Source organism: Pseudophryne corroboree, chromosome 1 (assembly GCF_028390025.1).
Source record: "Pseudophryne corroboree isolate aPseCor3 chromosome 1, aPseCor3.hap2, whole genome shotgun sequence".
Lineage (NCBI taxonomy): Eukaryota > Metazoa > Chordata > Amphibia > Anura > Myobatrachidae > Pseudophryne > Pseudophryne corroboree.
In genome coordinates, this window is record NC_086444.1 from 1,156,084,663 (window position 1) to 1,156,156,751 (window position 72,089).

The window sequence follows — 72,089 nt, forward strand, 5'->3', positions numbered from 1 at the left end:
TGCACCACAGGTATAGAATGTAGATGGATAGTATACTTAATGACGACACAGAGGTAGGTACAGCAGTGGCCTTCCGTACCGTACTGCTATAAATAGTATACTGGTGGTTACTGTGTCAGCAAACTGCAAAACTAAAATGCACCACAGGTATAGAATGTAGATGGATAGTATACTTAATGACGACATAGAGGTAGGTACAGCAGTGGCCTTCCGTACCGTACTGCTATATATAGTATACTGGTGGTCACTGTGTCAGCAAACTGCAAAACTAAAATGCACCACAGGTATAGAATGTAGATGGATAGTATACTTAATGACGACACAGAGGTAGGTACAGCAGTGGCCTTCCGTACCGTACTGCTATATATAGTATACTGGTGGTCACTGTGTCAGCAAACTGCCAAACTAAAATGCACCACAGGTATAGAATGTAGATGGATAGTATACTTAATGACGACACAGAGGTAGGTACAGCAGTGGCCTTCCGTACCGTACTGCTATATATAGTATACTGGTGGTCACTGTGTCAGCAAACTGCAAAACTAAAATGCACCACAGGTATAGAATGTAGATGGATAGTATACTTAATGACGACACAGAGGTAGGTACAGCAGTGGCCTTCCGTACCGTACTGCTATATATAGTATACTGGTGGTCACTGTGTCAGCAAACTGCAAAACTAAAATGCACCACAGTTATAGAATGTAGATGGATAGTATACTTAATGACGACACAGAGGTAGGTACAGCAGTGGCCTTCCGTACCGTACTGCTATATATACTGGTGGTCACTGTGTCAGCAAACTGCACAACTAAATTGCACCACAGGTATAGAATCTAGATGGATAGTATACTTAATGACGACACAGAGGTAGGTACAGCAGTGGCCTACTGTACCGTAATGCTATATATTATATACTGGTGGTCACTGGTCAGCAAAACTCTGCACTGTACTCCTCCTATATAATATTATACTGGTGGTGCCCAGTCCCCACAATAAAGCAGCACACTGAGCACAGATATGGAGTGTTTTTCAGGCAGACAACGTATACTGGTGGTCACTGTCAGCAAAACTCTGCACTGTACTCCTGCTATATAATACAGCTGCTCCCCAGTCCCCACAATTAAGCAGTGTGAGCACAGATATATGCAGCACACTGAGCACAGATATGGAGCGTTTTTTTCAGGCAGAGAACTGATAACTGGTGGTCACTGATCAGCAAAAGTCTGCACTGTACTCCTCCTATAGTATACAGCTGCTCCCCAGCCCTCCCCACAATTAAGCAATAGTGCACAATCAAGTTCAACAATAACGGAGAGGACGCCAGCCACGTCCTCTCCCTAACATTTCCAATGCACAAGTGAAAATGGCGGCGACGCGCGGCTGCTTATTTAGAATCCGAATCTCGCGAGAATCCGACAGCGGGATGATGACGTTCGGGCGCGCTCGGGTTACCCGAGCCATACGGGAGAATCCGAGTATGGCTCGGACCCGTGTAAAAAGGGTGAAGTTCGGGGGGGTTCGGTTTCCGAGAAACCGAACCCGCTCATCACTAGTATAACATGGCGGTTCTGGAAGAAGGTGCTCCCCCCTTTCAAATGGTTCTTTTGTATACCTTATCGTATGTTCAGACTTTTATGATGGATCTTTTGAATTGCTTCTTGCCTATGTACCCTATCTTAACCAAAATAGAGATGTGATAGACTCATTCTCGTGTAATGTTTTCACCCTACTCCTTGTGGACTGTTTGCTAATATGTGTCCTGCCATGCATACATGTGTTTTCCAGCTCTTTTATATTGTATTGTATTTTTCTCTGAAGAAATATATTTCGGGAAAAAAAATTAAAACAAGTAAAACAATATATATCATATTTGCTGGGTTGTGTTACAAAAAAATAATTTAGCTTTACCATTTAGCTTTACTCCTGTCCAGGTGTTATAAAATCAAACCAACCATGGATCAGTCTATAGAGGGGCAAGAGCAACCCAGTACTAGTGCTGAGGCTGCTGCCAGTCATACTACTTCACCTTCTACTAAAGGTGGTCAAGGGGAAAGAAGGTGTATGAAAGAGCACCTCAAATCTAAACAGCATTTCACAATTGTTTTACGCAATAAAATGCCTATTGCAGAATTTTCTAAAGTCAGGGCCAAATACAGTCAGGCATCTTCTGCAGTCTCGCATTCAACACCTAGATGTGTCTCCTTTAAAACAGACAAATCAGTGCCCCAAAAAAAACAGAAAAACACTAAGTCTGACAAACTGTGAGTTCATATACTTCACAAATCACCAAGGATAGTCTTTGTGTGTCCACATTAGATATGTTTGAGTCTGACATGTTCCAGACATGATGAATAATACATTTGTTAGGTGCCTTAAGCCCATTGGTAGCCTGGATTGTGGGGGCCCAAATAAACCAATCACTTCAACCTCAAAAGTGTCAGTCCCTGTCACTGAAGTGCTTGGTTTGTTAAACTGTGCATGTCCATGTCCTTGTTAATATACAACATAAGGGTGGGTGGGAGGCCCCAAGGACATTTCCATCTTGCACCACTTGTGGACTAGATGTAGGAGGGGGAAAAACACGGTGTTATCCTTCATACTCAGACTTTCTGGTGCACCTTATAAATATACTACAGAGGTGTGTTACCCAATTACGAAGGAGGAGGGAAGGGGGTTAGTATGGCCAGTGGTTCAGCTTACTAATATTTATTAGTGGGTAACATAGGCTACTTTGTGCAGCCATACAGTGCAACTATTCATTTTCTTGGCTTCTCTGTCAACCCTGTCAGTAATCCTTGGCTATTGACATTATTTATTGATTTTTGGCCTTTTCTCTTCTCAGTTGCTGCAAAACAGATTGCCAAATTTATTTCTATTTCTAATTTAATCACTTAATTAAATTAAGCAATTTCATTCAATTAATAAATCAACCAATCAATCAAACAATGAATACTTTACCTGCCTGCCACTATGTACTCCACCTCAATTTCTCTGTTCTGCTGTGACAGTGTTTCATAGATGTGATATAGTCTTTTAAAGTAACTGCCGTGTGTTTGTGCCGCTGCTCTATTGCTTAGTTTAGCCAGCCAGCCTTTGGATAATATTGGCGAACAATATTGTAAGCTGTGAGGTACTCAAAATTGACTGGAAACTATATGAGCAGCTGGGCTACCCTTCATGCACTATTTAGATGCCATATGCACAGTATTTACACAGTATTCATTAGAATACTTCCCTCCATACATGGGACACTGTGGGCTGTGAGTAGAACAGTGGGACAGTGTCCAAAAAAAAGGACTATCTAAATGAAATCAGGACAGTTGGTAGGTATGCTTGCTGATTGGCTTCTTTGCATTCCATGTATTGTGATTGGCCTGGCTCTACAGGGAATATAAATTATTATGCACATATTTGAGCAAATCGGTACCAAGTTGTGATTCAGTGAATTCAGCCACATGTTCATGTCACAGATGTGTTTGTCCGCGGAAATTGACTAGAGATCTTGGCTGGAGCAGTGTTAGAGGTAGTCGGACAGAAACTGGAAGGTCTAATATAGTTCTTTCTCACACATCATGGTAGGATATGTACAGAGTAGTGTTGGTTGAATAGGACTGATCTAAAGGAATCTGCAGACAGCAGGGACACAGGCGTGATAGTTTGATAGATATTACAAACCGAGGTTGAATTGGACGTACTACAAACCGGAACTGAAACGGAAGGCTATTGACGCCAGGAGTGAACCGAAATACAATGGAGCCGATACTGTACTGGAATGCACTGGACACTGAAATTGAACCGGAATTCACTGGACACCGGGACTGAACCAGAATGCACTGGACACCGGGATTCAACTGGAATGCACTGGGCACTAGGATTTAACTGGAATGCACTGGACACTGGGATTCAACTGGAATGCACTGGGCACTAGGATTTAACTGGAATGCACTGGACACTGGGATTCAACTGGAATGCACTGGACACTAGGATTTATCTGGAATGCACTGGACAACGGGATTTAACCTGAATGGACTGGACACCGGGATTGAACTGGAATGTACTAGATATCAGGATTGAACCGGAATGCACTGGACATCGGATTGAACCAAAATGCACCGGACACAGGGTTTTATGACTTCTGCACTGAAAATCTGTATGATGAAGTAGTAACTGCAGGAGATCACAAGTTAGCACACAGCAGGGCTGCAGACAACATTGCTCTGATGTATGCTGTTTGCAGAGAAGATCCCTAAATACCCCCTGCTCCTTTGTGATTGGCTGAGATCACTTCCGTGGAGAGTTCTGAACACTCTATTGGTGATTCAGCGGTCAGCTGACTCACTCCAATATGGCGGCTCCCATCAGCCGGCCCCAGCGGGAAGCATGTGCTGCTGCAGGCCGGACAGAGTTGCTTACCGGCATGGAGACAGCAGGGTCTACTCATGAAGCAGTGAAAAGAGTGTAGAAGTGAGGAGCCTGTGGAGAAGTTGCCCATGGCAACCGATCAGTTGCCCCGTACAATTGTATATTATGCAAATTATACATTTTACATCTATGCTGATTGATTGCCGGGGCAACTTCTCCACTGGCTCACTTCTTCACACTTTTTACTGTTTTATGAATAGACCCCAAAATCACGACGCCAGGGCCCGGAGCAGCAGGACAGGCAAGCAAGCATGCGGCAGTGGAGAACCTGATGCTTTGTGACAGTTCACTTTAAAAAAAATAAACCAAATAATTCTTGAGTGCACAAATTCATGAAAATGTCTACGGCTTTGTTGGAGGTAGGAATTTGGGCACAGTTGGAAAATAGGGTATATTTCTGTTAAACCATTTTCAGGGTGACTTTCCCTGGAAAATTTACTAAATCTAAAGGAATGAGCCAGCTAGCTTGTGGACTGTAAAACATCTGGGGTTATAGTCCCTCCGCACAGATTTAGGAAGTCAAATCATTACATCTTTTCAGTACTAACTAGCAATGTTTCAGAAAATAAATCTCGCTATATTCAGGGAGAGAGAGATTTACGAGCTGCCTTTCAGACCTTGTGATAGATTTAATTTTCTGTGACTAAATCAGAATTTTCCCTATGGAATATACCTGTGTACGTACGCACTTTCTGAAATTTCTATGACCCATTGAAATACAACTGGCCTTTTATGAGCCCAATGTGCATATCACGCTGCAAACAACTGCCTCATTTATATACTTGAAATCCAGTCAAATACAAGGGACAGTAGTTGACTGTAAAACAGGCGAAGCACGGAGCCTTGAGATGATATATTTAATTTTACATTGCAAAAAACATCTGTAATTTACAAGGCGCAGTGTTTTTCTGGTAGAGTACAGCGTGCATGACAGGAGCACAAAGCCCCTCAGTTTATATTATTTTAGTAGAGGAAAGTACGCAGCCGCTTTGACGCAATAGACTTTCCCTTTACATATTCATCACTTATTCTTTAAAAAAAAAAAAAAAACTTCAGAAAAAAAAAAAAAAAAAGATGAAAACAGCAGTGTGATAATAAATCACAGTGAGATTTGTTCATTTAAGCAAATGTGTGTGATGAAAGGTAGGCCAGTGGCTCAGCTGGCCCAAGAGAAGAGAATAAAAACTGATAACTCCTGTTAATGTTTCAGCAACACGCAAATGCGGCAAATCTGACTTATGATGTTCCATGCCTTTATTTGCGTCTATTTGCAGCACATGACCTAACAGGTCAGGATGGTTGTACCTGTTGGGAGCAAAATTTAGCATCGTCTGATATGGGGTCGATCAATAACAGACAGAAATGGATGAAGACCCCATGGGGACATATTGGTTTGGGCCCCCTTCCCCACTCCAATAAACCCAAAACATAAATAGTAGTACTTTCCGGGCACTAGGCAGGTATAAGTTCTAACCATGACATCAACAGGTAATTTGGAAGCCAGCACACTGAAAAGGGAAGACCATTTGAACAATAAAGGTTTTTCAATTATTGATGGTTTTGAAATAAAGTAAAATAAGTTTTTCCACCAAATGATAAGATGCCCATATGCTAAACAGCATTATGTAGGCAGTGCCATCACCCCCTGCTTTCTATCTTCCTTTTTGCCAGCCCAGTAAGGAGTGAAGATGCTCAAACTGGACATGTGTCATTTCTCAAATCATATCGAATCTTTACAAAAATTGTAAAATTGCAGCTGTGAGGCTAATTTTCCTCGCAAGACGTTGATCGTCTGCAGACCTACTACAGTATGTCAGACCCTCCATTGGGTACCTGTATTCTGCCATATTCATTGTAAAATACTGTTACTTACATACAAGCCCAGTGGCAAACGCAGGATTTGCATGGGGGGGTTTCCAGAACTGGGTGGAGCCAAGCACGGGGGTGGGGATTGAGGTGACCCAGTATATGATGGGTCCGTAAAACTAGTGTGTCTGTGTGTGTGTGTGTGTGTGTGTGTGTGTATATATATATATATATATATATGCATATATATATATACTTATCTACACACATATATATACACCGTATATACACCTCTATATATATATATATATATATATATATATATACATACACACACACACATATATATATATGTATATATATACATACATAGCATATTGAACATGCATATACGTATATACAGTACACATATATATATATACACCCATGTTTATACATATCATATGTGTGTGTGTATTTATATGTATGTATATACATGTGTATATAATGTATGCACATGGATATATATGTACTATAATTTAAAATAAAGTAAACTTTTATTAAGCACTTATAAGTACCACCAGGAAGACAGCAGGCATAATAATAGTCATGCAGAATAAAAACTAAAAAAAAAAAAAAAAAAATTTTTTTTTTTTTTTTTTAGTGAGGGGGGTTTCTGGGTACTCGGAAACCCCCCCTGCGTGCGCCACTGAAGCCTGTTACCCATAGTACACAAACATACATCTCATCGCTTATCTCAAAATATCTCCCAATCCGGCCCCTTCACTCTTCACAAGATCTACGCCTCTCATCCACACTCATTACTTGCTCCCATGCACGATTACAGGACTTTCTTCGGGCTGCACCCACTCTGTGGAATGCCCTACCACGTACAATAAGACTCTCCTCTAGTCTTCAAACCTTCAAGCGTTCCCTGAAAACTTATCTATTCAGACAAGCTTATCAAATTCCAGAACCGCTCACATTACCTTCACAGCTTTCCTATCCAATTATATCCCCACAGTACAGTCCTGACATGTCCTCCACATATTTTCTTTCTTCGCTCTCCCTTCCTCCTGACTCTGGTTCATCATTGCTGTGATGTGATATCATGCAGCCCACCAAGAACTTTTGCAATCTGGTAGACAACTATGTAATATATAGCACATATCCTTGTGTATCCATGCCTATTTCCCCATAGATTGTAAGCTTGCGAGCAGGGCCCTCCAACCTCTATGGCTGTTTGTTATTACCCAGTTTTTGTAAAGTGCAACAGAATTTGCTGCGTTATATAAGAAACTGTTAATAAATAAACAAATTGATTACATTTCTCAAATTTCTCATTGCTCAAAAACACTGAGCTAAATTTAAAAATGTCAAACAGGTCTGATCTTGTTTGAGGCCATTACACCATGTTTGAGACAGTTTGCAGGTTGGCCAGCTTAATTGGTGCCTGTACCTCGTACATGTTTGTGAATACTAACTGGTTGAAGTTTTATTAAATGTCAAACCAGTCTGAAATCTTTATTCATCTCTTGTTGGTAAGATGCCTGATGCAGAGAAGTGCACTGTCGGAACTCAGATGCAGCCAATTGACTTGCATGCTAATGAGTCATACCCAGGGACAGACTGGGGCTCTAAAACAGCCCTGGCATTATACCTTATGCGTACGCTGAAGGTGGGCACACATGAAAGGGGCATGGTCTTGCTGCATGGGGTCTTGGCCACATCTCACGGGGGCATGTCACCACATCTGTGTTTTACCACAAATCATGGGGGACTAGCCTTGTGGCATTCTCTCGCCTCTGTTGCCAAGCGGCTGTGGTGGGAATCGGAGCTGCTCGGTTGGACTCAGAGGGTGGACGAGGCCATTGGCCCAAATCTGGATATGGTCATATCCATCTCAGCAACTGCAGAGCAAGCCTACCCTCTGTATGTCCGCTCCTCTATGACTTCATACTAGATAGAAAAGTATAGTGGCCGACTAGGGGTAAACAACACTATATTCTGCTGTATTAAACATCCTAAAGAGGACAAGTGGAGCAACCAATCAGATTCTAGCTATCATTTTATACAATGACTAGATTAATGACAGCTACAATCTGATTGGTTTTTGTGGACAAAACCTCCACTTATCCTCTTTCATATGTTTGATATATCTCCCACATAATCACATGGCCATACAGTATGTGATATATCTCCCACATAGACACATGGCCATATGTTAGAGAAAAGGTGCATATAGACATTGATGATAAGGGTAGCTGCTACTGATTGGCTGATTAGGAGTTCATTGCTGAAGCTGATTGGTGCTTTCTTAATTCTCCACTAAATGTTTTGTCGAGGGATCTTCTAGACTTTAGTAAGGCATTTGACACTGTCCCACATCGCAGACTGCTAAATAAACTTGAAAGTGTGGGGGTGGATTATAAAATAGTTAAATGGATAAGAACCTGGTTGCAGGATAGAAAACAGACAGTTGTAGTAAATGGAGTGCAATCTATGGAGGGAAATGTTACCAGTGGAGTACCCCAGGGATCTGTACTCGGACCAGTTCTCTTTAATATCTTTGTTGGTGACATTGCAAATGGTATTGAATGGAAAGTATGCCTTTTTGCAGATGATACAAATATATGCAACAGGGTAGACACACCAGGAGGGGTAAAACAAATGACTGATGACCTAGCTAGGCTTGAAAAATGGTCAAGAACATGACAACTTCAGTTTAATGCTAAAAAAATGCAAAATCATGCACTTGGGTCTCATAAACCCAAAGGCTAAATATAGTATCAAGGGTACTATAATGGAAACTACTGAGGAGGAAAGGGATTTAGGAGTCACTATTTCAAGTGACTTAAAGGCAGGAAAGCAATGCAACAAAGCAATGAGAAAGGCAAGTCAGATGCTTGGTTGCATAGGGAGAGGAATCAGTAGCAGGAAAAGAGAAGTAATAATGCCACTGTATAGGTCATTGGTGCAGCCTCATCTGGAATACTGTGTCCAGTTCTGGAGACCATATCTCCAGAAGGATATAAATACATTAAAGAGTGTACAAAGAAGGGCAACTAAAATGGTGCATGGCCTACATCACAAAACTTACCCGGAAAAGCTAAAAGATCCTAACATGTATAGTATAGAGGAGAGAAGGGAAAGGGGAGACATGATAGAAACTTTCACATATACCAAAGGTTTTAACAAAGTTCAGGAGGGGAACATTCTTCAAAGGAAGAGAAGTATTAGAATTCGAGGACATACAATGAAACTGGAGGGAGGCGGGTTCAGGGGAAATTTAAGGAAAAATTATTTAACAGAAAGGGTAGTGGATGAGTGGAATAGCCTCCCATCAGAGGTGGTAGAGGCTAAGACAGTAGAGCAATTTAAACATGCTTGGGATAGGCATATGAATATCCTTACAAAGAATTAAGGTTCAAAAAGGGTTGAGATCAGTGGCGGAACTAGCGAGCGGTGGGCCCATGTGTGACAAAATGCTTTGGGCCCCCCCAATCTAAGTCTACCGCCTCACCCCTGGAGAGGATCTGGTGAGGGGGACCTGCTCAGGGCCAGAGAAATGGATACCTAGCAACAGTGCTGTAATTAGTCATTTTAGTGCTGTGTGCAAGAAATGGCATCGGAGCCCCGCCGCTCTATGTAAAACAGGGGCAGTGCGCGCCGCAGGCGCGCGCCAAAAATAGGGGCGTGGCTTCATGGGGAAGGGGTGTGGCCACAAAATAATACCAATTCACATAACGGTGCACAGTAGTCTCCATTATTCAAATTACGCCGCACGGTAGTACCACTACACCAGGTAGAGACCCTTTTACACATTATGGCGGACAGCTTCCCCTTTTTTACACATTACGGCAGACAGCGTCCCCCTTTTTACACATTACGGCAGACAGCGTCCCCTTTTTACACATTACGGCAGACAGCGTCCCTTTTTTTGCATATTACGGCAGACAGCGCCCCATTTATTTCACATTACGGCAGACAGCGTCCCATTTTTTACATATTACGGCAGACAGCGTCCCCTTTTTACACATTACGGCACACAGTGTCCCTTTTTTACACATTACAACAGACAGCGTCCCATTTTTACACATTACGGCAGACAGTGTCCCCTTTTTACACATTACGGCACACAGCGTCCCTTTTTTACACATTACAACAGACAGCGTCCCATTTTTACACATTACGGCAGACAGCGTCCCATTTTTTCCATATTACGTCAGACAGCGTCCCATTTATTACACATTACGGCAGACAGCGTCCCATGTTTTGCACATTGCAGCAGACAGCGTCCCATTTATTACACATTACGGCAGACAGCGTCCCATTTTTTGTATATAACGGCAGACAGCGTCCCATTTATTATACATTACGGCAGACAGCGTCCCATTTATTACACATTACGGCAGACAGCGTCCCATTTATTACACATTACGGCAGACAGCGTCCCATTTTTTCCATATTACGGCAGACAGCGTCCCATTTATTACACATTACGGCAGACAGCGTCCCATTTTTTGCATATTACGGCAGACAGCGTCCCATTTATTATACATTAGGGCAGACAGCGTCCAATGTTTTGCACATTACGGCAAACAGGATAGATAGATAGATAGATAGATAGATAGATAGATAGATAGATAGATAGATAGATAGATAGATAGATAGATAGATAGAATAGGCTCAGGCTCCTCGTGCAGCTTCTGTTCTGGCAGGGGAGAAGAAGGAGGAGGAGGGGTGGAGGAGGGAGCCGCAGCAGCGCTATGTCATTAGTAGAAGCGCTGCTGCTGCTGGAGCTCTCCTTTACCATAGGCTGCCCTCCGCCGCTGTGAATGCTGGGATGCGATGCGCATCCCAGCATTCACAGCGGCGGAGGGCAGCCTATGGTAAAGGAGAGGGCCAGCAGCAGCAGCGCTTCTACCAATTACACAGCGCTGCTGCGGCTCCCTCCTCCATCCCCCCTCCTCCTCCTCCCCCCCTGTAGCTGGTGCGCGCATCATCTCCTCGGCGGCGGCGGAACACAGCGGCAGCCAGGCGGCATGTAATGAGTCAGTTTGACTCATTACATGCCGTTCTGGCTGCGGGCCCCTTGACAGTTGCGGGCCCCAGTGCAAGGCACTGCCTGCACTGGCGCTAGTTCCGCCTCTGGTTGAGATTACCTAAAGGATAAATAAAGGGGCAGACTAGATGGGCCAAGTGGTTCTTATCTGCCGTCAAATTCTATGTTTCTATCTTACAGATCAGTTTTGTTTAGTTTTTTGCTGCTTTTATTTGCAATCCTATCATTTCATCATTTAGTTACAACTGTTACTAAATTGTTTTCATGTAAATCAGTCTCACAATTTGTAATCTACCTTTTTTTCTTAGACTTGACGAGGACTTGTACAATATTCTTAGTCATTTTTCAGAATTTCCGTGACAGAGAATACTGCCTAGATCTGTGCGTTTGAATTAGGGAAGCATAGAGTGAGATCTTTGTTGAGCGTATGACTTAACAATGAAACAAAATTCGGCTATTATGTGCAAGATCATGTCATTAGTATGGAAACATATGGGTCTGCTCTGAGTCAGGAAATGTGATATCACTCTCTGAGCTCTCCTTCCCCGATACTGGAAAGAATGGTTTACACTAAATGTGCGGTGCAGCCTATTTACCAGGAGTACAAAGGCAGAAGTATTTTTATTTAACGGCTACAATGGTTGTAACACGTTTTTATATAGAACAGAAACAGCACGTCAAGGAGAGGTATAATGCAAAAAATGATAATAAAATATTTTTTTATCCTAAACTTGCACTATTCCATTCTCCAAAGAAGGATGTAGCCAAAATGTTGACACTGACAATGTTGGCATTCATAATGTAAACAGTTAGGTCGGCATTATTAAAATGCAGACAGGCACTGTGTCAACATTCTGATTGTCGACAGGTGAAATGTTGACATTATTAGAATGTCAACATAAGGGTTAAACTGTGGGCAGGAGGGTTAGGCAGTGGTGGTGGGGTTTAGTGATAGGCACTAGAGGGAGGGTTAGAGATAGGGTTTAGGGTTAGGAGGATAGGGGAGAAATACTTAAGGAATGCTGGAGGATTGGAGCTCTGACCCAGAAGTCATGGTCACATGACCGCTGGGTCCCGGAAGATGCTGATGGTACCACTGCAGCCACCTGTAGCGGGAAAGTGACTGCTGGCTAACGAGGGACAATATGTCAAGTCAACCTTCTAACATGTCAACATTTCAACACTGTCTACATGATGAATATTGGCATGTTTAATGTCAACATTATAACTGTGTCGACATTCTCATGTCAACATATGTCACGCCCCTTCAATGATGATGTGGTTAAAACTTGTTAGAGTCAAGCCAGGGGCGTGGCCAGAACTTTGAAGGCCCCATAGCAACATATTGAAGGGGCCCCTGTCCAACGCTTCCAGTGAGAAGCATTTTCTCCTGCTGAGGAGAGTATGCTTCCTCTCCTCACCAATTGTTAATGTTATGCCCCATAGTAGTGCCCTACTTCATTTTCTGAATCATACAGTATATCACATGCCATCCAATCTCATGCCTGCCTACATTCACAGTTAGAAATGTGTGACCCGTTAGACCACACCCCCAAATTAAATAAACTATGGGTCTGTTGGCCAATATTTCATCTCGTCAGCTGTGATTATCAGGAGTTCTGTGCAAACATTATAAACTATATTAATCTGGAAGCATGTTTCTATTCGCAGACTAACACATGTCTTACTTTAATTCATGCACTGCTTCACTGCGGCAATTCAGCTGTAGATAAACCTGCTGAGTGTAAAGATCAACTTTATATCCCGTTCAACCACACTAGTTTATGATTCTGTATGGTGGAATGTGATCCTCACATATGTGAAATGCCTATATTTCTTGTAGTTAAAGTGACAGAATTATCCAGGCGAAGCGTAGCACTGCTGGAAGCATGTTCCAAGCTGTGTTATAAAAACATTACCTTCACACACCATGCCATATAAACCCTCCAGGAAAAGATAAACAGAGCTGGCGTTATGGGAGTGTGCTGCTTAAGGCTTTACGGATAATTTTTTATTTTTAATGTCTAGAATATCCCAATTTTTTGTCTGCAAGGGCAGCCGCCATGTTGGTCTCCGGTGACATATGCACCGGCTGATGTCCGTGCATGATCATTGGCTGCCGGGGAGCCGAAGCAGGAAGCCTTCTGCAACCTCAGTGCTTCCAGCTCTTCGTCAGGACTGGCTCTTATCAAAGCCCGTCTCCTGGTAACAGTATTTTAGTAAATTCGCTTAAACATATTAATTTTCAGTGTGAATTTCAGCTAAATATATATTTATCACATGCACATTAAAAATGCGGATTGTGGTAAATATCCCCCTAGGTACCCAAATGGGTTGGAGTCTGTAAAATACAAAGAGTAACAGACACAAAAAGTAGAGATGAGCGGGTTCGGTTCCTCGGAATCCGAACCCGCCCGAACTTCAGGTTTTTTTACACGGGGCCGAGCGACTCGGATCTTCCCGCCTTGCTCGGTTAACCCGAGCGCGCCCGAACGTCATCATCCCGCTGTCGGATTCTCGCGAGGCTCGTATTCTATCGCGAGACTCGGATTCTATATAAGGAGCCGCGCGTCGCCGCCATTTTCACACGTGCATTGAGATTGATAGGGAGAGGACGTGGCTGGCGTCCTCTCCGTTTAGACTAGAGTACTAGAGAGAGACACAAATTTTGGGGAGCATATTATTAGGAGGAGTACTACTTGCTGCTGATAGTGTGACCAGTGACCACCAGTTTAATTAATCCGTTCTCTGCCTGAAAAAAAACGATACACAGTGTGACACAGTCACATACCATATCTGTGCTCAGCCCAGTGTGCTGCATCATATGTAATACTGTATATCATTATCTGACTGTGCTGAGTGCTCACTGCTCACACAGCTTAATTGTGGGGGAGACTGGGGAGCAGTTATAGCAGGAGTACATATTTTAAGTACAGTGCACACTTTTGCTGCCAGAGTGCCACTGCCAGTGTGACTGACCAGTGACCACTGACCACCAGTTTTGTGATTGTCTGCTGACCACCAGTATATTGTGATTGTCTGCCTGAAAAAGTTAAACACTCGTCGTGTGGTGTTTTTATAAACGCATTCTGCAGACAGTGTCCAGCAGGTCCGTCATTACATAATATATACCTGTCCGGCTGCAGTACTAGTGTGATATATATATATTTTAATTTTATCTCATTATCATCCAGTCTATATTAGCAGCAGACACAGTACGGTAGTCCACGGCTGTAGCTACCTCTGTGTCGGCAGTCGCTCGTCCATCCATAATTGTATACCACCTACCCGTGTTTTTTTTTTTTTTCTATCTTCTTGATACTAGTAGCTTACTTTAGGAGTCTGCAGTGCTGACAGACAGTGTCCAGCAGGTCCGTCATTACATAATATATACCTGTCCGGCTGCAGTACTAGTGTGATATATATATATATATATTTTAATTTTATCTCATTATCATCCAGTCTATATTAGCAGCAGACACAGTACGGTAGTCCACGGCTGTAGCTACCTCTGTGTCGGCAGTCGCTCGTCCATCCATAATTGTATACCACCTACCCGTGTTTTTTTTTTTCTATCTTCTTGATACTAGTAGCTTACTTTAGGAGTCTGCAGTGCTGACAGACAGTGTCCAGCAGGTCCGTCATTACATAATATATACCTGTCCGGCTGCAGTACTAGTGTGATATATATATATATATATTTTAATTTTATCTCATTATTATCCAGTCTATATTAGCAGCAGACACAGTACGGTAGTCCATGGCTGTAGCTACCTCTGTGTCGGCAGTCGCTCGTCCATCCATAATTGTATACCACCTACCCGTGGTTTTTTTTTTTTTCTATCTTCTTGATACTAGTAGCTTACTTTAGGAGTCTGCAGTGCTGAGTCTGACAGACAGTGTCCAGCAGGTCCGTCATTACATAATATATACCTGTCCGGCTGCAGTACTAGTGTGATATATATATATATTTTAATTTTATCTCATTATCATCCAGTCTATATTAGCAGCAGACACAGTACGGTAGTCCACGGCTGTAGCTACCTCTGTGTCGGCAGTCGCTCGTCATCCATAAGTATACTAGTATCCATCCATCTCCATTGTTTACCTGAGGTGCCTTTTAGTTGTGCCTATTAAAATATGGAGAACAAAAATGTTGAGGTTCCAAAAATAGGGAAAGATCAAGATCGACTTCCACCTCGTGCTGAAGCTGCTGCCACTAGTCATGGCCGAGATGATGAAATGCCAGCAATGTCGTCTGCCAAGGCCGATGCCCAATGTCATAGTACAGAGCATGTAAAATCCAAAACACCAAATATCAGTAAAAAAAGGACTAAAAAATCTAAAATAAAATTGTCGGAGGAGAAGCGTAAACTTGCCAATATGCCATTTACCACACGGAGTGGCAAGGAACGGCTGAGGCCCTGGCCTATGTTCATGGCTAGTGGTTCAGCTTCACATGAGGATGGAAGCACTCAGCCTCTCGCTAGAAAAATGAAAAGACTTAAGCTGGCAAAAGCACAGCAAAGAACTGTGCGTTCTTCGAAATCCCAAATCCACAAGGAGAGTCCAATTGTGTCGGTTGCGATGCCTGACCTTCCCAACACTGGACGTGAAGAGCATGCGCCTTCCACCATTTGCACGCCCCCTGCAAGTGCTGGAAGGAGCACCCGCAGTCCAGTTCCTGATAGTCAGATTGAAGATGTCAGTGTTGAAGTACACCAGGATGAGGAGGATATGGGTGTTGCTGGCGCTGGGGAGGAAATTGACCAGGAGGATTCTGATGGTGAGGTGGTTTGTTTAAGTCAGGCACCCGGGGAGACACCTGTTGTCCGTGGGAGGAATATGGCCATTGACATGCCTGGTGAAAATACCAAAAAAATCAGCTCTTCGGTGTGGAAGTATTTCAACAGAAATGCGGACAACATTTGTCAAGCCGTGTGTTGCCTTTGTCAAGCTGTAATAAGTAGGGGTAAGGACGTTAACCACCTCGGAACATCCTCCCTTATACGTCACCTGCAGCGCATTCATAATAAGTCAGTGACAAGTTCAAAAACTTTGGGCGACAGCGGAAGCAGTCCACTGACCAGTAAATCCCTTCCTCTTGTAACCAAGCTCACGCAAACCACCCCACCAACTCCCTCAGTGTCAATTTCCTCCTTCCCCAGGAATGCCAATAGTCCTGCAGGCCATGTCACTGGCAATTCTGACGAGTCCTCTCCTGCCTGGGATTCCTCCGATGCATCCTTGCGTGTAACGCCTACTGCTGCTGGCGCTGCTGTTGTTGCTGCTGGGAGTCGATGGTCATCCCAGAGGGGAAGTCGTAAGCCCACTTTTACTACTTCCACCAAGCAATTGACTGTCCAACAGTCCTTTGCGAGGAAGATGAAATATCACAGCAGTCATCCTGTTGCAAAGCGGATAACTGAGGCCTTGACAACTATGTTGGTGTTAGACGTGCGTCCGGTATCCGCCGTTAGTTCACAGGGAACTAGACAATTTCTTGAGGTAGTGTGCCCCCGTTACCAAATACCATCTAGGTTCCACTTCTCTAGGCAGGCGATACCGAGAATGTACACGGACGTCAGAAAAAGACTCACCAGTGTCCTAAAAAATGCAGTTGTACCCAATGTCCACTTAACCACGGACATGTGGACAAGTGGAGCAGGGCAGGGTCAGGACTATATGACTGTGACAGCCCACTGGGTAGATGTATGGACTCCCGCCGCAAGAACAGCAGCGGCGGCACCAGTAGCAGCATCTCGCAAACGCCAACTCTTTCCTAGGCAGGCTACGCTTTGTATCACCGGTTTCCAGAATACGCACACAGCTGAAAACCTCTTACGGCAACTGAGGAAGATCATCGCGGAATGGCTTACCCCAATTGGACTCTCCTGTGGATTTGTGGCATCGGACAACGCCAGCAATATTGTGTGTGCATTAAATATGGGCAAATTCCAGCACGTCCCATGTATTGCACATACCTTGAATTTGGTGGTGCAGAATTATTTAAAAAACGAGAGGGGCGTGCAAGAGATGCTGTCGGTGGCCAGAAGAATTGCGGGACACTTTCGGCGTACAGGCACCACGTACAGAAGACTGGAGCACCACCAAAAACGCCTGAACCTGCCCTGCCATCATCTGAAGCAAGAAGTGGTAACGAGGTGGAATTCAACCCTATATATGCTTCAGAGGTTGGAGGAGCAGCAAAAGGCCATTCAAGCCTATACAATTGAGCACGATATAGGAGGTGGAATGCACCTGTCTCAAGCGCAGTGGAGAATGATTTCAATGTTGTGCAAGGTTCTGCTGCCCTTTGAACTTGCCACACGTGAAGTCAGTTCAGACACTGCCAGCCTGAGTCAGGTCATTCCCCTCATCAGGCTTTTGCAGAAGAAGCTGGAGACATTGAAGGAGGAGCTAACACAGAGCGATTCCGCTAGGCATGTGGGACTTGTGGATGGAGCCCTTAATTCGCTTAACAAGGATTCACGGGTGGTCAATCTGTTGAAATCAGAGCACTACATTTTGGCCACCGTGCTCGATCCTAGATTTAAAACCTACCTTGGATCTCTCTTTCCGGCACACACAAGTCTGCTGGGGTTCAAAGACCTGCTGGTGAGAAAATTGTCAAGTCAAGCGGAACGCGACCTGTCAACTAGAGATGAGCGGGTTCGGTTCCTCGGAATCCGAACCCGCCCGAACTTCATGTTTTTTTACACGGGTCCGAGCGACTCGGATCTTCCCGCCTTGCTCGGTTAACCCGAGCGCGCCCGAACGTCATCATCACGCTGTCGGATTCTCGCGAGGCTCGGATTCTATCGCGAGACTCGGATTCTATATAAGGAGCCGCGCGTCGCCGCCATTTTTCACACGTGCATTGAGATTCATAGGGAGAGGACGTGTCTGGCGTCCTCTCCGTTTATAGAGATTCGAGAAGAGAGTGAGACAGAGAGAGACACAGTAGTAATTTGGGGAGCATTAGGAGGAGTACTACTACTACTAGTACTTGCTGAAGTGATAGAGAGAGATAGTGTGACTGTATTATCTGACTTGTGGGGGAGACACTGACAGTGGGGAGCAGTTAGAGTCTGAGAGCAGGACTCAGGACTCAGGAGTACATATAACGTACAGTGCACACTTTTGCTGCCAGAGTGCCAGCCACACTGCCATTGTTTGTGACCACACTGACCACCAGTATAATATATATTGTGATTGTCTGCTTAGGACTCAGGAGTACTACTTGCAAGTTGCTGATAGTGTGACCAGTGACCTGACCACCAGTTTAATAAATCACCACCAGTTTGAGTTTAATATATATTATATATATATATATAATTGTATATAATATATATATAATATTGTATACCACCTAGCACCTACCCGTGTTTTTTTTTTTTTCTTTCTTCTTTATACATACTACTATAGTAGCTTACTGTAGCAGTCTGCGGTGCTGCTGAGCTGACAGTGTCCAGCAGGTCCGTCATCAGTCATTACATAATAAATATATAATATATACCTGTCCGGCTGCAGTACTAGTGATATTATATATACATATATATTGATTTCATCTCATTATCATCCAGTCTATATTAGCAGCAGACACAGTACGTTAGTCCACGGCTGTAGCTACCTCTGTGTCGGCACTCGGCAGTCCATCCATAATTGTATACCACCTACCCGTGGTTGCTGTTTTTTTCTTTCTTCTTTATACATACTACTATAGTAGCTTACTGTAGCAATCTGCGGTGCTGCTGAGCTGACAGTGTCCAGCAGGTCCGTCATCAGTCATTACATAATAAATATATAATATATACCTGTCCGGCTGCAGTAATAGTGATATTATATATACATATATATTGATTTCATCTCATTATCATCCAGTCTATATTAGCAGCAGACACAGTACGTTAGTCCACGGCTGTAACTACCTCTGTGTCGGCACTCGGCAGTCCATCCATAATTGTATACCACCTACCCGTGGTTGTTGTTTTTTTCTTTCTTCTTTATACATACTACTATAGTAGCTTACTGTAGCAGTCTGCGGTGCTGCTGAGCTGACAGTGTCCAGCAGGTCCGTCATCAGTCATTACATAATAAATATATAATATATACCTGTCCGGCTGCAGTACTAGTGATATTATATATACATATATATTGATTTCATCTCATTATCATCCAGTCTATATTAGCAGCAGACACAGTACGTTAGTCCACGGCTGTAGCTACCTCTGTGTCGGCACTCGGCAGTCCATCCATAATTGTATACCACCTACCCGTGGTTGTTGTTTTTTTCTTTCTTCTTTATACATACTACTATAGTAGCTTACTGTAGCAGTCTGCGGTGCTGCTGAGCTGACAGTGTCCAGCAGGTCCGTCATCAGTCATTACATAATAAATATATAATATATACCTGTCCGGCTGCAGTACTAGTGATATTATATATACATATATATTGATTTCATCTCATTATCATCCAGTCTATATTATCAGCAGACACAGTACGTTAGTCCACGGCTGTAGCTACCTCTGTGTCGGCACTCGGCAGTCCATCCATAATTGTATACCACCTACCCGTGGTTGTTGTTTTTTTCTTTCTTCTTTATACATACTACTATAGTAGCTTACTGTAGCAGTCTGCGGTGCTGCTGAGCTGACAGTGTCCAGCAGGTCCGTCATCAGTCATTACATAATAAATATATAATATATACCTGTCCGGCTGCAGTACTAGTGATATTATATATACATATATATTGATTTCATCTCATTATCATCCAGTCTATATTAGTAGCAGACACAGTACGGTAGTCCACGGCTGTAGCTACCTCTGTGTTGGCACTCGGCAGTCCATCCATAAGTATACTAGTATCCATCCATCTCCATTGTTTACCTGAGGTGCCTTTTAGTTGTCCCTATTAAAATATGGAGAACAAAAATGTTGAGGTTCCAAAATTAGGGAAAGATCAAGATCCACTTCCACCTCGTGCTGAAGCTGCTGCCACTAGTCATGGCCGAGACGATGAAATGCCAGCAACGTCGTCTGCCAAGGCCGATGCCCAATGTCATAGTACAGAGCATGTAAAATCCAAAACACCAAATATCAGTAAAAAAAGGACTCCAAAACCTAAAATAAAATTGTCGGAGGAGAAGCGTAAACTTGCCAATATGCCATTTACCACACGGAGTGGCAAGGAACAGCTGAGGCCCTGGCCTATGTTCATGGCTAGTGGTTCAGCTTCACATGAGGATGGAAGCACTCAGCCTCTCGCTAGAAAAATGAAAAGACTCAAGCTGGCAAAAGCACCGCAAAGAACTGTGCGTTCTTCGAAATCCCAAATCCACAAGGAGAGTCCAATTGTGTCGGTTGCGATGCCTGACCTTCCCAACACTGGACGTGAAGAGCATGCGCCTTCCACCATTTGCACGCCCCCTGCAAGTGCTGGAAGGAGCACCCGCAGTCCAGTTCCTGATAGTCAGATTGAAGATGTCAGTGTTGAAGTACACCAGGATGAGGAGGATATGGGTGTTGCTGGCGCTGGGGAGGAAATTGACCAGGAGGATTCTGATGGTGAGGTGGTTTGTTTAAGTCAGGCACCCGGGGAGATACCTGTTGTCCGTGGGAGGAATATGGCCATTGACATGCCTGGTGAAAATACCCAAAAAATCAGCTCTTCGGTGTGGAAGTATTTCAACAGAAATGCGGACAACAGGTGTCAAGCCGTGTGTTGCCTTTGTCAAGCTGTAATAAGTAGGGGTAAGGACTTTAACCACCTCGGAACATCCTCCCTTATACGTCACCTGCAGCGCATTCATAATAAGTCAGTGACAAGTTCAAAAACTTTGGGTGACAGCGGAAGCAGTCCACTGACCAGTAAATCCCTTCCTCTTGTAACCAAGCTCACGCAAACCACCCCACCAACTCCCTCAGTGTCAATTTCCTCCTTACCCAGGAATGCCAATAGTCCTGCAGGCCATGTCACTGGCAATTCTGACGAGTCCTCTCCTGCCTGGGATTCCTCCGATGCATCCTTGAGTGTAATGCCTACTGCTGCTGGCGCTGCTGTTGTTGCTGCTGGGAGTCGATCGTCATCCCAGAGGGGAAGTCGGAAGACCACTTGTACTACTTCCAGTAAGCAATTGACTGTCCAACAGTCCTTTGCGAGGAAGATGAAATATCACAGCAGTCATCCTGCTGCAAAGCGGATAACTGAGGCCTTGACAACTATGTTGGTGTTAGACGTGCGTCCGGTATCCGCCGTTAGTTCACAGGGAACTAGACAATTTATTGAGGCAGTGTGCCCCCGTTACCAAATACCATCTAGGTTCCACTTCTCTAGGCAGGCGATACCGAGAATGTACACGGACGTCAGAAAAAGATTCACCAGTGTCCTAAAAAATGCAGTTGTACCCAATGTCCACTTAACCACGGACATGTGGACAAGTGGAGCAGGGCAGGGTCAGGACTATATGACTGTGACAGCCCACTGGGTAGATGTATGGACTCCCGCCGCAAGAACAGCAGCGGCGGCACCAGTAGCAGCATCTCGCAAACGCCAACTCTTTCCTAGGCAGGCTACGCTTTGTATCACCGCTTTCCAGAATACGCACACAGCTGAAAACCTCTTACGGCAACTGAGGAAGATCATCGCGGAATGGCTTACCCCAATTGGACTCTCCTGTGGATTTGTGGCATCGGACAACGCCAGCAATATTGTGTGTGCATTAAATATGGGCAAATTCCAGCACGTCCCATGTTTTGCACATACCTTGAATTTGGTGGTGCAGAATTTTTTTAAAAACGACAGGGGTGTGCAAGAGATGCTGTCGGTGGCCAGAAGAATTGCGGGACACTTTCGGCGTACAGGCACCACGTACAGAAGACTGGAGCACCACCAAAAACAACTGAACCTGCCCTGCCATCATCTGAAGCAAGAAGTGGTAACGAGGTGGAATTCAACCCTCTATATGCTTCAGAGGTTGGAGGAGCAGCAAAAGGCCATTCAAGCCTATACAATTCAGCACGATATAGGAGGTGGAATGCACCTGTCTCAAGCGCAGTGGAGAATGATTTCAACGTTGTGCAAGGTTCTGATGCCCTTTGAACTTGCCACACGTGAAGTCAGTTCAGACACTGCCAGCCTGAGTCAGGTCATTCCCCTCATCAGGCTTTTGCAGAAGAAGCTGGAGACATTGAAGGAGGAGCTAACACAGAGCGATTCCGCTAGGCATGTGGGACTTGTGGATGGAGCCCTTAATTCGCTTAACAAGGATTCACGGGTGGTCAATCTGTTGAAATCAGAGCACTACATTTTGGCCACCATGCTCGATCCTAGATTTAAAGCCTACCTTGGATCTCTCTTTCCGGCAGACACAAGTCTGCTGGGGTTCAAAGACCTGCTGGTGAGAAAATTGTCAAGTCAAGCGGAACGCGACCTGTCAACATCTCCTCCTTCACATTCTCCCGCAGCTGGGGGTGCGAGGAAAAGGCTCAGAATTCCGAGCCCACCCGCTGGCGGTGATGCAGGGCAGTCTGGAGCGACTGCTGATGCTGACATCTGGTCCGGACTGAAGGACCTGACAACGATTACGGACATGTCGTCTACTGTCACTGCATATGATTCTCTCCCCATTGAAAGAATGGTGGAGGATTATATGAGTGACCGCATCCAAGTAGGCACTTCAGACAGTCCGTACTTATACTGGCAGGAAAAAGAGGCAATTTGGAGGCCCTTGCACAAACTGGCTTTATTCTACCTAAGTTTCCCTCCCACAAGTGTGTACTCCGAAAGAGTGTTTAGTGCCGCCGCTCACCTTGTCAGCAATCGGCGTACGAGGTTACTTCCAGAAAATGTGGAGAAGATGATGTTCATTAAAATGAATTATAATCAATTCCTCCGTGGAGACATTGACCAGCAGCAATTGCCTCCACAAAGTACACAGGGAGCTGAGATGGTGTATTCCAGTGGGGACGAATTGATAATCTGTGAGGAGGGGGATGTACACGGTGATATATCGGAGGATGATGATGAGGTGGACATCTTGCCTCTGTAGAGCCAGTTTGTGCAAGGAGAGATTAATTGCTTCTTTTTAGGTGGGGGTCCAAACCAACCCGTCATTTCAGTCACAGTCGTGTGGCAGACCCTGTCACTGAAATGATGGGTTGGTTAAAGTGTGCATGTCCTGTTTATACAACATAAGGGTGGGTGGGAGGGCCCAAGGACAATTCCATCTTGCACCTCTTTTTTCTTTCATTTTTATTTGCGTCATATGCTGTTTGGGGAGTGTTTTTTGGAAGGGCCATCCTGCGTGACACTGCAGTACCACTCCTAGATGGGCCCGGTGTTTGTGTCGGCCACTAGGGTCGCTAAGCTTAGTCACACAGCTACCTCATTGCGCCTCTTTTTTTCTTTGCGTCATGTGCTGTTTGGGGAGGGTTTTTTGGAAGGGACATCCTGCGTGACACTGCAGTGCCACTCCTAGATGGGCCCGGTGTTTGTGTCGGCCACTAGGGTCGCTTATCTTACTCACACAGCTACCTCATTGCGCCTCTTTTTTTCTTTGCGTCATGTGCTGTTTGGGGAGGGTTTTTTGGAAGGGACATCCTGCGTGACACTGCAGTGCCACTCCTAGATGGGCCAGGTGTTTGTGTCGGCCACTAGGGTCGCTTAGCTTACTCACACAGCTACCTCATTGCGCCTCTTTTTTTCTTCTTTGCGTCATGTTCTGTTTGGGGAGTGTTTTTTGGAAGGGACATCCTGCGTGACACTGCAGTGCCACTCCTAGATGGGCCAGGTGTTTGTGTCGGCCACTAGGGTCGCTTAACTTAGTCCTCCAGCGACCTCGGTGCAAATTTTAGGACTAAAAATAATATTGTGAGGTGTGAGGTATTCAGAATAGACTGAAAATGAGTGGAAATTATGGTTTTTGAGGTTAATAATACTTTGGGATCAAAATGACCCCCAAATTCTATGATTTAAGCTGTTTTTAGGGTTTTTTGAAAAAAACACCCGAATCCAAAACACACCCGAATCCGACAAAAAAAATTCGGTGAGGTTTTGCCAAAACGCGGTCGAACCCAAAACACGGCCGCGGAACCGAACCCAAAACCAAAACACAAAACCCGAAAAATTTCAAGTGCACATCTCTACTGTCAACATCTCCTCCTTCACATTCTCCCGCAACTGGGGGTGCGAGGAAAAGGCTCAGAATTCCGAGCCCACCCGCTGGCGGTGATGCAGGGCAGTCTGGAGCGACTGCTGATGCTGACATCTGGTCCGGACTAAAGGACCTGACAACGATTACGGACATGTCGTCTACTGTCACTGCATATGATTCTCTCCCCATTGAAAGAATGGTGGAGGATTATATGAGTGACCGCATCCAAGTAGGCACGTCAGACAGTCCGTACTTATACTGGCAGGAAAAAGAGGCAATTTGGAGGCCCTTGCACAAACTGGCTTTATTCTACCTAAGTTGCCCTCCCACAAGTGTGTACTCCGAAAGAGTGTTTAGTGCCGCCGCTCACCTTGTCAGCAATCGGCGTACGAGGTTACTTCCAGAAAATGTGGAGAAGATGATGTTCATTAAAATGAATTATAATCAATTCCTCCGTGGAGACATTGACCAGCAGCAATTGCCTCCACAAAGTACACAGGGAGCTGAGATGGTGGATTCCAGTGGGGACGAATTGATAATCTGTGAGGAGGGGGATGTACACGGTGATATATCGGAGGATGATGATGAGGTGGACATCTTGCCTCTGTAGAGCCAGTTTGTGCAAGGAGAGATTAATTGCTTCTTTTTTGGTGGGGGTCCAAACCAACCCGTCATTTCAGTCACAGTCGTGTGGCAGACCCTGTCACTGAAATGATGGGTTGGTTAAAGTGTGCATGTCCTGTTTATACAACATAAGGGTGGGTGGGAGGGCCCAAGGACAATTCCATCTTGCACCTTTTTCTTTCATTTTTCTTTGCGTCATGTGCTGTTTGGGGAGTATTTTTTTGAAGGGCCATCCTGCGTGACACTGCAGTGCCACTCCTAGATGGGCCAGGTGTTTGTGTCGGCCACTAGGGTCGCTTATCTTACTCACACAGCTACCTCATTGCGCCTCTTTTTTTCTTTGCGTCATGTGCTGTTTGGGGAGTGTTTTTTGGAAGGGCAATCCTGCGTGACACTGCAGTGCCACTCCTAGATGGGCCGGGTGTTTGTGTCGGCCACTAGGGTCGCTTATCTTACTCACACAGCTACCTCATTGCGCCTCTTTTTTTCTTTGCGTCATGTGCTGTTTGGGGAGTGTTTTTTGGAAGGGCAATCCTGCGTGACACTGCAGTGCCACTCCTAGATGGGCCGGGTGTTTGTGTCGGCCACTAGGGTCGCTTATCTTACTCACACAGCTACCTCATTGCGCCTCTTTTTTTCTTTGCGTCATGTGCTGTTTGGGGAGTGTTTTTTGGAAGGGCCATCCTGCGTGACACTGCAGTGCCACTCCTAGATGGGCCAGGTGTTTGTGTCGGCCACTAGGGTCGCTTAGCTTACTCACACAGCTACCTCGGTGCAAATTTTAGGACTAAAAATAATATTGTGAGGTGTGAGGTGTTCAGAATAGACTGAAAATGAGTGGAAATTATGGTTTTTGAGGTTAATAATACTTTGGGATCAAAATGACCCCCAAATTCTATGATTTAAGCTGTTTTTTAGTGTTTTTTGAAAAAAACACCCGAATCCAAAACACACCCGAATCCGACAAAAAAAATTCGGTGAGGTTTTGCCAAAACGCGGTCGAACCCAAAACACGGCCGCGGAATCGAACCCAAAACCAAAACACAAAAAATTTCAAGTGCACATCTCTAACAAAAAGGACGTTTTATTTTATTGAAAAGTGCATGTGCATGTGCCCCATGCCCAGTGACGTAACTAGGGGTCCACAGTCACTGCGAGCGCTTGGAGGCGCGCAGGGCTATGGGGCGTCTTAGCCGCCACTGATTCTGTTTTGGGAAGAAGGGACACGGAGGGCACAGCGCGTGCCTCTCATGTGTGTCCCTCCTGGGTCTCCAGCGGCAGCGGTGTGTCTGTTAAATGAAGAGCCCGTATGTGAGCTCTGATTGGCTCACGAATCGGCACTTCATTTGACAGACACACCACTGCCGCCGGAGATGCAAGAAGGACACACAGGAGAGGCGCGCGCTGTGCCCTCCGTGTCCGTTCTTCCCAAAACAGCACAGCAGCGGGGGAGTCCAGGGAAGGGGGGTTGTACGTGTCACTGGGGGAGCATATTTGGCAATGGGGGGGCATGTTTGGCACTTGGGGGGCCAAGTTTGGAACTGGGGGAACATATTTGGAATTGGGGGGGCATATTTGGCACTGGGGGAACATATTTGGCACTTGGTGGGGCATGTTTGGCACTGGGGCAGCATATTTGGCACTTAAAAAACCCCCAGAAGAACTCTCACAAAATCTCTCGTTTTCTGATTCTCACGCCCTATTGCATTCCCCCCACAGTGTTGCTGCAGTTTTAGGGGTTTTGCATAAATGGGTGTGATTTCACTGTGGGCAACAAAGCAGAGTTAACAAGGGGCTTAGAATAAGAACAGTGATAAACAATGACAGGGAAATGGTTTTCAATGGCTGCAGAGGGTGTGGCACAAAAGGTTGAGATTCAGAATGTCGACATACATGTTACAGTATGTTGACCTGTGCACTGCTGACATTCACAATGTTGACTTGCCACAATGTCAACATTGTAAATGTAAACACTCGGCATGTCATCATAGCGTATTTTAGCTTATTTGAGCCCTAACTCTATCCTAAAGGTAGCATAACCCTAACCTTTAATGGCACAATAGTCTGACCCCAAACCTAACAGTAAAATGGATTGGACATACATACAGTATATATATTTTTTATGTATGTATGTATGTGTGGGATGGCATTGTGATCCAGGCGCTTGGGATGCCAGCAGTCAAAATACCGGCAATCCGACAATCAGGATCCCGACACCAAGGTGGTAAGTAGGCTAGCCCTCATCCCCAACCCCCCTAACCCTCCTTAGCTGCAGCCTAACCCTAACCCTTCACGATGGTGCCTAACCCTAACCCCCCCCCCCCCATCCCCACAGCCTACACCTAACTCTCCCTACCCCACAGCCTAACCCTCCCCGGTGGTGCCTAACCCTAACACCCATCCCAGCAGCCTACACCTAACTCTCCCTACCCCACAGCCTAACCCTCCCCGGTGGTGCCTAACCTTAACCCCCCCATCCCCGCAGCCTACACCTAACTCTCCCTACCCCACAGCCTAACCCTCCCCGGTGGTGCCTAACCCTAACCCCCCCATCCCCGCAGCCTACACCTAACTCTCCCTACCCCACAGCCTAACCCTCCCCGGTGGTGCCTAACCCTAACCCCCCATCCCCGCAGCCTACACCTACCTCTCCCTACCCCACAGCCTTATCCTCCCTGGTGGTACCTAGCCCTTACCCCCCATCTCAGCAGCCTACACCTAACTCTCCCTACCCCACAGCCTAACCCTCACCTGTGGTACCTAACCTTAACCCCCCCATCCCCGCAGCCTACACCTGCCTCTCCCTACCCCACAGCCTAACCCTCACCGGTGGTACCTAACCCTAACCCCCCATCCCCGCAGCCTACACATAACTCTCCCTACCCCACAGCCTAACTCTCCCCGGTGGTGTCTAAGCCTAACCCCCCTCCATCGCCGCAGCCTACACCTACCTCTCCCTACCCCACAGCCTAACCCTCCCCAGTGGTGCCTAACCCTAACCCCCCATCCCCACTGCCTACACCTACCACTCCCTACCCCACAGCCTAACCCTCACCGGTGGTACCTAACCCTAACCCCCCATCCCCACAGCCTACACGTAACTCTCCCTACCACACAGCCTAACCCTCCCCGGTGGTGTCTAACCCTAACCCCCCTCCATCGCCGCAGCCTACACCTAACTCTCCCTACCCCACAGCCTAACCCTCCCCAGTGGTGCCTAACCCTAACCCCCTATCCCCACAGCCTACACCTACCACTCCCTACCCCACAGCCTAACTCTCACCGGTGGTACCTAACGCTAACCCCCCATCCCCGCAGCCTACACCTAACTCTCCCTACCCCATAAAGGTCGAATGTAGTATGCAGTGGTAGTGGCTGTGAATCAAATAAAATGGGATGTAGCTAAGTGATGAGCACTACCTTAAAACTTTATGTACGCCAAGCAGAGTTTGGCTGCGCCCACAGGAAAATTTCCTTGGAATCCAGGTTGCATCGTTTCCAACTCGGTGCATGTGAGATCTGCAGCTCACCTGTAGGTAGGTTATAAACAATTGTAATACATGTATCTTATTCAACCAGAATGCAGCAGCAAATTGAATTACGGCAATTTGCAAATCATTTTACTTTGAATTTGGCAATATGAAGCATAGGATAGGCGGTGTGCAGTCCACAATATATTCCCTGGATCATTGCACACACAAAGCTGCATTTCAGCAGTGAAATTCTTCATGTTCCCACACAGTAACGACATAACCTTATTGACGGTTCCTATAACAGCAGTTCAAACACATCTCTTCAATACTACTTTGTATTTGGTACCTTTCTGTTTGCCTACTTCAGCTAGTGCGAGAAACCACTGTCCCTTTTCACTGAGCTCATTTTTCATACACAATGAGATCCCCTGTCCGGGACCTTAGATGTTTTTGACTTACAGTGTGCCATTGAAGGCTGATGAAAAGAACCTTTGTCGTCTTATAAGTGATGTTTTCAACCACCTAGAACTTAGGTTGGGACTGATTTAAAATACCCTTAAATTGAATAATGCCAGCAAACATGGGAACTACACCCACAATGAACAGATAAGTATGAAATATGTCCATCGTTTGCATTGATACTTGTGTAAAATGTAGGTCAAGACGCTGCTGAAACGTATACGGTTTCGTCTTTCATGAAGTTGTTTACTATAGTACAACCTTCACCGACCCACCAGGGTCACGCGGCGTAATTAATCATCCTTTGTTTTTCATGCAACACTGTTTGTTAATTGAACAATACCACAGAAACCATTAATCTCAATGTTTGGCGCTCAGCAAAATAAAATGGGGGAAAAAAAAGTGTACACATATATATATATATATATATATATATATATTCTGATTTTGTACTTTCCTGTTCTTCTACACAGGTCATTAATATCTATATCCGGGAATTCTCTTTCAGTGAAATGTAAATGTTATTTTACTATTAAATAAATCTAACTGGAAAAATGATTCTTTTTGTTCCAAAACAATAAATCGGATGTTCAGAATTTTAGATCCTAGTTTTAATAATTCAGCATATTTGCTCTTGGTGAAAACATAATTATTAGTTTATGTAAAAAGCGAGCAGGGCCCTCTTATCTGTCTGTTATTTGTAAAGCGTAAGGGAATACTCTATGTTGCTGCATAAGTTAATGTCAATAGATAAATGCATACTTGCTGACATTCTAGCAGCACCCAGGAGGGGGAAGGCATGTCGGCACAGCAGGGGGCTTGGCACGGGAACGTGATGCAGTAAAGGGGCGGTACTTGGGACATGCCTGTGCGACCACATCATCGCAACTCTGCACCAGCTACACATAATGCCAGCAATGTGGGGCCACAATTAAGTGATCCAGTGCAAATCTTGTCATTGGAGCCCACCAGGCAGCCCAATTCTGGACAACTGTGGGGGGGAAGGGAATTTTTTCCTTCTGTGGGGAGGGGGGGGGGGATTGGGGCAGGGGTTTTCCAGGAGAGTAAGCACAGAATAAATGATAATGAAGAAACATCAGCAGCGTACTCCCAGTTTTTATATCTATCTATCTATCTATCTATTTATCATACTACTACATATTTAATTCTACCAGCTACATTACTATCCATACTGTGAGTCCCATTAGCTGTTAGACATATATTTACAAATGTGCGGGTTTATAGAAGTGGAGATGTCTCCCATAGCAACCAATCAGATTCTAGCTATTATCTTCTAGAAGGGAAACATCTCCACTTCTATAAACCCGCACTTTAGTTAATATACCCCTCATTGTCTCCCCTCAGCCCTTTACTTCAAGACTATAAATTCTTACATAAAGGTCACTGTCTGCCATCGGTCTGGGTTGGTTGTGGATTCCTAGCGGCCGAGATCTCGGCGGTCACAATACCAACGCCAGGATCCCAGCCACCAGAATGCCGGCAGCGTGGTGAGCGCTAGAAAGCCCCTTGCGGGCTCGCTGCACTTGCCATAGGTTCTGTTCCCACTCTATGGGTGTCGTGGACACCCACCAGTAGGAATAGCCCTGGCGCAGCTGTCGGCATTCTCAGCAGTCCGAAATGCATCGTCGGTATTCTTATCGCCGGGTTATTAACTAGAGATGAGCGGGTTCGGTTTCTCTGAAACCGAACCCGCACGAACTTCATGTTTTTTTTACGGGTCCGAGCAGACTCGGATCCTCCCGCCTTGCTCGGTTAACCCGAGCGCGCCCGAACGTCATCATGACGCTGTCGGATTCTCGCGAGACTCGGATTCTATATAAGGAGCCGCGCGTCGCCGCCATTTTCACACGTGCATTGAGATTGATAGGGAGAGGACGTGGCTGGCGTCCTCTCCATTAGAAATTAGATTAGAAGAGAGAGAGAGATTGTGCAGAGTCAGACAGAGTTTACCACAGTGACCAGTGCAGTTGTTGTTAGTTAACTTTTATTTATTTTAATATAATATATCCGTTCTCTGCTATATCCGTTCTCTGCCTGAAAAAAAACGATACACAGCAGCAGCCAGTCACACAGTGTGACTCAGTCTGTGTGCACTCAGCTCAGCCCAGTGTGCTGCACATCAATGTATAAAAGGCAAAGCTTATAATAATTGTGGGGGAGACTGGGGAGCACTGCAGGTTGTTATAGCAGGAGCCCCCAGGAGTACATAATATTATATTAATTTAAAATTAAACAGTGCACACTTTTGCTGCAGGAGTGCCACTGCCAGTGTGACTAGTGGTGACCAGTGCCTGACCACCAGTATAGTAGTATATTGTTGTATGTATTGTATACTATCTCTTTATCAACCAGTCTATATTAGCAGCAGACACAGTACAGTGCGGTAGTTCACGGCTGTGGCTACCTCTGTGTCGGCAGTCGGAACTCGGCAGGCAGTCCGTCCATCCATAATTGTATTACAATATATACCACCTAACCGTGGTATTTTTTTTTCTTTCTTTATACCGTCGTCATAGTGTCATACTAGTTGTTACGAGTATACTACTATCTCTTTATCAACCAGTGTACAGTGCGGTAGTTCACGGCTGTGGCTACCTCTGTGTCGGCAGTCGGCAGGCAGTCCGTCCATCCATAATTGTATTATTATTATAATATATACCACCTAACCGTGGTTTTTTTTTCATTCTTTATACCGTCATAGTGTCATACTAGTTGTTACGAGTATACTACTATCTCTTTATCAACCAGTGTACAGTGCGGTAGTTCACGGCTGTGGCTACCTCTGTGTCGGCAGTCGGCAGGCAGTCCGTCCATCCATAATTGTATTATTATTATAATATATACCACCTAACCGTGGTTTTTTTTTCATTCTTTATACCGTCGTCATAGTGTCATACTAGTTGTTACGAGTATACTACTATCTCTTTATCAACCAGTGTACAGTGCGGTAGTTCACGGCTGTGGCTACCTCTGTGTCGGCAGTCGGCAGGCAGTCCGTCCATCCATAATTGTATTATTATTATAATATATACCACCTAACCGTGGTTTTTTTTTCATTCTTTATACCGTCGTCATAGTGTCATACTAGTTGTTACGAGTATACTACTATCTCTTTATCAACCAGTGTACAGTGCGGTAGTTCACGGCTGTGGCTACCTCTGTGTCGGCAGTCGGCAGGCAGTCCGTCCATCCATAATTGTATTATTATTATAATATATACCACCTAACTGTGGTATTTTTTTTTCTTTCTTTATACCGTCGTCATAGTGTCATACTAGTTGTTACGAGTATACTACTATCTCTTTATCAACCAGTGTACAGTGCGGTAGTTCACGGCTGTGGCTACCTCTGTGTCGGCAGTCGGCAGGCAGTCCGTCCATCCATAATTGTATTATTATTATAATATATACCACCTAACTGTGGTATTTTTTTTTCTTTCTTTATACCGTCGTCATAGTGTCATACTAGTTGTTACGAGTATACTACTATCTCTTTATCAACCAGTGTACAGTGCGGTAGTTCACGGCTGTGGCTACCTCTGTGTCGGCAGTCGGCAGGCAGTCCGTCCATCCATAATTGTATTATTATTATAATATATACCACCTAACTGTGGTATTTTTTTTTCTTTCTTTATACCGTCATAGTGTCATACTAGTTGTTACGAGTATACTACTATCTCTTTATCAACCAGTGTACAGTGCGGTAGTTCACGGCTGTGGCTACCTCTGTGTCGGCACTCGGCAGGCAGTCCGTCCATCCATAATTGTATTATTATTATAATATATACCACCTAACCGTGGTTTTTTTTTCATTCTTTATACCGTCGTCATAGTGTCATACTAGTTGTTACGAGTATACTACTATCTCTTTATCAACCAGTGTACAGTGCGGTAGTTCACGGCTGTGGCTACCTCTGTGTCGGCAGTCGGCAGGCAGTCCGTCCATCCATAATTGTATTATTATTATAATATATACCACCTAACCGTGGTTTTTTTATACCACCTAACCGTGGCAGTCCGTCCATAATTGTATACTAGTATCCAATCCATCCATCTCCATTGTTTACCTGAGGTGCCTTTTAGTTCTGCCTATAAAATATGGAGAACAAAAAAGTTGAGGTTCCAAAATTAGGGAAAGATCAAGATCCACTTCCACCTCGTGCTGAAGCTGCTGCCACTAGTCATGGCCGAGACGATGAAATGCCAGCAACGTCGTCTGCCAAGGCCGATGCCCAATGTCATAGTACAGAGCATGTCAAATCCAAAACACCAAATATCAGAAAAAAAAGGACTCCAAAACCTAAAATAAAATTGTCGGAGGAGAAGCGTAAACTTGCCAATATGCCATTTACCACACGGAGTGGCAAGGAACGGCTGAGGCCCTGGCCTATGTTCATGGCTAGTGGTTCAGCTTCACATGAGGATGGAAGCACTCAGCCTCTCGCTAGAAAACTGAAAAGACTCAAGCTGGCAAAAGCACCGCAAAGAACTGTGCGTTCTTTGAAATCCCAAATCCACAAGGAGAGTCCAATTGTGTCGTTTGCGATGCCTGACCTTCCCAACACTGGACGTGAAGAGCATGCGCCTTCCACTATTTGCATGCCCCCTGCAAGTGCTGGAAGGAGCACCCGCAGTCCAGTTCCTGATAGTCAGATTGAAGATGTCAGTGTTGAAGTACACCAGGATGAGGAGGATATGGGTGTTGCTGGCGCTGGGGAGGAAATTGACCAGGAGGATTCTGATGGTGAGGTGGTTTGTTTAAGTCAGGCACCCGGGGAGACACCTGTTGTCCGTGGGAGGAATATGGCCGTTGACATGCCAGGTGAAAATACCAAAAAAATCAGCTCTTCGGTGTGGAGGTATTTCACCAGAAATGCGGACAACAGGTGTCAAGCCGTGTGTTCCCTTTGTCAAGCTGTAATAAGTAGGGGTAAGGACGTTAACCACCTCGGAACATCCTCCCTTATACGTCACCTGCAGCGCATTCATAATAAGTCAGTGACAAGTTCAAAAACTTTGGGTGACAGCGGAAGCAGTCCACTGACCAGTAAATCCCTTCCTCTTGTAACCAAGCTCACGCAAACCACCCCACCAACTCCCTCAGTGTCAATTTCCTCCTTCCCCAGGAATGCCAATAGTCCTGCAGGCCATGTCACTGGCAAGTCTGACGAGTCCTCTCCTGCCTGTGATTCCTCCGATGCATCCTTGCGTGTAACGCCTACTGCTGCTGGCGCTGCTGTTGTTGCCGCTGGGAGTCGATGGTCATCCCAGAGGGGAAGTCGTAAGCCCACTTGTACTACTTCCAGTAAGCAATTGACTGTTCAACAGTCCTTTGCGAGGAAGATGAAATATCACAGCAGTCATCCTACTGCAAAGCGGATAACTGAGTCCTTGACAACTATGTTGGTGTTAGACGTGCGTCCGGTATCCGCCGTTAGTTCACAGGGAACTAGACAATTTATTGAGGCAGTGTGCCCCCGTTACCAAATACCATCTAGGTTCCACTTCTCTAGGCAGGCGATACCGAGAATGTACACGGACGTCAGAAAAAGACTCACCAGTGTCCTAAAAAATGCAGTTGTACCCAATGTCCACTTAACCACGGACATGTGGACAAGTGGAGCAGGGCAGGGTCAGGACTATATGACTGTGACAGCCCACTGGGTAGATGTATGGACTCCCGCCGCAAGAACAGCAGCGGCGGCACCAGTAGCAGCATCTCGCAAACGCCAACTCTTTCCTAGGCAGGCTACGCTTTGTATCACCGCTTTCCAGAATACGCACACAGCTGAAAACCTCTTACGGCAACTGAGGAAGATCATCGCGGAATGGCTTACCCCAATTGGACTCTCCTGTGGATTTGTGGCATCGGACAACGCCAGCAATATTGTGTGTGCATTAAATATGGGCAAATTCCAGCACGTCCCATGTTTTGCACATACCTTGAATTTGGTGGTGCAGAATTTTTTAAAAAACGACAGGGGCGTGCAAGAGATGCTGTCGGTGGCCAGAAAAATTGCGGGACACTTTCGGCGTACAGGCACCACGTACAGAAGACTGGAGCACCACCAAAAACTACTGAACCTGCCCTGCCATCATCTGAAGCAAGAAGTGGTAACGAGGTGGAATTCAACCCTCTATATGCTTCAGAGGTTGGAGGAGCAGCAAAAGGCCATTCAAGCCTATACAATTGAGCACGATATAGGAGATGGAATGCACCTGTCTCAAGTGCAGTGGAGAATGATTTCAACGTTGTGCAAGGTTCTGATGCCCTTTGAACTTGCCACACGTGAAGTCAGTTCAGACACTGCCAGCCTGAGTCAGGTCATTCCCCTCATCAGGCTTTTGCAGAAGAAGCTGGAGGCATTGAAGAAGGAGCTAACACGGAGCGATTCCGCTAGGCATGTGGGACTTGTGGATGCAGCCCTTAATTCGCTTAACAAGGATTCACGGGTGGTCAATCTGTTGAAATCAGAGCACTACATTTTGGCCACCGTGCTCGATCCTAGATTTAAAGCCTACCTTGGATCTCTCTTTCCGGCAGACACAGGTCTGCTGGGGTTGAAAGACCTGCTGGTGACAAAATTGTCAAGTCAAGCGGAACGCGACCTGTCAACATCTCCTCCTTCACATTCTCCCGCAACTGGGGGTGCGAGGAAAAGGCTCAGAATTCCGAGCCCACCCGCTGGCGGTGATGCAGGGCAGTCTGGAGCGACTGCTGATGCTGACATCTGGTCCGGACTGAAGGACCTGACAACGATTACGGACATGTCGTCTACTGTCACTGCATATGATTCTCTCAACATTGATAGAATGGTGGAGGATTATATGAGTGACCGCATCCAAGTAGGCACGTCACACAGTCCGTACTTATACTGGCAGGAAAAAGAGGCAATTTGGAGGCCCTTGCACAAACTGGCTTTATTCTACCTAAGTTGCCCTCCCACAAGTGTGTACTCCGAAAGAGTGTTTAGTGCCGCCGCTCACCTTGTCAGCAATCGGCGTACGAGGTTACATCCAGAAAATGTGGAGAAGATGATGTTCATTAAAATGAATTATAATCAATTCCTCCGCGGAGACATTGACCAGCAGCAATTGCCTCCACAAAGTACACAGGGAGCTGAGATGGTGGATTCCAGTGGGGACGAATTGATAATCTGTGAGGAGGGGGATGTACACGGTGATATATCGGAGGGTGAAGATGAGGTGGACATCTTGCCTCTGTAGAGCCAGTTTGTGCAAGGAGAGATTAATTGCTTCTTTTTTGGGGGGGGTCCAAACCAACCCGTCATATCAGTCACAGTCGTGTGGCAGACCCTGTCACTGAAATGATGGGTTGGTTAAAGTGTGCATGTCCTGTTTTGTTTATACAACATAAGGGTGGGTGGGAGGGCCCAAGGATAATTCCATCTTGCACCTCTTTTTTCTTTTCTTTTTCTTTGCATCATGTGCTGATTGGGGAGGGTTTTTTGGAAGGGACATCCTGCGTGACACTGCAGTGCCACTCCTAGATGGGCCCGGTGTTTGTGTCGGCCACTAGGGTCGCTTATCTTTCTCACACAGTCAGCTACCTCATTGCGCCTCTTTTTTTCTTTGCGTCATGTGCTGTTTGGGGAGGGTTTTTTGGAAGGGACATCCTGCGTGACACTGCAGTGCCACTCCTAGATGGGCCCGGTGTTTGTGTCGGCCACTAGGGTCGCTTATCTTACTCACACAGCGACCTCGGTGCAAATTTTAGGACTAAAAATAATATTGTGAGGTGTGATGTGTTCAGAATAGGCAGAAAATGAGTGTAAATTATGTTTTTTGAGGTTAATAATACTTTGGGATCAAAATTACCCCCAAATTCTATGATTTAAGCTGTTTTTTAGGGTTTTTTGAAAAAAACACCCGAATCCAAAACACACCCGAATCCGACAAAAAAAATTCGGTGAGGTTTTGCCAAAACGCGGTCGAACCCAAAACACGGCCGCGGAACCGAACCCAAAACCAAAACACAAAACCCGAAAAATTTCAGGCGCTCATCTCTATTATTAACTACAGCCCATCTGTCTCGCATCTGCATCTCTCAACCTTGTATGTTTGTCTTCTGTTTTATGTATGATTTGTATTTTGTATGACTTCTGGCAGAGTTTTGTGTCACTTTACAAATACTGAATAATGAAGGTGATAATAGCTGGATTTCACCTCAGTAACTGTATACTTGCGGGCGCAAATATCTCTTCAAGTTGTACAAATTCTGTGAAAAAGTTAAAGGGTCCGACTCAAATGTATTACTTTACAACTCATTTATTACTGTTGCTGCGATAATGGAGTAAGTGATTAAGGGGTACATTTACTAAGCAGTGATAAGAGCGGAGAAGTGAGCCAGTGGAGAAGTTTCCCCATCAACCAATCAGCAGCTGTGTATAATTTTATAGTATGCAAACTGTAGATGTTACTTCAGTGCTGATTGGTTGCCATGGGCACTTCTCCACTGGCTCACTTGTCCGCTCTTATCACTGCTTAGTAAATGTACCCCTAAATGCTTTGTAAGGGCTAGCACTGCCCAGCAGAGGCTAACAGTGTTAGTGGTCGAGGAGACCCAGAGGGAACAGTGTAAAAACAGGGGAACAGTAAAAGACAATGTAGCGATGGGTGAAAATGCCTCAGCAGGAACAACAGCTAGCTCAAATTCCCTATAGTTAAGTATTGTACAGGGAAGTATTGTACACGGGATGTAGCTGGGATCCTGGCATTCAAAATGCTGACACCGGAATCCCGCCACCTGTTGGAATACAGATGCCGGCATCCGACAGTTGGGATCCCGAACGTAAGTATCCCGGGGAGGTTAGGGTTAGGCTGCGATGGGGGAAGGGGGGGGGGGGTAAGGTTGAGGCTGCTGGAAGGGAGGGTTAGAGTCAGGCTGCGGGCAGGGAAGGTTAGGGTTAGGCCGCGGAGAGAGGATTAGAGTTAGCTGCCTCCTGCGCCCCTGTCGGGATGTAAAACAGTTGGGATGATGGTGTCGGTATTCTGACCGCCAGCATCCCGATCAAACCATTGTACATGGTGGTGAAGCATATGAGAGAGAAGCCAAGCGAAGAGGGCTCGCAATCAGTAGGAAGATGCAGCATCAGACCCAATGCATGAACATTGCTGGACCATTGGACGTCTGAATAACACTTAGGTTACTTAGAATGTCTGGCAAAACTACGCTGCTGAAACTGCATCCAAAGACGCAGCCATTGGTTTTGGCATGACCAAAAAGCTGGGCCGATACACCCCGGTTTTCTGGAACTAAACGCCAGCAGCATGTTAATCATCCTGCGACTGTCGGCACACTCTAACTGACATTATAGGACCAGATCTGCACATCCGTAGTGCGGTTCCTGCCCTTGCACAGATCAAACACCATCAAACAATTGCTTGAACATCGACTTAGCGTCCACATCTGAATCAGCCTCTGAGTAATGGGGAACCCAAAACATCTTTCCACCCAGGAGATAGGTTTATAGCTGCCACTGAACTAAGTCTATCACGTCAAATTCAGGTCCCAACTGTTGCTGGGCACAGATATAGTGAGTTGATTAAACCTACTCAGTAACAGCGATGATTGCCGTGGCCATATGGTTGAGCTCAGTTGGTGTTAGTCTAACTCAATGACCCTTATCTAAGTGAACTGAGTCATAAAATAAATTGATCCAAAAGGATATTAACCAAATTTCTGCACAATTTCACTGAAAATGAACTAGGCAGAAGAACAGACTACTTTGCAGTCCAGCCATGCAATCATTCTCATCTGCTTTGCCGTTACACCAAATGGGAATCTGGAATGTATTTGCAAATTCTTACTTCGTAACGCGACAATCTCATTTCTTCTCTGCCATGTGGTTCGTGTAGAAGCATGTAGTGTATAATAAACCTGGGTTTAGAAAAAGGGAAAAAACTACTTGAATTGAAATTTAATTTTAAATTACCATCCAATAATCGGAAATTTCTTGTGACCTACATTACCAAGCGCAACAAGGAAAAATGTGCAGTTAACTTTTCTTCACTGTCTGAACTCCTTAAAGCTGACTTATTTATATTGGAAGAAGTATTATATGTCATGGATTGAGCGGATTAACGCTGTGAAAATGATTCTATGGCTCCTCAAACTCTTCCAAATGCTTTTGATGAGAGTTCCATTAAAGGATTTCAAAGCTCTTCATTCTTGGATATCTGGTTTCGTTTGAGCTGGGAGAAGGCCCAGAATTAAAAAGTTCACCCTATGTAAGAGATGACTGAATGCGGCCTTGGGTTCCTGATCTTCAGAAATGTAATTATGCTTCCAATTTACCTCTGTGACTTTGCATGCATGTTCAACCATGTTCGTCTAGACCTTAAAGTTTGAGCTGACATTGAAGAGGCTTAATGAACTCCATTTCTCTTACCTCAGTATGATATTGTAGATCCCATGTCATATTGCTTTCTAAGTTATTGAGGACATATAAGGCCTCCTTCTCCTCCTGCAACATTTTCTTCAACTCCGCAGTTCAATCCTCTCTGGATTACCCAGCTTTCTCATCAAGCATCCATCCCAATAACATTAAAGTTTGGATCTATAAGAAGAATTGTTTCCTGTCAGATACTGCCCCACCTGGCATCATGACAAATTTTGCAGAGGTCGGTTCATGTTTCCAGCTATCTATTCATCAACTTTAATATTAAATATTATGTACTACAGCATTTTGTACGTCAATATATATCTTGGTCTCCTGAACTTTATAAGAAACTCTGTGCCTTGTACATCTTAATTCTAGGTGAACCATAGCCACTAAGGAGCTACATGAGATCATGAAGGAATGAGACACTAGTCCACTGGGCCTGTTTTAGAAGCAGTTTATCCAAGTCATTGATTTTCATTCTCAACAAGGAAAATGCTTTAAAAAAATGTTTAACTATTGGACTCTAGTACCCTGCAGACTATATACCATTTATCCTTCTCTTTCTAGACTCTGTTGGAGATATTTTGGTTAATTTGACACTTTTATAGACATTTAGTGGAGCTGACTTAAGTGATCTGCTTTTCTGAAAGGGGTTAGATATTTAATTTTATCTTTATTGATTGTTCAACTTCTAAATGCACCCAAATGTTATTTGCTTCTGCTCCTGATTCAAAAAGCCACAAACTATGCTAATAAGTTGATTATTTAGGTCTCTTCAGAAGCCACTTGAATTACTTAAAAAAACTAAGGTCATCTTTTTTCTTTGATCAGCAAAATATGGTCTTCTCAATAAATTGAGTATATGACAAGCATTTAGCGAGACACTGAGAAATTATTCAGTTACTCTGAACTCTTGGTTAATATATATCAAATCATATTCTCCACCCAGAATTGTCATATAATGATATAACCCTATAAGATATTACACTTTTTCATCATTATTGATGAATGTTTGCTTGAAAGACCCTCAGGAACCCAGTTCTCTACTCACAACGTTCAGTCTCTTTAAATGTATCTTCCTTTCTGTACTCATATTTCAATATCCTCCCTTCAATTGGCTAATAATCTCAAAGTTGACATATCCTAGATTGGAGTAGGGACTAGACTACCAACAAGAAGGTCCTTCACTCCTGCCCTTTCTTTTCAAAGAGCTTTGCCTCCATCAAGGTAAACTACAGTGTTACAAACCATGTAGCCATCACCATTATCATCACTGAGTGGTGGCAATTTCTAGAGGGGGAAAGACTGCCTCTCTATAGCCTCACTGATGTTAATAACCTGCAATTTATTCAGCAGTTCAAGAGGATGACCTCTCAGCAGGCACAGTGAGTGCTTTTCCTAACCATGTTTGACTTCATGATTACATATCCATATTACACATCCATCAACCTTAAGGACAATGCAGTCTCCTTGCAGTTCCCTTCTAAAAAAAGAAAACCCTCATGAAGGGACAAGCAATTATACCTCCACATTTGATTCTAGAAGCAGCCACAGTTTGTTAAAAAGGATCCAGGCAGTACTCACTCCTTCTAGTAATACACTGGATCTCCTACAATGGGCACATGACTTACAATTCTCAGGTCATTGTGGCATCAGTAAAACAATCAATTTGGTTCTCCAGAAATTCTGACCATAAGGAAGGATTTCATCCAAAACATCCAAGACCTTCCTAACTCCTAAGGTACAGGTAGTAAGATAACACTCCTACAAGCAAGTCTAATTCACAGCCTTGTAAAAACTGCATCAGCGTTCCAAATGTACTTAGATATTCACCAAACTGGTCTTCCAGGTGCATGTACTTCCCTTGGAGGGATTTAGTTTATGACGTTTTGGAAGTTCTTCTGCAAGGGGCTTAGAATTTTACTTCAATACTTATCCATGTACAATACCCAGACACATAGACAGAGTTTGCTAACCACTCCCCAAATTAGTTTTTCTGGTGCTTTGCCTCCAATACCCAAGACAACTGATCATAACAGCATGTGTGGAAAGAGATCTCACAAAATAACATGGTACAGTTCTCCACAGATACCGTAAAAATCTATTGATCATCATGTCTTTATATACCTCATTCTATGGTTCCTTTTGCAAGCAAACATGTGCAGCAGCGGTGGCCAACCTGTGGCTCTTGAGCCTCATGCGTCTCTTTCTTTATTCGAATGTGGCTCCCGACACTCAAAGTCACGTGACCACAACAGATCCAGAAACTGCTGCACTCCAGCCAGACAGTCAGCAGCAGCAACACTACGGGGACTGAGAACTGAGAGAGCCAGATACTAGAGGTGAGACACCCACTGGCAAACAGAGGGCACATAAGGGGCTGTAGTGACACATGATGGTCCTGGCAGGAGTGAGATAGGAGAGTGCTGGCAGGAGTGACTCATGGGGGAGCTGGCTGGAGTGACATACTGTAGGAGTGTGCTAGCAAGAGTGACACATGAGGTAGCTGGCATGAGTGACACAGCAGGGTACTGGCTGGAGTGATACATGGGGGAGCTTAAGTGTATTATGTGAATCTGGCTTTTTCAATATATTTTATGTGGATCTTTCTCACTTATTTTATGTGGACGTGGCTTTTTAAATGTATTTTATGTTGGATCTGGCTTTAAAAATGTATTTTATGTGGATCTGTTTTTTTAAATGTATTTTATACCAGAGGCGTGGCCTAGCAGGCACAAGGCCACACCCCATTTTTGCATGTGCGCCTGCGGCTCGATGTCGGCTCTTTAACATGCCTAACAAAATTTTTGTCTCTTTGTTTCTGACTGGTTAGCCTCCCCTGATGTGCAGGGTCACCAGAAACTGTGGAGCTAACCATAAAAGAAAGCGTGTTTCTCTACATGCAGCATTCCTCTGAAGATGCTCTCCTTCAAACAGATGTTTAAAAGTATTAGACTGTAACCAATCAGTGGGAAGATAACTGTAGTAGCGTGCATGCTATGGTTACCACCTTCTTTCTTTCCTCTCTTGTTTCATTCCTCTCTTCTGAAACATATTGTGAAGGAACCGTTTCCAAGATGAAATATCCAAAAACAAATTCAAAATCAGATGACGAATTAGAACCAAAACCAGAAAAAATGGCCTGGCACACATCTTTAGTAGTTATGAAAAGGAAGGAGGGTACTAATATTTGAAAACAAAAATGGGAAGGAAAGAGAACTTAACATTTGGGTTGTAATTTTTAGGAACCAAATGGAAATTAGTGAAATGTATGAGTAACCAGGAAAGTCTTGAGTCTGTTTTTGAAGGATTCTAGAGTGGATGCCTCTAGAACTGTGCGGGGAAGCGAGTTCCATAGAAGTGGAGCTGCAAAGCTGAAAGTTCAACCCCCGGATGAATTCAGGAATTTCCTAGGTACTGCTAATAGCCCTTCATCTATGGATTGCAGTAAGTGAGCATGGCAGTATTGATTCTGAAGCTGCTTAAGGTACTGTACCTTTGAATGTCAGTAAGCCAATCTTGAAATAGATTCGCCATTTTACAGATAACCAGTGTAAGGAGTAGAGAATGGGTGTTATGTGGCTGGACCGGGGCTGGTTGGTTGGGCTGCAATTTGTACCGGCTGCAAGCCGTGCAGTTCTTTTGTCATGAGAACCAGGTAGAGGACCATGCAGGAGACTAGGCGTGATGATACAAATACATGTATGACTTTAGGCAGATCTTCTGAGGGAATTATGTGCTTGACTCTATCTACAGTATGTTCCTCAGATGAAAGAATGAGTGGCTGATACCTGATATTTAAGTGTCAAGCCACTATCCAGGACAGGATTTAGTCGCAGCTGGGTCATGATGTAACTGTGTGCTAAAGATGTCCTGACTACATAGTAAATATGTTATACAGCACACCATGCAATGTAGTCACGTGCTGTACGCTAGGCACGTTGTCGAGACTTGCATTTAAAATATGAGCCCATGACATACATACAGCCTAGGGCCTCAGATCAACTTAATCTATTTATTCCATTGTTTATTGTTCGTACAATGAGGTCTCTAATAAATCTAGTGCTGATTACATGTGATAAGTAAAGAGAGTGTAGTTATTTTTACCACTATACTTTAAAAATCCATCCATCCTCTTTCATTTCATTGACATACTCAGTACCTGGCAGCAGAGAAAGATTACAGTAAGTGATTATGAAGCAACCAGCTTCAATCATCTGCACTTCATTATGCTTGCTCCAGACAAATAGTTTTCTATTGTTCTTTGCAGAGTAGGCAGAATACCCCAGAGCAATCTATTGTTAGATTTCATTTTATAATGACATGGGAATATATTGCCTACTTAAAATCAGTGTTAACAGTACATTGTGCATAACATCAATTTTACTGAAATTAAAATACTGCAATTACAGGTGATAATGTCAAATATTATCTTAAAACATAAAGCTATACACTGTTACCGTGGAGCCGCTATGGCCGCTAGACTTATTACACACACTACGGACTAAGTATGCTATTTACGTACTGAGTACCGTATGGATACGCACTTAGCGTATCAGACGCTGTGCCGTGGGCGCGACGCACACGCGGCACGTACGCACACGGATTGAAATACTGTAAACCTTATTAATGAAACAATGTAATGATATGCTTATACTTTAAACCTTAAATAACACTGGCGATACAAAGTATCCGCAGTGCATACACCTTAACAATGCAGGTTAATCTAAAACAGGTTAAACAGGTTAATCTACTTTAAAGCCCAGGCAGGAAAGGGAAAACACAACACTGTTTGTGGTAAACCACTGGGCTCTAACACCGCAGTGGATTATTCAGAGAAAAGGAGTAAACAGATACAAGTTATACACTACAGGCTAACAAGGAATTCTAAACAGAATAATTGAGAATAATGGCTACAGAGAATATACATACGTGAGAATGTTTCGCAAGCGCAACCTGGACCAGTTCTCAGCTATCAGGTAGAAAGCCTTCAGAGTCTTGTGTGACCAAGCCTGCTGCAAACTCTATTTATTCACTTCATCCAAAACAATACAATGGTCACTGTAATCCCTTTGTCTATTGGAGACAGAGATGTACCTTTTCATTACGGGAGAGGTCATAGGTTGATTTGAAAAGGTGGGCTATGTCTTTCTCAGCTGCTCTTGTGGGTGGCCTCCTCTGGATTCCCCCCGCATACTTAATATAATGTAAACACAGTTAATGTTCATATTCTACTTCTGTACATAACTATACGCAGGAGCAAGCGATCCTTTCCTAACTAACACCGGAATGTTACCCTTAAAATACCCTACAGCTGGATACTAGACATCACCTTCCAACCTTTATCTGACCCTTCCTATCATGCAAAGACGAATCTCTCTGTCCAGGAACTGTTTAAACTAATATTACTCGCTGTCATGGTCTAGGGGAACAATATCTACAAAATGCACTATTTGGGTTAATTATGTAATGTTCTGATTACACGCTACGCGTTCACAAACTCCGCCGTAATTACACATATCATGCGCACGAGTCGCCGGAGCGTCTCTTACGCAACTTGCAGATGTGTGCACGTACGGGGACTGGGTGCACGAGCAGCGCGCACATGCATGAGGGGTTAGTACAAGGGATATGTATAACAATATTTTTCGACTTTGACAGTCCACCCTTTGGCAGTCAACAATAACTGCCACTATCCAAACAGAAAAATATACACTACAGTGAAATACCTATAAATGATTGGGTGGAGGGAGGAGAGGAGTAGGCGGGAAATGTATGACCTAGTGGGATAGTAGAAGCATGTATGTATGAAATTCATGTCTGAGGGCCATGTATCATCGTGCCGTACATGTTCTAGATAAGCTTCGAGGTATTGCGAAGTATACATTAAATCCTTCTTATCCCATATTAAGGGTCTGTAAGTGGGCCAACAAACACTACCGAGCTCTTTTTGGCTTCTTGTTCCAACAAATGGGGTGCACATTAGTTGATGATACATGGAGGGGGAAAAAAAAACATGTGAATGCTAATATATGTACCTATATCACCTGTCGACTATGTGTGTCACTACCTGAAGGTTGTAGAGATGAAGATAAGAAACATGTGTCACAAATACATTCATATGATAATGTGTGCAATTGTCCTTGGGTGTCTGTTGAAGTCTTGTCCGGATGGCTGTATCATTGCTGTGGGTGATAATCAAAGTCTTTCAAGTGTCCATAAAAAGTCTTTAAAGTCTCTAAAGTCTCTATCAAAGTCTGTAGAAATGTCCATCAAAATCTTCTTCCGAATGGATGCTTTTGCCTTGGAGAAAAACAAAGGAGAAACGGGTGAAAGAAACGGACCGTGGAATCACGTTTTATCACAGCATTGTCTCAATTGATGGGTCATAAATTAAATCAGTTGTTGTAACAATGCCCTCGCTCCTCAAACTCATCACTTTGGTACTGCGCTTGCGCTGCATTAAAATCCGAACACATCTAAATATCAAACCAATCATTATGACAACTCCCAGGATACAAAGGAGAAACTTTCCTACATTCACAATAACATTTTGAGCCCATTCTCCTAACCCTGAGAACCAATTGCGTGGGTTCAACCATGAAACCCAGCCGGTCAGTTCATTACTCACAGCAGTAAGGGTAAGGTTGTGTCTCCTTCGGAACTCCCATTTCAACTGCAGGATATCATCCATCTTTTGATCTTTGACCTCGGTTGGGTCATCAGTGCTGTTTGTGATATATGTACAACACTTCACACCATACTGAGTTGCTAGGGTGACACAATACCCGCCTGTCACCGCTGTGATGTAATTGAGAACCATCCTTTGCTGGATCAGTTCCGTTTTGTAAGCTTGCAATTCCCTCCCAGTATACCTGAAGGTGTCATCATACATCTCGGTGATATTGTCTATCATGTTCGCTAGCGCATGAATATACCTAAAATTTATAATTCCTCTGGCGGTATGGGTGATATCTAACGCGAGTAGGAATTGAATCCCGGTGGATTCGTGGATCAAATCAGAGGCTGCGTGCTCTGTCCTATCTATAAGGTGTCTCTTAACGATGTGTTCATAGTGAGTGTGAGAGTAAGGAGTTTGAGCATTGCGGTGAACGTCTTTCATCTTATTATGGGTAATGGTCATTACTTCTGGCAACACTCTTCCAATGTAACACAATCCCTCTGAGTTTGGGGCAAGCCACTTATACGCCTTCCTCCAACATATGAAATGTGCATCATCGGGGAGAACATATGGGATAGAATATGACATCACCATATTGCAAACCTACCAAGTGAAAAATCCTATCCCTAACTCTCTCATTTGTTCAGTACACGTATCAGGCTGTATGATATGCGCACAGTACCCTTGAGATACTTCTCCAACCCGCATGGTCCTACTTCCTAGAGTGTACCTATACTGAAAATATCTCCCACCGTTGGCTATTTGGCGTATAAGCTCTGAGTCTACGGGCATTCTATCGGCTCTGTGTGAGAATGTCATGGTTTGGTTGTTCCATGTCACTTCCCAATTTCCCAGTTTTCGGGGACTGGAAATGTTAAACATATTAAGGACCTATCCACATGATATTGGTGGAGCTTCAAACTAGGAGGCCTAGAAATATTAAATTTCTTGTCCACCGGTCTCCCACCCCTTAATTCAAGTACCTCATCTATCGTTAAAGAGTATGGCACTAGTCCTGACTTTCTATGACCTTGAGGTACTTGTGAGCACACCCAGCATTCTGTTTGGTTTAAAACCTTACCCACTAATGAGTGATAGTCACTCAATGGATGACGGTCCATGTTGATATTAAGGCTGGACTGACATCTCTGGATGCACCCGTCCTCAACTATGTTTTCACAATTTCTACAAATACAATTTTCTTCAGCCAATAACCCTTCACAATGTCTCCTAGTGTCATGACTACCAGATCGTTTTCTGATACTCGGCTTTGCTCGGTGAATGTGTTGCTCTTGGAATTCTACTAATCCGTCCTTGTCATCAGAACCCATTCCAGATCCCTTCTCGACCTCTCTGGTACTCTCACCGAAATAGACTACTCTGGTCAACAACAGGGTCACCAGGAAAACCCAGAACGCAGTCTCTTGGGGTAAGTCCATCTTGCAGGAGGAGAAAGAAAGAGTGGTAATGGGAGGTAAAGAAAATAATAGAAGGGAAAGAAAACTGGTATGATAACCGCCTCTAGTCTTGTTGTTCTCCTTGCTCAGATGCCATCTCAACAGTGCTGCCTCTCAGTCTTCCCGGAACGGACACTCCAGTGATACGATATTCTTTCTGAGTCAGCGACTTTTCTGTGGGGAGCATAAATCTTGCATTACCATGTGTTTAACTGTCGATTGAAATACCATCCGTAGAACATGAAAAAACAAAAAGAGAGAGAGTAATAAAAAGAAAAAAATTGTCAGATTTCCGTTCACCATCAGGCTGTCACACCAACATTTCTATCGGTATCTCTGCACAGTCTTCCCCTACCAGTATTTCCACTCTCCACCCTCTGTGCATGGCCAGGCACAATGATGCTGGTGAGATATACTGGGGTTGGGCAGACCTCTGAAAAGACCGAGTAGACATGTGACGTTTGAGCTGTAGTTCTGTCGGTGAACGTCAGAGATGAAGAGGAAACATTTAAAGATAAATCATAGAGTTTACCTGGCCGCCCCTGTATCTACAAGTTATGATCTACCAACTATATTCACTGTGACCTCAGGTTTACTTCCTAGGCTAACAATCAACTTCACTGGCTGCAGATTACGGGTGTGGCCCAAAATTATTCCTATATGATCCCTGATCCCAATTACGTGTGTTATAACTTTGCTTGTGTTCTTGTCTAGAGGGTCTGACTTTATGTGTGCTGTTACAGTTGCTGGCATAATGCCCTTCCCTTTTACACAGATAACAAACTCTTGGCTTACTCCATGTGCCAGGGGGCTGGGGTTTTGGTCGAGTTGATGCCTCTTCCAGTGCTTGGATGCTCATCACCATCAACCGCTCTCCCTGTGCTTCCCTGGTTCTTTGGATATTACGGTAATGCTCGATAGCGGACTCTCTTAATGCAGCCACCGAGATACCTCTCCAGTTAGGTTGAGTGGTTTGTACCCTGGTTCTCAACGTTTCTTTTAAACCGTCCATTAATACGGACACCGCTACCTCTCTATGATGCACATTATCCTTAATGTCTTCGATCCCAGTAAATCTAGCCATTTCCTGCAGTGCTCGATGGAAATAGTCAGAAGCCGTTTCACCTTCTTTTTGTCTAATGGAGAAGATTTTATTCCACTTGACAACAGTTGGGAAATATACTCCTAATTGCAGATTGATCTGTCGTACATTCTCCTGAGTGTACTCCTCAGTGAGAGGTACTTCTGTGTCTAATTTACAATCAGTAATAAATTTTGCAGGGTCAATATTGGAAGGTAGACATACTCGTAGCACTGTTCACCAATCTTTGTTTGTGGGTTCGGTGGCATTACCTAATTCTTTAATAAACCTCTGACATGTGGCTAGATCTTTTCTGGGATCGGGAAATTCAGACATAATTGTCCTCAATTCTGCCCGGGACCAGGGACAATGCATAGCAATGTCCTTGACGGGAGTGACTCCCTGAGCGTCAGTCCTCCCATTGGGGACTGCGATCACCCTGACAGGATTTAGTTCAATGACACCATCTTGTGTTGACTCTACAATGTGAGGTGCAATTGTCTATGCATAATGTACAATACCGTACTTACCTGTGCACACGACCTCACCTGACCCTCCGCTAGGGGGCTTTACTACTGCTCTTACCGATTTGGCCGTGCCCACCTGGGTGTCCTGTATGGTGGCTGCTAGAGAAAGTGCTGACACCGTGCTGGGCTCACTTTCTTGCTTGTAATCCTGAGGGAAGTTTAAAATGGGGTGCAACTTGCACGGGTTAGAATTTATACATTTACCAGTTTTACTCTTATCGTCATTAATACATTTATCAGTTTTACTCTTATTGTCATTAATACATTTATTATGTTTACTCTTATTGTCACTAATACATTTATTAAGTGCACTCTTATCATATATCAGTATGTAATTCCCTGTAGCCATTTTCTCTCCTGTAATGTACGGTGGTGATGCGGTTGCTATCAGTTTCCTGCTAGGGTTAGAACCAGCTGTGTAAGCTAGTTCCCTCTGTATATCACTCTCTCGTTGCCATAAATGTAAACAGTTTGTGTGTCTGATCCTCTGTTTTTGGGATTTTATCAGACAGATCCTAAGCCTTAGATTATGTAATACCTCTGAGTCAAAACTACCTATCCCAGGAAATAGTACTTTATCCCCCACAGTCATTCGTGTCCATTCATCACAAAAGGTCTCAGTGTGGGGACCATACTTCCCCCACATTACTCACCGAGCTGACCCCCTGGGTCTGAAATCTGCAGTCTGAACCCTGACTGCTTAACGTCCCTGTGTTGTGCACTTGGCTTCCATTGTGGACCTTTTTAACATGGGAAAACTTCCTAAAATGCACCAAACACAGTAGTCTACGGTGGAAATCCTTAAAGTTTTTCCACTAACTTCTTCTGCTCCGAGTACCACGGATCCGCCTTCTTTAGCAGACACGTGTAGCCGTTGCAGGCCCTACCTCTCAAGATTTCCCTGAGAGACCGGCGAAAATTCCCTAAACCTTTACTTTACACAAATCACGCTTGTATGTGCTTCCTATAACGCGTACGATGACAAGATTTACGCACAAATATGCAAAACCTCGTATCACGTTGCGTCACGTGTTGCCCATACAACCGTGCGGTCCAATCGTACCGCTTATAGACACTTGCTATCTATAAGTGGTAGGATCACTGGAGTCTCCCTACTGTGCTCCAAAACAGCCGGAGTGTAATACCACGAAAACTTTATCACACTCCGTCGCATGTGTTCACCTAGACCGTGCTCACCACGTATTCACCTAGACCGTGCTTCACCAAGTTTCACCAAGCTTCACCAAGATCACCAAGTTCACCAAGACCACCAAGCGGGGTTCAATACACTCATACCTTTTTCAGCCCACATTATCATTCTATAGTTTTCTGATCAGAAAAATCCTTTCCTGTTAACTGATAGCTTTCCCCAAAGGTAATACAGAAAAAAAGGTTTTTAAACTAAATATTGGAAACTGATTGATTTGTGCTATTATCGCGTGGCTACCGTCTCGCCTAAACTGAAACAATGCTATTGTGTGATTTGTATTTTAGCGGTCGTACTGTTACGCATGTTGCGTAAGATACGCCACATGTGTAGGCCTTTACGTTGCGTACTCAGTCTCGAACGTTTTCCGAAACACGTGTACAAAGGCCGTATATGTCCGCCGTAATACAAATACCACACTTCTATAAATGTAAACGATATTACCTATAATCGCTCACTTAACACCACAGAGTTTCTTCTGTATAAACCTTTAAAACTAGGCCAGGCTGTGTGTGCGTCTTACACTTACTTCCTTAAATATTACTCTATATTTTAACTAAATAGCAACAAATTTTTTCAGTACAGGTCAAAATGAATCTAGTAATCAATGCTTATGGCAATAATGCGAGCAGGTATATAGAGTACAAAATACAGGTCTAAATGAATCTAGTAATCAATAATTCCAATGGTATGATTCATATTGGATAGCTATCTTGCAGAACATACATTGATATAAACACACACATATAATTATAATATATCTATGTACCATTCACTGGTCTCCTGAGACCCATTTACCCATTAAGTGCTTCTAATTTGCATATGAATGTTGTGTGCTTTTGACTGTCTGTGAAGGTGGTTTTTCACTGCTAGGAAAAAGCAGTTACACAGGTTAATTTGCAATTCAATGGCTATCTTACAACAAGCAGAGTTAACTGAATCCTAGAGGTAAAGAAAAAAAAAAAAACTTTGTTTATATCTGTATGTGGTTCTTACATCACGTATTCATCTTACTATTAACTTTTATTAAGCCCGATCTGAATCTATTTGTAATTGACTATGGCATGGGTTAAATAAATGCATTGGTAACTCATAAATGGTGATTTCTTTTTTGACCAAGGACGGCTGATTATTCCGGGCAGTGAAAATCAGCCATTTAGAAAAAATGACCTTCCCAAAATGGCCGCTGCTCCTCCCCCTTCCACATCCATGAGGGTTACACAAAATGGTGGACAGGCCATGTGGTTAGTCCAAAATGGAGGACAAACCATGCGGCTTCCTTTGTCACTAAGAAATCACACACCATGCAAGCCCCTGAAGTTATTTTACCTTGTTTTGCAACAATATGATCAGATATGCAGAGTACAGGTGTATGCTTGTATTGTGTGCGCATTTGGCGCAAAACAGAAATTTACAGATTTTAAAATAGCTTTGCGTTCTTACCTTTCCGGATCCCACCAGCATCCCAACAAACCTTGCAGAGTAGACACCATCTTATCAGCAATGAAATAGGGTTTACCAGTGTATTCTACAGCCAAAAAACTTACGTAGGATACCTGTCCGCCCTTTTGCTGATAGATAGAGTCTGCTTTAACCTGCAAGGCTGTGGGTATGAGGATAACCAGGACGTTGCCCCAATTGATAATGTCAAATATTATCTTAAAACATAAAGCTATACACTGTTACCGTGGAGCCGCTATGGCCGCTAGACTTATTACACACACTACGGACTAAGTACGCTATTTGCGTACTGAGTACCGTATGGATACGCACTTAGCGTATCAGACGCTGTGCCGTGGGTGCGACGCACACGCGGCACGTACGCACACGGATTGAAATACTGTAAACATTATTAATGAAACAATGTAATGATATGCTTATACTTTAAACCTTAAATAACACTGGCGATACAAAGTATCCGCAGTGCATACACCTTAACAATGCAGGTTAATCTAAAACAGGTTAAACAGGTTAATCTACTTTAAAAGCCCAGGCAGGAAAGGGAAAACACAACACTGTTTGTGGTAAACCACTGGGCTCTAACACCGCAGTGGATTATTCAGAGAAATGGAGTAAACAGATACAAGTTATACACTACAAGCTAACAAGGAAATCTAAACAGAATAATAGAGAATAAAGGCTACAGAGAATATACATACGTGAGAATGTTTCGCAAGCACAACCTGGACCAGTTCTCAGCTATCAGGTAGAAAGCCTTCAGAGTCTTGTGTGACCAAGCCTGCTGCAAGATCTATTTATCCACTTCATCCAAAACAATACAATGGTCACTGTAATCCCTTTGTCTATTGGACACAGAGATGTACCTTTTCATTACGGGAGAGGTCATAGGTTGATTTGAAAAGGTGGGCTATGTCTTTCTCAGCTGCTCTTGTGGGTGGCCTCCTCTGGATTCCCCCCGCTTACTTAATATAATGTAAACACAGTTAATGTTCATATTCTACTTCTGTACATAACTATACGCAGGAGCAAGCGATCCTTTCCTAACTAACACCGGAATGTTACCCTTAAAATATCCTACAGCTGGATACTAGACATTACCTTCCAACCTTTATCTGACCCTTCCTATCATGCAAAGACGAATCTCTCTGTCCAGGAACTGTTGAAACTAATATTACTCGCTGTCATGGTCTAGGGGAACAATATCTACAAAATGCACTATTTGGGTTAATTATGTAATGTTCTGATTACACGCTACGCGTTCACAAACTCCGCCGTAATTACACATATCATGCGCACGAGTCGCCGGAGCGTCTCTTACGCAACTTGCGGACGTGTGGACGTACGGGGGACTGGGTGCACGAGCAGCGCGCACATGCATGAGGGGTTAGTACAAGTGATATGTATAACGATATTTTCCGACTTTGACACAGGTCATATAAAGCTAACAGACAAAAAATAGTCAAAATGAGATAAGGTGCTTAACATCCATAAATATATCTGCAGTAGCACTTATACTATGCAGAATCCCTGTTATTCCTTATTATTTCCCATTGTAAGCATACCGTTAACAGCCACTATACACTTATTTATACAGGAAAAATAAATAACTAAAAATGTAGTACAGGGTGTCAGGATCCAGGGGGACGACCCTCCAGATACGCCAATCTGAGAATCGCCATCTGTGACATTTATTGGTTACCTTACTGCGTGTGGTTAATCAACACAGTTACTACCACCAGATGAAATTACTTTTTGAGACAACGCCCAGGGCAAGCTTCAGCTCCCACCCGCACACTCAATTATTTAAACTAGAAAAATAGGTACCATGGGCCGCTTGGGGTCTTGGGTCAGAAAACACAGAACCCGAACCAGAATTTAAGTATTTAATTAAAAAATATCCTCAAAGCTTATAGTTACAGAAAAGGTTACAAGATTATAATAGTTTTTAAAAGATCATATAAGTAATAACTTCAAGAAATAAAAGAAAGGAAAAACCAAAGTTCAGATCACCTGTAGTGTTGAATGATGATATGGCAGTAAGTACCCATCTTAGTAAATGTACCCCCTTGTGTCTTTCTCTGGGTTGTATGCTTGACCCCTGCAGCGTTATAAACAAACCCCCGGTTTCTGATCACTGTTCCACATAGAATTCAGGATATTTACAGTAGTATTTTGTCTCTGGAGTCTGGTGTTTATGAGTACAAAAAGTAAATAACTTTCCAACCATTTGTCATCCAAAGACATTTTTCCTCTATACTAGTGGTTCCCAAACTGTGTGCCTAGGCACCCTGGGGTGCCTCAGAACACTTGCAAGGGTGCCTTGGATTGGTGGTCCAAGACCAATCAAAATTATTTCTGGTCAAACAGAAGCAAATCTTGTTCCTCACCACATAATGGAACCTAAAGATGACATATAAACACAATTTTTGATTTAATATTTATTTCAAAATTTCTCGCTAAGAAATTTTTGGCCTATGGGTACCGTGAATAAAATTCTGATACTCTAGGGTGCTATTATTCCAACAAGTTTGGGAACCACTCAGTGGTGGGATTCAAATGAATTAACAACAGGTTCTATGTCCTAATGACCATTTTAAGTATACCGAAAGGTAGTTTAATAATTCATGCATTTAATACTCAAATAACACCCATTATGCGTTATGCCACACACTGTAACGCCAATTACATATTATGATACACACAGTTATGGCCCTGACACCATTTTATGCCCACACACAATAATGCCATTTACATCATACGTGTTGCTAGGGGCAGTGGCGTAACTAGAAATTTTTCTCCCCCAAGCCAAAAAATTCTTCGGCGCCCCGCCCCCCCCATAATTGGCACTAGAAAAGGGACAAACATGTGCGCACCGAAGGCGCGTGGCGCCAAAAAGGGGCGTGGTTTTGTTTAAATGGGCGCGGCTTCGCATAAAGAGGCATGGCATTGCAGGAATGGACTACCTTATACCCCAGTTTTGCAACCTGCACGCCCAGACGTTAGCCACCACAGGAAAGAAAAATAATCCTGATTCATGCCCCTTCCATTATTTGTCATTTTTCCTCCTTATAGTAATGCCCAGTATACATTATGCCACATACTGCAAAGGCCCTCAGACATTATGCCACACACAATAATGCACATGACACAATATGCACACACCGTAATGCCCCCGACACATTATGCCACACACCGTAATGTCTATGACACATTATGACAGGAATCGCAATGCCCGTTATACATTATGCTACACACTGCAATGCCCCTGATACATTATAGCACATACCACAATGCCCATGATATAGTATACCACACACCGCAATGTCCGTGATACATTATGACACACACCGCAATGTCCGTGATACATTATGACACACACTGCAATGAACCTGAGACATTATACCACATACCACAATGCCCATGATATAGTATACCACACACCGCAATGTCCGTGATACATTATGACACACACCGCAATGCCCGTTATACATTATGCCACACTGCAATGACCCTGAGACATTATACCACATACCACAATGCCCGTGATATAGTATACAGACACCGTAATGCCTGACACATTATGCCACACACCGCAATGCCCATTATACATTATGCCACACACTGCAATGACCCTGAGACATTATACCACATACCACAATGCCCGTGATCTAGTATACCATACACCGTAATGCCTGTGACACATACCGCAATGCCCGTTATACCCTATGCCACACTGCAATGCCCCTGAGACATTATACCACATACCACAATGCCCGTGATATAGTTTGCCACACACCGTAATGCCTGTGACATATTCTGACACACACCGCAATGTCCGTGATACATTATGCCACACACCGTAATGCCCATTACACATTAAGTCCTACATTAAGGCTTCTAATTACTTTTAAATTACCTGCTCGTTGCCAGGGGTTTCATGCTCTTGGTTCCGTGCACGGTGCCAGGGGTTTTCATGCTCAGGGTGTCATGCTCGTTGCCAGGTGTTTCATGCACTCGGTGTCATGCTCGTTGCCAGGGGTTTCATGCACTGGGTGTCATGCTCATTGCTAGGGGGTAGTGCTTGTTGCTAGGGCTGTGCTCCCAGTGCCACATATGTCCTCAGTGCCAGATATTCCCCCACGGTGCCAGGTACTCACATGCCCCCAGTGCCAAATATAGCCTCTCCCCCCAGTGCCACATATGCCCCCAGTGCCAGATATTCCCCCACAATGCCAGGTGCTCACGTGCCCCCAGTGCCAAATATAGCCCCCCATGTGCCAGGTACACATACAGTGCCATATATGCCCCCTCAGTGCCCCCCCAGTGCCATATATGCCCCCTCAGTGCCTCCCCAGTGCCATATATGCCCCCTCAGTGCCCCCCAGTGCCATATATGCCCCCTCAGTACCCCCCAGTGCCATATATGCCCCCTCAGTGCCCCCCCAGTGCCATATATGCCCCCTCAGTGCCCCACCAGTGCCATATATGCCCCCTCAGTGCCATATATGCCCCCTCAGTGCCTCCCCAGTGCCATATATGCCCCCTCAGTGCCCCCCAGTGCCATCTATGCCCCCTCAGTGCCCCCCAGTGCCATATATGCCCTCAGTGCCCCCCAGTGCCATATATGCCCCCTCAGTGCCATATATGCCCCCTCAGTGCCCCCCGCAGTGCCATATATGCCCCCTCAGTCCCATATATGACCCCTCTGTGCCCCCCCAGTGCCATATATGCCCCCTCAGTGCCCCCAGTGCCATATATGCCCCCTCAGTGCCATATATGCCCCTCAGTGCCACCCCAGTGCCATATATGCCCCCTCAGGCCATATATGCCCCCTCAGTGCCCCCCCCCTGTTCCATATATGCCCCCTCAGTGCCCCCCCAGTGCCATATATGCATACCTCCCGCAGTGTCACGCGATGGGGGGGGCAGTTGGGAGTCTCCTACAGTCACTGCTCTGCATAGCAGAGCAGTAGTAAATAGACGCTGTGCGCATGCGCACAGCGTCTATTCAGCGCAGACAGTGGGAGAGAGGGCATGCCAGCAGCTCACAGAGCGCTGGGCATGCCCCCTCAGTGACGAAACGGGGGCGTGGACCGCGATCGCGGGTCCTCCGCGAAGCCACGCCCCCTTTTCATAGGACACGCCCCCCGACACGCCGGAGACTCAGAGGGACACAGGAGAGGCGCACGCTGTGCCCTCCGTGTCCCTACTTCACAGCGGGGGGCTAGTGACAACAGATTGACATGCGGACGTTCGTCCGCATGTCAATCTGCTCTAAATCAGTGGCGGCGCCCCCGCAGCCCCTCGCCCCCAAGCCACCGCGAGGGCTGCGGGGGCAGTAGTTACGCCACTGGCTAGGGGGTCTCCTGTGCGTTGCCAGGTGTTTCATACGTGTTGCTAGGGGGTCTCCTGTGCGTTGCCAGGGGTTTCATGCACGTTGCTAGGGGTCTCCTGTGTGTTGCCAGGGGTTTCATACGTGTTGCTAGGGGGTCTCCTGTGCGTTGCCAGGGGTTTCATACGTGTTGCTAGGGGGTCTCCTGTGCATTGCCAGGGCTTTCCTGTGTATTGCCAGGTATCTCCTGGCCGCTGCATCAGTAAAGAAGGGAGGGTGGGTGCGGGCATCAGTGGTTACTGCTAGCCCCCGCAGTAGATTGAAACACGCTGGGGGCTGTGGAAGCACTTCTGTACCAAAGTAGTGTAAAAAAAACACCCTCTTAAAATGCCCGCCGCCGAGGAGACAGGCGCTAGAGGTCAAATGTGACCTCTAGCGTCTGTCTCCTCCTTGCCGGCGGCCATTTTTTTTTTTTTCATTGCTATGGTACAGAAGAGCTCCTGCAGCCCCCAGCGCGTCTCAATCAACTGCGGGGGCTGCGGGGGCAGCGGCGGCAAGCTCTACTGGGGTAACGGAATCGGCGCCTATGCTGGCGGCGCTCATTAGCAAACGGTTCTCAGAACCATACCTAACATTAGGTATCGGTTCTGAAGAACCGGTGCGAACCGGCTGAATCCCACCACTGGAACCACTGCTCTATACAATACAGTATATGTGACTAGTGGTGGCATATGAAAATGACATGTTCATAACCTGGAGTACGCTATACCTTTCCCCCTTTAAATAGAGTTTGTCAATGAGATTTCCCTTGTAAAACATACATTGATATATCACTCAATTTGAATAATACCATTATTTAATTATGCCCAGTCCGATGTGAACTGGGCATTCGCTACACACGGTGTTCAAAAGTTACGCAACCATATGGGCAAATGCATGCAATTGTGTTCTTTTATTCCAGGTGGTGAAGAATATTGAAACCTCGCCAACTGTCACTCTCAAGGCCTCCGCTGGTTGCTGCGGTTACCGCCCTTTAAATTACCTCATAGTACAGTAGTTGCTACTGTTTTAACCCCATATAGTTGCGTGACTTTTTGAACATACTGTATAAGCAATATAATCCCCTCTCTTCTGGGACTGCTATCTAGACGGTAGCACTTTAAATCAACGTTTTTCCGCCTGAGTATTCAGAACATCACTAGAGGTACACCCTAGCATTCCATTTTTGGAGCAAAGATAACCTTTCAGCTCATAGATTTCCAGATTCTGATTGGCATGCACTGCCAATATTGGATCTGAATTGAGGAACAGCTGTGCCAACTTCCAGTTACTTTCCCTCTCTGACCTTCACTTCTGAGATTCCAACACTAGTTTTCTGCAGGTATTATTAGGACCAGGCAGCTGGTGGGGGCTTGGAACATTCTACTACATGGGAACTTGCCCCCATAGAGGGATGGCGCTATTTGTAGATTTGCAACTCTCTCCACCAGCCACTTTGTTGCGCCTTGTTCCAGGGAGCTCTCCCCCTTTTTGCATCTTTGAGTTCCCCTCCTGCACCTGAACATGCCATACCTCCACTATATTGTCTTCTCTCTGATAGCTCAGATGCTCTCTAACTCAGTTTCACCTGTGTCTGGGAACATGATCTAGGCTGAGAGCTTGGAGCCAATGGCTGGGCTAAAATCTTGAAATTGTCACATGCATTTTCTCTGAGCACTCTTGTTGTAGAGACACAGTACAAACTGATCTTGCACTGATCTCGTCCGAATGTCCTAAGTAACATGCACATAGGTGTTTCCATGTGTTGGACGTATGTTGTTGGAGGTATTCATCACATGTTGACTCTCCGCTCCACATTTGGTGGGATTGTCTTGCACTTCAACCCTACTGACTTTAAGCTCTACGCTGAAATTCCAGGTGAGGCAGTAACTTCTGACCCCACCTTCTGGCTTTTCCACCTATCCTCATTGCCCATCATAAGTTCTAAAAGGTCCCTTTTGGAACATCTGAAAAACGCTGCCAAAGTGGTTGTTCTGGTACACTGGCATTCCTCCTGTCCTCCAACCATTTCAGACAGGCTTTCCAAAATTAACTTTTACATGTATATGGGTGACCTATTTCTTTCACTGTCTGATGACTATGTAACTTTTTGGGACACTTGATTCAGATGGCATGATATTAAGGAATCTTACCTGATTCCCTCCCATTCACCTCATCCCTAGCTCCCAGCATAAAGCCCTGTTTCCTGGCAATTAACCACTGCCACGGGACAGCGGCTTCGATAGTCCCATTACTTTACTGTCTCTTACTGACTAGGATGATACCACTTGCTTCTCAGTACTGGTTGAACATTGCTCCTTCCCTCCTCCTTCCTATCCTACCTATCCCCCCCCCCCCTTCCTCCTCCTTTACCGTACTTATATCCATTTTTGCTTTGTCCTTCCTGTTATGTTTGTACGGTACTTGCCTTTTTTCCTAGTTGATATATTTGTTTATGTTTCAGCATGTTTTTACGCTTGCGGTATCTACTTTGGTTCGGGCCTATTTACATCCTCCATGGCACTTGTCTATTTTATGCTACTTTTGTTTGCCAATTATTGCTATGCCAAGCCATTGTGATTAACTTTTGTACTCTGTTTGTTAACCTTTGGTTTGTAAAATCAATAAATATAATTTGCATTGAAACTTTACACTGGCCATGAAAAAAAACGGATTTGTTTCTATTCATCCATAGCTCATGGAACTTGGCAAATACTCTTATTGAAGTGAATGGGAGCCAAGTAATAATGTAATACTCATATCTTAAAAATAGGTATCCCCATTGCAGGAGCAACTACTTCCAAGAATGACATTTATTTGACAGCACTTTGGACCAATGTTTTTTCAAACTGGCATTCAGACCATGACACGAGCCAGTGCATGGAGAGAAAACAGTCTGAGCACTGGGAAAGGGTTGAGAAGCTTTTTCACCTAACATGATTGTATGTTGAAATAAGCATGTCCGTTCGGAGGATCACTAGTGGAAATCTGGATTTGGTATATTTATTAAATATTTGTCCTCCTCTGCAGACCCTGGCTTTCCTTTTACAGTTCTAGAGACTGGAAGTGACACTTTGGACTGGGGCACGTAGGGCCTACTGGGAGAACAGTATACAACGGTAGACAGCTATCAAAATAGTATGTACACCACCGCAAAGCTACCCACTAGAGGGGTGAAGCCAACCACTACAAAGAGTGCATTTCTCTTTTTGTATTCACTCATCGCCGCACAGCTGATTTCACGTGAACTGATTTTCTCAAAACCCTTGCTATCATCCTCGAGTCAATAATTCATCACATCAGTCAGACGGTATACGTTTACGTTGCCGGCAGTTGTGATCCTGGCGTTCAGGATACCTATGCCGGAATCCCGACACCTGGCAATGCCGGTAGCCGGAATACCGGCCAAACAGGACTATTCCCACTTATGGGTGGCCGCAAGGGTACTCTTTGCATTAACCCCGATGCCGCAATACTGGCACCCGGGATGCCGTTGCTGGTATACTGACGGCTGGCATCCTGGTCACCGGTAAATCATACCAAACCCAGTAAGAGAGCAGAACATTTTTAAAAAGTGCTACACGTTGAAGTAGCAGCCTAAATAATAATAATAATAATAATAATAATAACAACAACAATAGCAATAACATTATTAATCTGAACAAGTTTATTTCAAAGTTTTTGAAATAATATTTTTCAGCTGCAAGCCAATTTTTTTAATCTGAAAAAAAAAAGAAAATGATATATAATAGTAAAAAAATATTTAACCATACTTACCTTATCTGTAGGATGCTAGTGAGACTCCTCTGCTTGGAAGTGATCTTCAGAGGAGAGGCCACCGGGCCAGCCATTAGAACGAGCAGCACAACCTAGCACGTGTAGCTCTGCTCCCTCACAGGTGAAACAACATAGAGGACAAAGACAGAGAGCCTTTCTTTAATGCCTGTTGGGCCGCCCATTATAGGACCAGACTGGGAGAGTGTATTCCACAATGCAGCACAAGTTTGGCCCTACCCTCTAAGGAAAGGGAGAGGAGCCTGGAGACAACATGGCCCAGAAGCTACTCTCTTAATATACTATAAGATTATAAGATCAGTGGTGGCTCCAGAGGTGGGGCAGTCCAAAACTCAAATAGAGGAGCCACACCTACTGCCAGTGAGTCCCGGACAGAGACGTTTGGCAGCGTTTTGTGTGGTAGTTGTGTAACTCCCCTATTTGAATTCTTGGACTGCAGTCCCACCTCTAGAGCCGCCATTGGATAAGATGCTCCTCTCTTTTCAATCCACCTCTTGCTTTCTCACCCATTTCCAATATCTGATGTTGGCAACCAAACATATTTTGGTAAGTGACAGCTGTACAGCCTGGCTTTGACTACACTATCTGTTAACACTCAGCATCGTTCTTTATGGAAAATTTGTCGGTGCTCCTTTTTGGATTACCACTATTAAGAGATTTTGGATTAAAATCCCTTTTATCCATACTATGCGACTTGAATAAAAAAAGAAGGTCAATTTACTATCATTCTGCCAGAAACTCAATGCAAAGTTAATAGCACTTTTATTGTTGTTGTTATTACTTCTAATAAAACAGCTGGAGATATTGGGAGATTGTGTAAAATAACTTTTGAAAATGTGAGATTTTCTCTTCCCTCCTCTGTATATACTGCCAATTCATTGAGCAGCCCCCTGAATATTGCTTTGATGGGGCATTGGTGGTCATTCCGAGTTGTTCGCTCGCTGCTATATTTAGCAGAATTGCTAATAGGCTAAAATCCGGCAGTTCTGCGCATGCGTATGCACTGCAGGGCGCATGCGCTAAGCAATTTCACACAAAACTATGCTATTTTACTCACGGGCGAACAAAGCTTTTCAGTCGCTCTGTTGATCGTAGAATGATTGACAGGAAGTGGGTGTTTCTGGGTGGTAACTGAGCGTTTTCCGGGAGTGTGCTAAAAAAACGCAGGCGTGCCAGCAGAAAACGCAGGAGTTACTGGAGAAATGGGGGAGTGGCTGGCCGGACGCTGGGCGTGTTTGTGATGTCAAACCAGGAACTAAACGGACTGAAGTGATCGCAATCTAGGAGTAGGTCTGGAGCTACTCAGAAACTGCAGGGAAATACTTAATAGCAGAATTGCTAATCTTTCGTTAGCAATTTTGCTATGCTAAGATACACTCCCAGAGGGCGGCGGCTTTGTGTTTGCATTTCTGCTAAAAGTAGCTAGCGAGCGAACAACTTGGAATGACCACCATTGATCTGCCACACACAGAGTCTGATTCTCATTGCTGTGGCTCTAGGTGAGTGCTGCATAGGCACAAAACTATTTAAGAGTCTTATACAGGTTGAGTATCCCTTATCCAAAATGCTTGGGACCAGAAGTATTTTAGATACTGGATTTTTCCGTATTTTGGAATAATTGCATACCATAATGAGATATCATGGTGATGGGACCCAAGTCTAAGCACAGAATCCATTTATGTTTCATATACACCTTATACACACAGCCTGAAGGTCATTTTAGTCAATATTTTTTATAACTTTGTGCATTAAACAAAGTGTGTGTACATTCACACAATTCATTTATGTTTCAAATACACCTTATACACACAGCCTGAAGGTCATTTAATACAATACTTTTAATAACTTTGTGTATAAAACAAAGTTTGTGTACATTGAGCCATCAGAAAACAAAGGTTTCACTTAAGCCGCTCATAACTTTATTGTGATTACATAAACCTTTTACTTAAGCTAGCTTATCACTAAATAAAACCACACCACACACTGAAATAAAGACACGGACACAGTAGCTGGAGTTAAAGGTCAGACGATGTTTATTAATCGCTGACCAACTCTTTAAACTAATAATTGAGGCCGAATTAGAATTGAATTGAATATATATTAACTTTAGTTTGGAGGATGGCAAACAGAAAACCGCTGCCAAACACCAGCACCCGTCACCTAGATGACAAACCACCAAACCAAGGAGGGGAGTACACATACCCCGCCACCTTCCCGCATAACCCGCATTGTGCTGGCCTTACCCCTCTTTCTCTGGCAAACGTTCGGTTCCCGCAGGGGAACGTCTAAATGTCCAACCGCAAGAAAAGGACACACCTGCCGTCCATTTAAAGAGGGAGCCCCACAATGACCACTTATGCCTGTGTGACAGCTGGTTGGCAGCGATTTCCCGCCAATCTGGCTTTCAATAGCCCACAGCAAGAACAAAAAACGTAGACGCATTCTGGGAGGGCGGGCGGGCATAAACTGAAAGGCAAGAGGGAGTCTAGCAAGATGGCCACCCCCTATATACTAACCTAAGACCCTCCTCTTCATCCTGATGCACAACCCCTTAAACCAATAGGAAAAAACCAACCGGGAAAACTGATCTGCCTAGCAACTGCTTAGTCATTTAACAACCAATCACAAAAAGTTGATCGCTTATATGGCCTCAGGCTTATGCAGCCTTCAGCTTATCTAAGCCGCTCATAACTTTATTGTGATTACATAAACCTTTTACTTAAGCTAGCTTATCACTAAATAAAACCACACCACACACTGAAATAAAGACACGGACACAGTAGCTGGAGTTAAAGGTCAGACGATGTTTATTAATCGCTGACCAACTCTTTAAACTAATAATTGAGGCCGAATTAGAATTGAATTGAATATATATTAACTTTAGTTTGGAGGATGGCAAACAGAAAACCGCTGCCAAACACCAGCACCCGTCACCTAGATGACAAACCACCAAACCAAGGAGGGGAGTACACATACCCCGCCTCCTTCCCGCATAACCCGCATTGTGCTGGCCTTACCCCTCTTTCTCTGGCAAACGTTCGGTTCCCGCAGGGGAACGTCTAAATGTCCAACCGCAAGAAAAGGACACACCTGCCGTCCATTTAAAGAGGGAGCCCCACAATGACCACTTATGCCTGTGTGACAGCTGGTTGGCAGCGATTTCCCGCCACCAAGGTTTTCCAAACCGCCACCGCCATCCGCAAACAGAACCTTAACCAACCAGAAACTAACTAGCTCTAACGAAAAAGACCGAAAATATCTTCCAGAAAAAACTGCACTCCTTCCGGAGAAAGGTGAACCCCATCGTCTCTATAGAACTGCCTGTTCCGCAGCACCAGCAGAGGATGCTTAATTGCCACTCCGCCTATGGCCTTGACAAAAAGAGACACCGTCGAGTTCACCTTTTTGCGTGCTTTCTCCAGCGCCGAGAAACGCACCGCACCATGCCAATGGAAACGGGGCACCATTTCCGACCAGACAATGCATACCCCAGGCCAGTGACAACGTATCGCCACCACATCCGCCTTTATAGACAAAATCAAGTCTATGCCTTTAACTCGGCCCAGATCATTACCACCCAGATGAATGATAATACAACTGGGGCGACCCCAGCGGCGCTCCCTAGAAAAAAGGACGCGCAACAAATCACCCCATAACATGCCCCTAACACCTAACCATCTAAATTGCCGGGACCCAAAAATCTCAGTCGCCCTAGATGCCATGGGATGTTTCTCCGCCCAAAAAACATATGAATGACCAACCATCCATATGTGGTCTCCAAAATTGCTGACCGCTGTAAAAGAAAATATCCTAATGTCAGATTATGCACATAATCTGTAACTTAAACACAACGTAACCAATAAAACCCAAGTGAAGGAGAAAACTCAAAAAACCTCCCGTGGACCTTGGTAGAACAGCCAATTGAAATTAGGCCCCCTCGGAGGAAACATTTTAAAAATTCGCTTCACACCCTCGATTCCTGAACGGTAAGCGTTCAAAAACCGACGAGTAAACACGTTTTTGGGTTAGCGCAACAGGCGCACTTATAACTTATCTATACGGACATAGGACTTATAGGAGGCCGACTTCCAGCGACCCAACTCCCGAATAGCCGCTGGTGATGAACCAGCGGCCGCCGCATGGGTAGCCGCCCCAATCCGAAAGGAATGAGTACCGAAGTCCGCCTCCTGCAAGCCCAACGCTGTCAAACATTTCTTGAACACCGATGAGAACTGAAACTTTGTCAGAGGGTCCAACTGCGCGTGCACCAGCAACTGGTTGCCCCCCGGAGGTCTTAACCGCACATACTCTTGCGTCAACCGCAGCGGGCAAACGCCCGTACCTCCCTGAGCCTCCAAGGACAACCAGCGACCCCGACCTGTTTGATCTGTCTTGGACCGCACAATCCTACAGAGCAACAGGCCCTCCTGCAAGCGCACATTCTCGTAGAGCAGACCCGATTCCCGGGACGCCTTGCTGCTCGCCACTAGCTCGCTCACCCGAAAAGCCCCGAAAAAGGCCAGGGCATACGCGCTACTAAACAATGCCACCTCAAATTCCGAGGACGCAATCCGAGGTAGCACACGCAGCAATTCCGCTAGCAGCTGCAACGTTATAGGCCTACGTGAATCCGCAGGCGCCGGGTGCAACCTAGCCCAACCTTTCAGCGCTCTGGAAAGGACAAACGACCCCGTGGGGTCCGTTGTCCCGTGGAGTCGCGAGTGAAAGGCGATGCCCGCAAGGGCAGTAGCCATGGCCGCTTTTGATCTACCGTTTTGGTAATGCTCCCAAACAAAGGTCAACAGGGCGTCGGCCGAGGACTCACATGCTACCCCGTACCTACTCTGAAAGGCTGACCAATCCCGCCATGCAGCATCATACGCTCGTAGCGTAGAGGGAGCCAGTGCACACCTGGCCAACGCCGTTAAACCGCTTCGACCATCTGCCAGACAGAAGGTGGGCACTGTAACCCCTCTGCCTCCGCTCCCAGAACCAACGTCCTGAATTTGTCAAACTGGAACCGGGACAATGCATCCGCAATTCCATTGTCAACTCCAGGTACGTGGCGAGCCCTAAAATTAATATTGCGCTGCAAACAAACCAACACTAAATGCCTTAGCAATCGCAGCGCCTGCGGAGATGAGGAACGCTGGTTATTAATCGCATGCACTACCCCTAAGTTGTCGCAAAGAAACAAAATGTCCCTATTTGCGAACCGTCCGGCCCATAACTCAAGCGCCACTAAGATCGGGAACAATTCCAGCAGAAGCAGGTTCTTGGTAAACCCACGCGTTACCCAAGATGCCGGCCAGGCCGCAGCGCACCATGAGCCAGCGAAGAACGCGCCGAAACCTTGACTGCCTGAAGCATCCGTGAACAACTGCAGCTGCTTACTGGAACAACAAGGAGCGGGCCACAACACTTCCTTGTTGAAGGACACCAGGAACGAGACCCAAATCCGCAAATCATCCTTGATCTCGCGGGAAAGGTACACGGAGTGATTCTGTCGAACCGTCCCCGCGGTGGCCCGCTCAAGTTTGCGACAGAAAATCCTACCCATGGGGATAATCCGACACGCAAAATTGAGAGAACCAAGCAAGGACTGCACCTGTTTAAGCCGAACCCTGCGTTTTCCTAAACAGTCTGTAATCAAACCCAATAGTTTCCGCACCTTATCCTCGGGCAAGCGACAGCACCCCCCTACCGTGTCAATCTCGATACCTAAATAGCTAAGACAAGTGCAAGGACCCTCGCACTTATCCTGCGCAACCGGTACCCCTAAAGCGCAGAATAACGACCTGGCCACCGAGAGAATGTCCCCACAGACCGAACTGTCTCCGGGGCCTACAAAAAGAAAGTCATCCAGGTAGTGAGCCACCCCCATCTGCCCGGAGGCGGTCTGGACGCACCAGTGCAAAAACGTGCTAAAGCACTCAAAGTAGGCGCAGGAGACAGAGCAACCCATGGGGAGACACCGATCGACGTAGAATTCGCCCCCTATTTTGAAACCCAGAAACCGCAGGGAATCTGGGTGTAGCGGGAGTAGCCGAAAGGCCGACTCCACGTCCAATTTTGCCAACAGACTCCCCGGACCACAATCCCGCACTAATCGCAGCGCGTCGTCAAACGACTGATATCGAACTCTGCATTGGGCTTCCGGGATAGCGTCGTTGACCGACAGCCCCGGCGGGTGCGACAAGTGCTGTATCAAACGAAACTTACCTATGGCCTTCTTGGGCACTACCCCTACTGGGGAAATGCACAAGGAGGGCAACGGGGAAAGGGCGTAGGGCCCAGCCATGCGCCCCAGCCCAATCTCCCCGTCAACCTTCCGCCGGACTTCCTGCGGGAATTCCCGAGCCGATCTCAAATTCTGGCGTGCAACCACATACACCGAATCCGGGATTGGCAAACGAAAACCGTGCTGAAAGCCCTTCAAGAGAAACGATGCCGCCGACTCATCGGGGTACAAGGTAAGCCAACGCTGCAACTCGGGAACTATAATCGGGGAGAAGGCCTTACTTGCCAATTCCACCGGCCTCGGTGGAAGCGGCAGGCTTACCGCCTGTCGCCGCGGTGCATTCCTTGGCCGGGTGACTGGCTCCGCACAACCTGCATGAGTGGCGAAAACGACAGCCCGTTCCTTTGCCGCATTTGCCGTCGTTGTAGGCAAAGCACTTGCCTTTTCCCGTCAATCGAGAAGCCACCGCCCCGGCCGCCCCGGGCTTCTTGGCCGTGACGTCCGGGGTGGGTTTGACCTGCTGTGTGACCTCCAACCACACCTCAACATCCTTAAAACCCGCGGGCAGGATGGGGTTGCCATCCTGATTTCGACGAAACTTCTCGTCGTAATCCCGCCACGCGGAACCCTTGGATTTTAAGTACATATCGTGTACTAAAAACAAATATTTCACCAAGTTGGCATACTCCGCGGGACGCGATTCCGTGTAGCAAGCCATGAACACCAAAAACCCACGCAGCCACTGGTGAAAATTGCGAAACGCATTTTCCCCAATACCACCCGGTTTCTTGGCCGCGTCAAAACCCTGCCGCATTTCCTCTGTAAGGGTGAATATGTCTACATACTTCCCCTTACGTATTTTTTCCCGCATGCGCTTACGAACCCCTCTTGTCACTGCCGTGTTGGCGCAATGTACCATCTCGCCGTAACGGGGAGGGTCGGAGGGGACCACCTGCGCAGGAGCGGCCACCTTGTGCGCCTCCTTGGCCATTCGTCGCGCGATGAGCCTAGCTAATTTACGCGGGCGCCGCGGAGAGCCGGATGATACGCTGCTAGAAGACGAGGAACTACAAGTTGAAACGTGTAAAGGAATATTTAGCTCACCGGAGTTTGAAGGACCCGGAACCGCGTCGTCCGCTGCACCCGCCTCCGCTGATGGCCGTACCTCCACGTTCGCAGTCGCGCTTGTCCGTGACCTTCGCCTCGTGACGGGCGTAGCCCCTGAATTAGACGGAACCTGCAAGGGAGAAAAAGAGGGGACAACCGGCACCGGGGGAACCAGAACATCATTAACACTTGTCCGCAAATGCGGAGGCGGAGAGCCCGTCCCCCCGTTCCGTGGTGGATGGCCGCCCGGCAGCTGCAGGGAGGGGGCCCCCGCCGAGGTGTACCCGATCGACTGCGTAAAGGCTGACCCGCTCACTGCACCGAAACTCGCGGGGTAAGACGGCCGCCACGCCGTATGCGGCGGGCAGCCGCCCGCCCCCGCCCATCCGTATGACGCCGGAAGGAACTGAGGGGGCGCCGCGAGAGGGGGCCAACTCTGTGCCACCTGATACCCACCGCCCGGTGCCTGCCCTGACTGCAGGCCCGCAAAGGCCGGCAAGGGCACCGCGACTCGGGGGCCACCGACCGACCACGTGGACTGCACGCCGGCGCCCGCGCTGGCCCCGTGCGGGGAAAACTGTGTGCCGGACACCGTCATGAAGCCCATGGAAGGCATGCTGGCGGCTAAGGGGAATGCTGGAGCCGGAGGCCATGCAAAACCCCCGGGGAAGGACTGGCTCCCCGCGAAGCCTTGCTGCGCTGCTACCGAAAGCGCCCCGCCGGGCGTCATATAAGCCGCCGAGACGGATGTCTGTGTGGACCCAAACTGAAAAAGACCGGGAAGGGCGTGGAGAGGGGTTTGAAAACCGACGAGCGGGGGCGCCGTTAATGGCGTCGGGGCGTCTGACACCCAGGAGGAGCCCGAGCAGGCCACCGAGGCCGGGGGAAAACCCTGCCATGTGACTGCCGCCGGGGCGGGTGTGGCGGCCGCCGCTGCCACGTCCCCCGCCCCGGCGACACTAGGCCCAAACGGCCCAATATTATTTAAATTGAGGTGCGGTGTGCTAAACCCCCCGCTGGAGGGGGGTAGTATGGGGCCCTGTATTGTCCCGGGGACAGCGGGAGCCGCTACCCGCTGCCCTGGGCTCATATCCCCCAGCTGCATATTGACCCCCCCCTCGCCCCCCGCAGCTCTGCCGCGGCCGTCCGGCACAGCTTGTGCCCCCAGGACGCCGCCGAGAGCCGTCCGCGGGGATGGAGGAGGAGGGCCGGAGGCACTTATGGAAGGAGGGAGGGAAGTCGTTTCGCCCGCGGGAGGCGCCGGGGAGCGCGGCCCAGCCGGACCGCGCGCACCCGCGCCACGTGCAGAGCGGCCGCCGGCCGCCGGAGGGGAAGTGCTGCAGACGCCCGAGGCAGGAGGGAGAGGAGAGGCCCGTCCCGCTGCGAGCGCCGGGACGCGCGGCCCGGCCGAGCCGCGCGCATCGGCACCACGTGACGAGCGGCCGCTGGCCGCCCGTCTCCGTGCGGCAGGGGAGCGGGCTGTAACTGCCCGTCCCCGCCGCCTGTCTGAAACAGGGGGAAGTCCTCTCTGTGGCGCAACGCTCGGGGAGCGGGAGCGGAAGGCGCTCCCCGCATCCACGAGGCGCCGGGGGGGGGGAGCTGCACGTTTTGGACGAGGCATGGCAGAGGGGGGGAGAATCTGCAAAAGTAGACAATGACACGCAGAGAGGGGGCACAGCACTGTATAATGCCCTAGAGAAGGCAAATGAAATTCAAAAAAAAAAAAAACAATTTACAGGCAGTGAAAATAAGCAATAGTACTTATCCTTCCTGGGGCATAAACTGAAAGGCAAGAGGGAGTCTAGCAAGATGGCCACCCCCTATATACTAACCTAAGACCCTCCTCTTCATCCTGATGCACAACCCCTTAAACCAATAGGAAAAAACCAACCGGGAAAACTGATCTGCCTAGCAACTGCTTAGTCATTTAACAACCAATCACAAAAAGTTGATCGCTTATATGGCCTCAGGCTTATGCAGCCTTCAGCTTATCATCTCACTCTCACTCAAAAAATTCCTTATTTCGGAATATTCCGTATTTCGGAATATTTGGATATGGGATACTCAACCTGTATTTTTGTGATGGGTTAAGTTTAGGTCAGTTTGTTGCTAGGCAGTATTTTGCGGTTACCTAGGTTTAGCCTATCAGGGAATATAGGGGTGATTTTATTTGCTAGGGTATATAAACGGAATTTGAATATTAATATTCCTCTTGTTCGGTTTGGAAGCCCACCCACCCAAACATTCATTTAACTTTATACTATTTGCTGCGACGGACTGGGGCTCTAATAATGCCCGGGCATTCGTGGCGACGCTTGCTGGGGGCGGGGGCACTCTGCGAGTGCGGGGGCGTGGAATTGCGGCACACCCCCATTTCCATGGAGACCGGTGGGGGTGGCTGAAGCAGAGAGTCAGAGGCTGCACTGCGCTCGGCCTTCCTGGCTCTATAAGAGACCAGATCGGCCCACCTGCCCATCGGCCCTTCTGGCATGTGCCAGAAGTGCCAGATGGCCTATCCGGCCCTTACCATTTTGCTTGCTAATTTCTTCAGAATCATTTCAAATACAGTGGGCGAGAAGGCGCTACTGGCCAACGGTTACGTGTGGCATAAGTGGTCCTTGTGGGGCATTTACCCTTTTGAAGGACGGCGGGTGCGTCCTGCCCTTGCGGAATAGACTAATGTCACTTCTCTGCAGGAGCATCTGCACTGTGCCATAGTAAGGGTGGTGAGACCCTCTCAGTGCTGGTTATGCTTATTTATAGATGGGGCGTTTAGGTCACCGCCATTTTCTAGCTGGGGCGTTTCAGTCGCCACCATTTTCCAAGATCTAATTGACTGGAACTGGTTAATGTAGCGCCTTCCTTGCCATCCCTAATAAATATTAATGGCCCTTAAATCCAATGCAGTTGTGTCCGTGTTGTTATTTTTAGTTGACAAGCTATCATAAAGTGTTGTTAAGATACAATCACAATAAATGAATGGACGCCTTATATCTTATTTGCCAGTCATCTTTTCTACAGCTAGCAGGTGTTTTGAGATACTGTATTTCAATGGTACACTTAGCAGAATAGTTTATTAAGAAGCAGACTTGGTAATTTTTGGAGTTTTGTCATATTGGACCCCCTGAATTGCTTTGGCTGGGATGCTTCAGGGCATCACAATATAACACTTACTCTAGCACTCTATGGCTCTTCTGTTGTTTATTTTTTATTTATGAAACATTTTTCACACATTTAGTTTTCTGTCCTGTAACACTCCTAACACATGTAAGTGGCTGCTCTTATCTAACACTCTTGTACACTTCACTTGTCTCACTAGTGTGATGTCTTGGGGTGGTTTGGCTGGGCTGATTTTGGGGTGTCCCACGCTCTAGACTTCTAGACTTGAACCCTTAGAATCAGCGTTGGACTGAGACATTAAGGGTCCACTGGAGGAATGCAGTTGTAGTGGCCCATGTTTAGGGGTGTGGTCAAGTCTCCATAGTGGGTGTGGCTAGCCACCAAGGAGGCATTGCCGGCCCACACCATGCACTCTTTAATGGTAAGCTAAACCTCTATGGCGAAATTTGTGGGTCCTTGCAAAGGGGGCAGGGCTAAATAATGCAATTTGTGATATGTATCCCTGCCCTGTCCATAAACACTGACTAAGCATGGCATTATCTCCCCATCCTGACTTCACTAGGAAGGTGGCCCGGGATGCAGGAGAACCAGCCACTCTTCTGCGGTAAAGTCTCCCACAGCTTCCAGGA